Source organism: Maylandia zebra, linkage group LG12, assembly GCF_041146795.1.
Source record: "Maylandia zebra isolate NMK-2024a linkage group LG12, Mzebra_GT3a, whole genome shotgun sequence".
NCBI classification, from domain to species: Eukaryota; Metazoa; Chordata; class Actinopteri; order Cichliformes; family Cichlidae; genus Maylandia; species Maylandia zebra.
The window spans coordinates 34,043,546-34,115,634 of NC_135178.1; the positions used below are offsets into that span (position 1 = coordinate 34,043,546).

At 41.5% G+C, this 72,089-nt stretch overlaps 2 protein-coding genes across 3 annotated transcripts; one reads left to right on the plus strand and one right to left on the minus strand.

The window, feature by feature from the left end:
* Positions 1 to 2,802: 2,802 nt before the first annotated feature.
* On the minus strand, positions 2,803 to 7,581 carry rnf214 (ring finger protein 214). The gene is made up of 7 exons (XM_014408119.4): positions 7,453 to 7,581; positions 7,227 to 7,357; positions 6,528 to 6,757; positions 5,857 to 5,990; positions 4,623 to 4,851; positions 4,321 to 4,530; positions 2,803 to 3,988 (listed from the first exon to the last, which is right to left on the minus strand). The coding sequence occupies exons 2-7, from the start codon at positions 7,354 to 7,356 to the stop codon at positions 3,164 to 3,166; spliced, it is 1,758 nt and encodes a 585-aa protein (XP_014263605.1). The 5' UTR covers position 7,357; positions 7,453 to 7,581; the 3' UTR covers positions 2,803 to 3,163.
* Positions 7,582 to 8,469: 888 nt separating this feature from the next.
* snx2 (sorting nexin 2) lies at positions 8,470 to 35,977 on the plus strand. Of its 2 annotated transcripts, XM_004555761.4 has the most exons (15): positions 8,470 to 8,688; positions 13,161 to 13,260; positions 13,550 to 13,710; positions 15,510 to 15,576; positions 16,253 to 16,296; positions 16,645 to 16,786; positions 17,849 to 17,927; positions 20,853 to 20,928; positions 23,942 to 24,055; positions 24,750 to 24,843; positions 25,081 to 25,286; positions 25,712 to 25,855; positions 32,499 to 32,579; positions 32,673 to 32,744; positions 33,335 to 35,977. In XM_004555761.4, the coding sequence occupies exons 1-15, from the start codon at positions 8,590 to 8,592 to the stop codon at positions 33,383 to 33,385; spliced, it is 1,530 nt and encodes a 509-aa protein (XP_004555818.1). In that variant the 5' UTR covers positions 8,470 to 8,589; the 3' UTR covers positions 33,386 to 35,977. The 2 variants fall into 2 exon arrangements, with proteins under 2 accessions (XP_004555818.1, XP_076747276.1); XM_076891161.1 differs by lacking the exons at positions 32,499 to 32,579; positions 32,673 to 32,744; positions 33,335 to 35,977 and adding an exon at positions 30,676 to 31,738.
* Positions 35,978 to 72,089: the final 36,112 nt, after the last annotated feature.

Genomic DNA, 72,089 nt, shown 5'->3' on the forward strand with positions numbered 1-72,089 from the left:
AGAGATGATTGATTTCCCCCCCCCACCTCCCAATTTCTAAAATGTTGTGGAAGCGGGAAGCTTTCAGCTGAGAGGTTCTTTAATAAACAGCTGCTTTTCCCTCCGCACACAGACGTGAAATAGCCACAGAGGGAACATCTCGTTAACATTTATCTGTTTTAACACGAGAGAGCATCCGAGTATTTCTGTTCTCTGAAGACAGAATCTCAAATGTCACATCAGCATCGCGTGCGCGCGCACAGACACACACGAGAACTGTGTGATAAAAATCTCAGAGCTTTAAAATTGTATGTGCACTACTAAAATACACTTTCCCCTGATGTTTCTAGAATAAAACGCGATGGAAACTCCAAATATGAACCTCCATACTAATTTTTCATTATTAAGATTAGGATAATGAATTTACATGATCCAAGCATTTACAACAGTCAGTTGAGTCTCTAAGTATTTGGACATGACCCTGTTTTTTTTTTGTTTTTGTTTTTTAAAATGATTTATTTATTTATTTATTACTAGCTTTACTGCAGGACCTTCAGCAGCTGGTTGATTTGATGTGTGCTTTCAGTTTTGTCTTCAGTCACTGAAACTTAAGCTCTACTGTGAAATCTCTTGCCATTTATTTGCCTTGGGAATATCTTGGCTTGCTTTTATAGTATGATTTGCCTCATTAGCTAATGGCACTGTGAACCTCCATTCATTCGATTTTTCCAGCATTTGACTGACTGCATGAATCCTAGTAGAGCGTATAATTAACATAAACAGAAGAGTTATGGCTGTCCTGTTGTTTCATTTCACATAACTGCTGTTTCCTATCATGATGACGTCTGCAGTGCATGGGGCGAAGGCATGCTGACTGGACTGTGCAGGAGCCAGGCTGGGACTGGCATTTCAGGACTACAGCATATAAATGATTGGCTTCAATGAGACAAGAAGGGTCCAATCTATGGAGGTTTATTTGTAGCTCTTTATCCAACCAGCCACACCACTGATTGTTTTAAACTTTGCTTTGATCTGGGTCTAGAAAGAGTAAGGCGAGCTGCCATTTGTTTTCTGTTACTCCTAGGAGGTAAGCGCTTGTATGATGCTTTATTAATGTTGGGTCAGCTGGCTGGAATTGATAGTTCCTTTGTTTTCTAGAGATCTTGACAGAAAAGAGTCAACTGTTCTTCTTTAGGTTCTTGATGACGTTTCACCTCTCAGACAGTCATTGCTCTCATCTGAGATGCTTCTTTGGTTCTAAAAACAGAATGTGGAGAGTTACAGATGTTTAACCCCTAGTGGGGGTTTGTCTCCTTGGACATTCATGGGTGTCATTGACCCACAACTGATCCAGTCATAATAGTAGTAGCAGGGTGTGTGTGTGTACATGTTTAGACGTCTTTGCAAGGAAAGAAAATTGGGATGCTACTATACTTGTGGGGACCAACAGCCACTTAAAAAATGCCTGTCCCCACGAGTTTGAAGGCATTTTTGAGGTTCAAAATGTGGTTTTAGTGTCAGGGTTACAATTAGGTTATGGTCAGGTTTAGGCTGAGGGTTAGGATTAGGCATTCATGTTCGATGGTTAGGGTAAGCGGCTAGGGAAAGCATTGTCAGTGAGGTGTCCTCACTAAGATATGAAAACGAATGTCTGTGTCATTTATCTATTTTACTTTATGTGGCATGTTGTGAGAGTAAAACATGAACTTGAAGAGCCTGCTGTTCATTCATGTGATTCGAATCATGTGACTAAACCTTTCATCATCCCAACGCTGCAACAAAAATCATGATGTCGTTCTATCGAGACTTAAATCAGTTGTTTCAAAAAGTAACATAAAATAATGTTGGTTAGCTACACTGGAGTCAACAACAATTTCCTCAAAACAAGTTCACCTCTTTTAAGAAAATAACACTAAGGGCTCAATTATAGAAAAGCTTGACTTGATACAAATGATTTTTTTTGTTTTTGCTGTAAAATGGATCCAAAAAAAACCCAACCCTCCAGCAGCTGGTTTTTAGTAGTGTGTTTTATGGCTCAGTTTTCCTTTAAATACTTGCCGTGGATCACAGCGTGGACTCTCACACTGTAAAAACTTCAGTCCGAGAGGATTCAGTCTGTCATGTACTCAGACCCAAACCTCTGATCGCTCATTCTCACTCACTCCGTTATCTCTTCCTGAATGAAATAATAGTCAAATAAAACTCTCTCATTTTGCTGAGGGGTCCTCCGGGAGCCTCTTAGGGACCCTCGAGAGTCCCCAGACCACAGTTTGGGAGCAGTCGGTCGGGTCCGAGTTTACAGGCTGCGGTAATGATGCTTGTTTGTCCAGTGGTCTGTAAATCACACCAAAATTAGAGTTGTCACAGGATTCACTGGAGACACAGCAGACCATCACTAATACCTCTGCACCGTGGAGACACTCTATAACACCGAAACAAAAACACGCACACTCTAAAACCAGCCTGCAGAGGAGATAAAAGTAGTTTTAAACTGATACAGACCATCTTTAATAGGAGCCTCTGGAGTTATGACTGTGAACTGCAGACCCACAAAAGGACCATTTAAAATAGTGATACTAGTGATAATAGTAATTTCTTAATTTATTACTGTTTATTTATGTTTGTGATCAGTGTTGGACAAGTTACTTTGAAAAAGTAATTAGTTATAGTTACTTCTTCAAAAAAGTAATTAACGGAGTTAAAATATTGCAAAATTATACGTGGGGCAAATTATTGACAGCTGCCCAATTCACAAAGATTGTTGTTACATTAACTTTATGCTGACCCAATGTTGATGATGGTGTGATGAAAAGCAAAAAGATCTCAAATTAATTCTTCCTTATTTATTTATTTAGACCTACAGATCAGTGTGATTCAGAGTTGTAGGCAGTTGTATTTTTCATCCTGTGGCAGAATAACATTACAGACACTGAGAAGACTAACTTGATTTTTAAGGCTTTGTAGTCAAACTCGTTTCTGTAACCCAAACTTCAGTGTTTAAAAATTCACCCAGTTAAATCCAGTGTATTAGCAGTCAAAACACTACAGATTACTCAGCTACATGCTAAACATTGCCAAAAAAATCCAGACAACTAATTAAACACTGAATATATCATAACACTATAATAACATAACTAATATTTGGAACGACACTGATGAGAGTCACAGCTGACTGTCATCTCTGTCACTTTGCTGGACAGAAGGGGCAGGAGTTGTTCTTGCTGGACTGCAGCCACACCTGGATACAGTCTTTGTGGATGGTGTGAGAGCAGCTCAGTGGGTGGCGGCTTTCTGGGTCCACATGGTTCTGGCACATCAGGCAGAGTTTACGGGGCCCGGCAGCGTGTCCACTTGGTGCTGCTCTCTGAATGGGATTCATTGGCCTCTGGATGGGGCCTGGGGGAGTGGGCCGGCTAATGGGCCCCAGGGCTGACCTCTCGTTTTGGGCCAGCCTGAAGCCAACCTGCTCGATGACTTCCTCCATGGACATGCCGGCCAAGGTACCACGAGAGCTTTTTACCTGCTGGAGCAGAGACGTCAGCTGAGCCCTGTTGCATTGTGGGAACCTCGCACCGAGCTTCTCCAGGACTTTGTCCAGTTTGCCTGCCGGTGCAGAGGAAGCTGCAGTAGTAGCTACAGCGTGGGGTGGTGGGGAAGGAGCTACAGGGTGGGTGGCCTGAAAGGGGGGAGAGGGGGACAGACTAGGAGGAGGAGTCACCCTCACTGGGCCTCTGATGTGAGGCAGAAGCTGAGGGGGAGGCTGGAACTGAGGTGGAGGTTGATCCTGCAATGATGGGGAGGGTTGGAAGTATTGCGGGGGTGGGGGGTGGTGGTAAGGGGCACGGTACTGGGGATGGTGCGGGTGAGGGTGATGGTGCTGCTGCTGCTGTTGGTAATACTGTGGGTGCCTCTGCTGTTGGAGGGGTCGATGAGCTGGGTTTGAAAGAGGCGGGGCCATGATGTGTGGCTGAACCAGTGACTGCATCACCTGATCGAATCGCAGCTCAGCCTGTTCGAGAAAACGCGTAGTTACTAACAGAGCTGATGACAAGCAGTCGTCTATGAAGGAGCATATGTAGCATTTATCAGTATCTTTCACAAAGGAATAGAGAAATCTGATAACATAGATGGGAGAGTGGGATGGACATGAAAACACAAGGTGAAAATAAGTCTAAACCCTTTCTATCATGATGAAACAGAAATAAAGATTTAAAAAGGTGAACAAATATGGGAACTAATACAAAGTAAAGTAAATAAAGAGGGAAATTAGAGCCTCAAGTTGATACAATGTGGTACATTTAGTAGTATATTTATTTCACTGAATTCGCTTGAGTCTCTCACCATGGGAACCTGCGGTAAAGAAGGCACATTGATCCTAGGGAGGGACTCTAACTCTCGCCCCTGGTGAAGCTGCTGCAGAACCTCCTGGAAGCGGCTTTGGAGCTCAGCCTGGTTCCTCTTGACCAACGCTTCTTTCTTCTCCCACTTCTGTCTCTCATGAGAATACTGCTGTGGGAACTCCACCCTGAGTGCGTTCAGGTATTGCCCCACCTAGGACATAATCAGTCTCATGATTATCATTACTTATATAAATAAGGTGCCTGACAGATTATGATCTGTTTATCTAGAACTGGGGTCTAAACCTCTTTCAGCCAGGCCTCAATGCGAGCCATGGCTACGTCTCTCTGCTTCTCCACAGCTGCAATCTCGTCCTGCAAGGCCCGAAGCTGAGCTTCCTGTGCTTCCTTCCTCACTCGCTCCATCTCCTGCCTCAGCTCCTCCAGCTCTTCCTGCCACCTCCGTTGTTCCTCGCTTTGCTCCTCTGTAAGCGCTGTCAGCTTTTTTTCACCCTCCTCCAGCTCTGTGGCCAGCCTGATTGCCAGAGGAAGATGAACAGAGAAGAGCAGAGTTAGCAAGCAGAAAATTATTTTGTAACAAATTCCTCTTTTTAAAATTTAAATATATTCTAGTTTCTTTAATTTTCTGTCAAAAGGAATTAAGGCATTATCTTAGGTTTTATAAAAGTGTGACTTTAGCTGCAATTTTAGAACCTCATTTTAGCCTACCGATATTGCCATATCACAGATATATCACTGTAATCATATGTTGTCCTCTCAACCTTGAGGTCGAGGTCACTCCAACTCGTCCAACATTTTAAGTAGATGCACCTATGGTATCAATTTTAAGCTTGTATGTTACCTTGTTCTCGAGGCAAACTTAGGTGTTCAGGTCTAACATCATCTTAACTACAGTGGGGCAAAAAAGTATTTAGTCAGCCACCGATTGTGCAAGTTCCCCCACTTAAAATGATGACAGAGGTCAGTAATTTGCACCAGAGGTACACTTCAACTGTGAGAGACAGAATGTGAAAAAAAAAAATCCATGAATCCACATGGTAGGATTTGTAAAGAATTTATTCGTAAATCAGGGTGGAAAATAAGTATTTGGTCAATAACAAAAATACAACTCAATACTTTGTAACATAACCTTTGTTGGCAATAACAGAGCTCAAACGTTTACTATAGGTCTTTACCAGGTTTGCACACAAAGTATTGAGTTGTATTTTTGTTATTGACCAAATACTTATTTTCCACCCTGATTTACGAATAAATTCTTTACAAATCCTACCATGTGGATTCATGGATTTTTTTTTTTCACATTCTGTCTCTCACAGTTGAAGTGTACCTCTGGTGCAAATTACTGACCTCTGTCATCATTTTAAGTGGGGGAACTTGCACAATCGGTGGCTGACTAAATACTTTTTTGCCCCACTGTATAGGCATCTTTAATGTACAGTCTATGATCACAATGCAGCGATACAAAGTGAACAGAATTTGTTTTGTTGGGAATATGGTGGGAATATGGTTTAAGTCTTACCTGTTCTTCTCCTCCTCTGCTCTGTTTTTCTCAGTGGTCATCTCTGCTTTCTTGGCTAAGAAGTTCTTCCTGGTGGCTTTGGAGTTGTTCAGCTGCAGTTTCACTCGCAGAGACTCCAGTTTGTCCAGTAGACCCTTAACGCGCGCACACACACACACACACACACACACACACACACACACACACACACACACAGTGGTCAATCCCACAAGAGATTCAGAACCATAAACACATGCATGCATTGCATAGCTGTGTGTGGGTTGATATCTGATATCCTCGTGTTGGTGTTGTTCCCAGATCATCATACTAAATGTTGTTCCAGGATCAACATTGCAAGTGACCAATCACAATGTTGTGACGTCATACTTTTGCGACTTCGGGAAAAACCGGCATAAAACAAAAAACTGTACTAAAGCTGCGTGAAACCGCCTCTGTCCGCCGATCAACGGACCCTGACCCTAACCCTTTAATAAACAGTAAGCAGAATTGATATTGTCCTTGCAACATTGGAATTTCATAAATGCACGAATGGCTTGGCGCGCAAAAGAATAACGTCACAACAATGTGATTGGTCACTTGCAATGTTGAACCTGGAACAACATTTTCATGATGGTCTGGGAACAACACCAACACGAGGATATCAGATCATCCGTGTGTGTGTGGTGTCTCACCTGGTGTTGCCGAGTGGCCTCCTCCTTTCTTTTCTGCAGCTGTTGTTTGTACTTCTCGTGTTCCACCTCTTCCTGATCCTGTTTTTTCAATAGTTTGTCGTACTGCTCCATCAGGGTGGAGGTGTACTGAAACACGGCCGCCACGTGACTCTCCCAGTCGGGCTCTGTGCTGACACTGGACTCTGCTGTCATGCTGTCTGTCTGCACAGCCTGAGCTCTGTGTTTCAGATCTACAAAAGACAACAAGGAAACAACTTATTAGGTACAGAAGTAGTTATGGTAACAGTGAGACTTTAAGGAGTTTAAAAAGCAGTTTATGGTTTCTAAAATCTATTGCATTTTTGTAAATTGCCAAACTGCCACGCCACACTTAACAGACCTGGTATAGCAACTAAACAGCCTGTGAAATACAGTTTCTGTTTAATAAAATGTTTTGTCTACAAGTAAAAACACAGTGAATTTACAGCTTAAAACTAGATTTCACATTCATAAATCACCATTTCCAGCTACAAAACTCTTTAACGGCGAGTTCACTGCACTTTCTCTTATCTGGACCACATTATTTGAGTCTATCAAAGACCACTATGTGCAGACTTCTCAAATTCCCCTTTCATCTAGAAAACACGACACCAGATGTTGTTAAGCTCCACCGGGTATTCTTCACTGTTCAGCTGTCATTGTAAAATTCCGGCGCTTTACCTGTCACTCCCATTTTGGCGAAATCCAGTTCAAGGCCAAGGTCCAAGTCCGGGTCTCCATCCTGTATTACATGATGGTCTTCCGCTTTATCGTCTGAACCCTCAATAGCCGTTTCCGCGCTAGCATCCATGCTAAAAGAAGTACAAAAACGAAACTTAGTCTTTTGGATTCGCTTTTCTAACTTGACACAAACGTTACGTGTTCTGTAAACACCGAGCGAACTTACAACAACGTAGTGAGCTCCACAAAGGCTCTTTAAAATAAAACTTCGGCGATATCAGCTGCCGTTAAGATCCTGTTTACACCTGGCGCCAGCTACGAATGTGTGCACCCCTAAATGTAATCCGGCTGAAACACTTCAACTGTCCAGGGGTTCCAAAACAAAGATCTTCTATGTAGGTAGATAATTAGGTAGAAATATTTATTTATTTATTTATTTATTTATTTGCACAGGGACATATAGAAAAACTACAACTACATAGATACGACAGGAGTAGCAGAATTGAAATGTAAAGCTGGTGACTTTGTAAGGAATAAATTCATAATAATTAGAACTGTTATTTGCTACATTGTTATTTTTAAAATATAAGAAAATACAATATTGTTTAAGTAACAAAAATACATTTAAAAAAGGAATAAATCACTAGATGGATGTTTATTGGATATTGGATGTTTTTTTTAAAGAATAAAGTCGCAAATTATTTCTTTATTTTTCCCCTGACTAGTTGATGTAATTAAGTATTTATCTGTACACTCTAAAATTTTGATTTTCATATATCTAGCAGTACCTCTGCAAACATACAATGGTTATAATAGTGCATAATTATTTTATATAAAACCATTTATAAAAGCAGTTCATTTCTTTTTAATTGCATTTTTCTAAATGACCTTTAAAGAAAAAATACCATAAATGACTAAATCACATCTGTAGTTTTCTACTGTTAGCTTATATATTTCAGTTTAATTCGGTTTTTCTTTCTTCTTTAAATGAACTAAAATCCGTCCATTTTAAATATTTACTTTTTCTACTTATTATAATTTTCAATATAGTATTTACAATAAAAAAATTAAATAATGATACAAATAAACTTCAAAGAAAAGGTATTTTTCTTTCAATTTATGTTTCGTATTTTCGCAGAGAGGTTCCACAAACTCGTGGCGGAGTGAGTCCTCTTCTCTTTCCGCGCTGGCTCCCATAGGGATTCCTTTTATTGGTCACATGACAAACTGGGAAAACCTCCTGACTCCCCGCTCCTCCTCCTCCTCTCGCCCTGTCAGTCGACTGTTTTAGGGCTGTGTGTGTGTCTGTTAGCTAGCTGCTAGCCATCATCACCACAATAAACTGCAGAAACAGAAGACGGATATGGCAGATACAGCCAGGGACGCTCCACCGGAGCAGACCGACTTCCATGAGCTGGAGGACGGGGAGGAACTGTTCCCGGAGCCGGCCACAACACAGGAGGTGAGGAGGAGGTGATGAGGGGAGGCCGAAGGGGAGCTGTGGCAGGCAGGGCGTGATGCCTCCAGCTGACAACAGATGGAAACTTAGAGGAGGGGCAGCAGGCAGGCTGGACACCTTAAAATCGCTTAATTTTTGAATGAAGTTTGGCGTGTGTGGAGGCTTCTATTGCATATATCTTTGCACTGTCATCATTCACGAAAACGGCTAAAAATGCGAGGTGTTGATACACCAAACGGTGGCCTTCTAAGCCACTGTTACAGGAGCCGATAAGGTCTATTTGGGCTGAGAAAAAGCGCAATGGAGGTGTGTTTTCTTGCAGTCAGGTGACAGTCACACAGGTGTAAATGATACATTCAAGGCGGATTGGAAAAAACGGAAAAACAATAGTTTAGCAGATTAAAGTTTCTTTGTTTCTTTATGTTTGTGTATCTGAGCTGATTAAAGACAGTGGTTAAAGTTTGAAATTATTATTTGTCAAAATTATGTAAATATACTGGTGAAAGCAGCCCAAATATCAAGGTCAAAATGTTGAGTAATAATATGTAAAACGGCAGTTTTACTAATGCTGAACTAGTTTGTTGTATAGGGCTTGGCTTTGATAAGATTTAGATGGCATTAGTGGTCATTATTCCAGCCTTTTGTTTGATCAGTGGAATATCCAGAGAGTAATTACTGTCAAATATTTGTTGTCTGCAGCTTCTTAGACTTAAAGGTTGGATACAGTACTTTGTGACACATGACAGCAAGCTGAACATTTCTGTGTTTTGGTGTTGACTAGATTTGTTTGAAAACGGAATCTTTTTTTTTTTTCGTATTAGTGTTAAAATGTTTGTTTTTAAAGGGAGCTCAACAAAGCTGCAGCACAAACATTTGTAATGGCATTAAAAGCATAGACTGTAAATGAAAGATGGCATCATGTGAGCCCTCGCCATTTTGAAGCCTCACTTTTTGCATTTTGGCCACAACCATGTCAGGTTTTTGGAGGCACAAGTGGACGTATTTGGATGAGAGGGTGACATGCAAGATGTATGAAGAGTGAACAGTATGAAGCTTGGTTAGCTTAAAGTATTTTTAAAAACAAACTGAAGCAAAAGCTTCCTGTGTGTGCCACACAGCAGACCATATTATGTTTCAGATAATTGCAAGAGGTCACCAGCATCAACTTGATCGGGAGGTCCAGTTCAGTTAGCTAAAGCTTCTTGTGTCAATGAAAGTGGCCGTGCCCTTATTAACTTCATGATCATGGGAGGAAAAAAAGTTGGGTATTGACAAGCGCCAAGTGGCCCTTTGAGGAATAATAGATTTTTGCACCTCCTGTTCCCAGAGGTTGCTGCATGCATGAGAGAGCTTTTTTGTTCAGCTTTTACATTTGTTGATGTGTTCTTTATACCATCTTTGTCCTTTCTGACCATTTTTGACCAACCCGAATCACTGTGGTGCGTGTTTCAGCCTAAATAGAAACAGGCAGGTGCAGAAAAACGAATGAAGGAGCAATTTATATTCTCTTGTTCTATGATTAAGAGGTAAATAAAACAAATTACAAACCATGTTAAAGAATTTGCATATAGAAAAACAGGAGCTTTTCATAGTGTTGGAACCTCAAATCAGAAACAAAGTTACCAGCCTGCAGCAGGAAAGTGCAAACACACACACACACAGGTTCTCTTAAACGGGCCTCTTTTTGTCATGTCAACACTCTGGTTTTTCTTCCCGGTGATGATTGCCTTTCTTGAGTGTCACAACAGCACTCGTGTGTGTGTGTGTGTGTGTGTGTGTGTGTGTGTGTGTGTGTGTGTGTGTGTGTGTGTGTGTGTGTGTGTGTGTGTGTGTGTGTGTGTGTGTGTGTGTGTGTGTGTGTGTGTGTGTGTGAGTGAGTGATGCACTTCTGCACTTCCCCATCTTAGCAGCCTGGGTACAGTTTCATGGCCCACATGTTTCTTCAGAAGGACTAGTAAACTGACAGAGTGACCACTAACGTTTTAACTCCTCCTCTTTCCCGCTTTTGTTTTTGGTTTGCAGGAAGGTGAAGCATATTCTCTCTTGTGTGTTTCTGATCATAATCCACTATGTATTTCCTCCTATTATCATTTCCCCCTTCCTTAAACGACTGCGATCCAGTCTGACAGTTCTTCAGAAAACCCACCCCTGGTCACACTTGGTTTTAGTTTTAGAAAGATGTTGATTGAAACAATAATTTTCATGTTTTTGTGCTGCAGGTTTTGCTGTTCTATTTTCTTGTAGTTTCTAGTAAATTGAGGCCCTTTAACGATTACATTTGAGTCATATTTTTTGTAAGTTTCGCATTTGATTTTGATTCAGGGTCCAGATCAGCGGTTAGTTTTGTTTTCATGAATTATCCATCAGTTTCCTGTGATTTTCCACAAAGTTTGTTTAAAGCCTCACAGTTTTGTTGGAACTGTGCAAGTTTGAAACACTAGTTGTTGAATGGAAGCAGCTGCTCTGCTGTGTTTGTGTGCGTGCGGTGTTTCCTCTGACCCCTCTTTGCTTGCTGAGTAAGGAGGGAGGAAGCTCCTCGTTATCATCACTCATTTCCTCCTCCTGCCTCCACACTCAATTCTTTCTGTCCTCTCAGCTAAAAACTCTCCTTCGTTCGTTCTTCCCACTTCTCTCTTTCTGGGAGTCCAGCTGAGTTCTGTTTGTACAGGTGTGGTTCATTCAGTATTTTACCACCACACTGACCAGAGAAAGCTCCATCTGCCACCCTAATAACCGGCCAATCAGAACAGCCCTCACAGAGACAGCTCGATGTTGTTGCCCACATTGGCATTTGATTAAACTACCAATCCAACTTTGTGGGGGGCCTGGAGCCTATCCCAGCTACCACGGGCCGAGAGGCGAGGTAGACCCTCGAGGGGGAGTCGAACTCTGGATCTTCTTGTTGTGAGGCAACAGTGAATCAGTTAAACCTAATTAATCGGAACCTTTTCTCTAGTCATGTCATCAGCGTGTTAGAGATCAGGCGTTAAACTTGGAAACCTGCACATAAAATAATCTCCACTCCTAAAGCAATAAAGTTGCGACACACTCTACACAAGTGATTCATAAACTGTCAACTGCTCTGTGCAGTTGACAGTTTATGCTGGGAAGGAGTGTGTTTAGGTCACTGAGAATCACTTTCTTCTTCCCTGAAAAAGCAACGGAAGTGTCAGAAGACTGCATATGAATATGTAGAGTCTGTAGTCAGGATTGTTGGTGTCTTCTTCTTGTCTGAACAATCACGTTTGAGCACGCTCTGGTTGCGTGCAGGTAAATGGTTCTTGAGTAGAACAATGATGACCACATAAAGAAATGACCGCCAGTCAGTTCATCACTGTGAAGAATAGAGCTTATTAATTTGACACTGCTATCAAATCAGTACTCAGTATTTGCAGAATCCAAGATATCAGATTCAGTGATGGTGTAGCCCATTTCTCTGAAGTCCTTGTGATGTCTGTAGTGAGGCATGAGTCATTTCTAATCTTTGAAGTCTCTTGTTTCTCTGGAGGAGGCAGCCTGTTCAGCCTTTGTTGGTGCTGCTGATCGATCAGTTTTACCTTCAGTGTTTGTGGAGCAGCTGGCCCAGGCAGGAAGTCCTGTGGTTCAGCAGGATGGATGACACACACTGCTGGAACCTTTCTTTTTTCTCTTTTTTTTCTTTGCCTTGCTTCTTCTGTAGAATATGTTGAGTCTGCACAGCTTCTGTGCAGATGTGGCAGCTGCTCTCCTTCCACTTTTCTTCCGCGCTGGCAGGAAAGAACTTAAATTTGAGTCAGTCTGCTGTGACGTGAAAATGACACTCAGGCTCTGTGGAGTTCAGAAGTTTGCTGGAAGTGAAACAACGTGGAGTAAAGTGCAAACTCCAGCTTCAGTTTTAAGAGGAATTCAGTGGTTTCTGCTACACAGATGTAGGCTGTTGAAATTTCTGCTGTGCCTGCATTAGTCACCTTTTAACAGATACATATTAACCCATTAGAGCCCAGACCCATTTTTATTGTCAGGAAAAAACTTCGGGACAGTCAAAGTTGGAACTTTAACAGGAACTTTCCTCCATGTGTGAAGAGGCGATGACACACGTGTGACCCTGGGTTCTTATGAGTTAATATGAAGTCTGATTGTAGAAGCGGAGATTTAGAAGAAAACAGACAAAACAGTTTTGTTATGCTACTTCGAGACATTTTAAACTACTTTTTTTTTTTTTTATTAAAGTCTTTGCAATACAGAAAGCTCTCCAGACTTGGATATTAATAAAGTATTTATTTAACTGAAATATCAATGATAGATTCTCAGTCTACCAAAATCAATAGGTGATGAAAGGAAGCAAGGCATGAAATGGTAAATAATTCAAATCTCTGCACAATAAGATGTCATTGTGCACAGAATTAGTACATGATATAATTTATCATCAGGTCAAAGCTCCTTTGTTCCTTGTTGCACAAGATCTCACACTTTTTTGCATCTGTGTTAATGTGCAGTCCCAACCAGCCAGTTTAGCTGCTGAGGACATCAGCACCAACTCAAATGGACCCAAGCAAGACTCGCTCTTTGATGACGATCCAGAGGATCTGTTTGCAGGTAGGAATCCACAAACTCACTTTCACATTAAAATTAAACTCCAGTGACTACAAAGAGAAGGACAGAAATCTATGCAAAAAGGACCTCACTGTTCACCGTCTGTGACCTCAATAAAGTTGTTCCCGATGAGCTTTTGATGAGCTGGATTCCCGTATTGCTGAATACAGAATGATATTCATTTAGTAAATTATGGTTCCATTAGAGTCAAAACAGATGAGTCATTGGAAGTATGAAGCCTGAATCACACAGAGTCTCAGTGACTTCCTGTTGTGTCTCTGTGGTGTTATAGAAGCGACAGAGGAGGTTTCGTTGGACAGTCCAGAGAGAGACGTTCTGCTGTCCGATGGCCCATCGCCCGCCATCACCCCCATCACCCCTCCCACGTCCGTCATCACCCCTCGCATTGGCCACACCCACGATGACATGTTCACACACTCCTCATTTGATGAGGTAACGGCACTCAAAACTGGCTTTTAATACTCTGATAGCAGTTCCTCTAAAGTCTTTCTTAAACAAAGTGCTTGTGTATTTGTGTATTTTCAAATTGGAGCAAAAATTTAGTTCCTACATTTTATTTTAATTTAGATTAATTTCAGTCTCATGAGTTTGAGACTTAAAAGAACAAAAACATCTGTGACATAATTTTATTCTATTCTTCTTCTTCTATTATTGTGACATATTTATATTCTATTTTCTTCTTCTTATAAATTTGTTTATTTGTTCTAGAGCAAATGCATTTTCTGAAAGGCTCATTTTAATGCATTTTTTATCATCAAATTATAAAGGCCCGCAGGTCGTTTAACTTCTTGAATGTTTCTTTGTTATCTCAACAAAGGATTTCCAAATTGTGTGTAATAACTACCAGATTTAATAACTGTTTTATGGCAAGAGGCAGGTATACTCTCAGTGGGTTGGTAGACTGTCAGAGGTTTAGCACAGATTTAAATTATTTTACTTTGACAAATTTAAATTGCATCTTTTTGGCATATCGAGATGACTATAAGTGCTGGAGAAATCCATATAAATATTGTGATATGTGGTGTAGCGCCTGACTAGTTTCGCAGGTTAATGTGACACTGAATATGGTGTTCCTCAAGGAAGTATTCTCGGCCCTTTTCTCTTTTCATTGTATGTGTTCAGCAACATTATTACGTATAATATTGTCAGATATTTCTGCTGCTTGTATACGTAAAAATGTTTTAGAACGTCATGAACATAAAGAGAGGTCTTACATGTGGAATTAAAATACCAGAAAGACAGAGACTGAAGCAGCTGCTCTGTCTGAAGGCACAAGGTCCAGATCTGGTAACAATTTTAGACTCTGACCTGAATTTTATTAGACATTTTAATACGGTGACAAAAATGACTTCGAAACATGAGACAATTTTTAACTCCAGTGTTGCTGAAATGCTGACGCATACTTTTACAAGTGACTTAGGTTACTGCAGCTCACTTTGTACTTGACACCTTAAGAATGCTGACAGTTGGCGTTAATTCAAAATCCTGCTATACTTCGAACTCCAATTACTCGCTTATAAAGCCTTCAATGAAGTAGTAGCTTCCTTTGTCAGCAGTTGCCTTTCAGTTTATGTACCAACAATGCCTCTTTGATTATACTGCCTTACTCTTGAATTTAATGGCACTGAAGTGTGGAATGGCCTCCTTGTTGTATTTTAATTGCATTTTGAGCAGTATTAGAAGTTTGAATGGTGAGGATTTTAATGTTTTATTGTATTGTTATTTTCTTTATCTGTAAACCACTTGGGTTACTTTGCATGAAAGGTGCTAAAAATTAAAATTGGAATCATTGTTTCAAAACTTACATTTATTGGTCAGCTTGCATTCCTTCTGTTTTGGAAGGTGTAGTACTTTTTTTCATCCTTTCTTAAAGAAAACCTGCATTTATTTAGAAAAAGTATTTGGCAGAAAGTAAAGAAATCCCTGCTGAATGGGGAATTGTTCACACATATACTTCTGAGTGTTGAGTGGAGTCTAAAAAATAAATAAATCAGAAATGTTGTTTTGAAAAAGTCTCAGATTACACTTTATAACTTTCAATTTGATTCACATTTCTATTGTAATATTATCGGTTAGTAGCTAAAGGACATCAGTTGCTAAATATACAAAGTGCATTTTTTTTCCTGTTGTCTTCATTAAATATTCATCTTGCTGTTGTGCTGATGTCAGACACTAACACAATTTCCCTGGAGGAATAAAATTGGGAAACGTTTTGCTCCTATTTTCTGTAGATTGAAGAAGAGGAGGGCGGAGATTCTTTTGACATTCACATATCGGTGTCTGACCCAGAGAAAGTTGGTGAGTACATGGCTTCACATCATAACATATCCACGCAAAGATCTCCGAGATGCTTCCCAGAGCCAGAAATGCAACTGATTTTAGTGGCAGCATTACGAGACGGTTCTCTCACTCACTAAGCCTACATTTCCCATCAGCCCCCTGTTACTCTGCATTTCCTCTCGTCCGTTTCACATCAGCTTCTTCTGTTTTCATCAGCTTCCACCACAAATTGAGAGATGAAGAAAAATGCAGAGGAGACACCAACAGTCTGCTTAATCACAATCTTGGTCATCATGCAGGAAATTATTACACTAAGCATTAGCACTGGAGCTTTGCAGCCCTGCTAGATCCCTGAACAAACTCTGTCATTAGTTATTCAACAGGCACAGTCCCTTTAAATAAATATAAAGGTCAAACAAGGAACATTAAACAGTAAATTGCTGATGCTTGTCTATCACCGCAAGGAAACACATGAAACCAGTTTAACTAGTCTGGCACCTGATCAGTGTATTCCTGTTACATCAGTCAGATATTTGTCTTGGTGTATAATTACTTCTTTAACAGTGACTGTGTGTGTGTGTGTGTGTGTGTGTGTGTGTGTGTGTGTTTCACTGGTTTGTGTAAATACTAGTGATGCAATTGAGTAATTAGAGTAATTATTTTAGTGTGAATCAGCTTTCTGTGTGTGTTCCAGGTGATGGGATGAATGCATATATGGCCTACAAAGTGACGACCAAGGTGAGATTTTTATACAACATATTCATATAATGTTGATTTTTGTTTAACATTTATTTTTGTCATTTTATATTTCTAACATAAAGGTGGTATAGCAAGGGGGACTTATCATTCTCTTTTTAAACATTGCTTTAATGTTCAGTTATCTTTAGCTAGGAGAAAAACATTTTACTAATCAAAAAATCAAATTTTTTAGTTATATTTTTACAAAAAGTATTCATTAAATTAACTCTTCCTAAAAGCAGCGATGGCTGAAAGCTTTAGAGGCCTGCCAAACTTATATTTCAGATGTTGTTTTCTTCTACTCATAATTTATCGTTCTCTGTCTTTCCTTTTATGTCGCTCCTTCAGACCTCCATATCCTTGTTTAAGCGAAATGAGTTTGCTGTAAAAAGGCGTTTCAGTGACTTTCTGGGTCTGCACAGTAAACTGGCCTCCAAGTACCTGCACATAGGCTACATCGTCCCCCCTGCACCGGAGAAAAGCATCGTAGGTGAGTAAATGCAGCGCGACATGCTGCACCTGCTCGACTCCTGGGCAGATTTCAGTATCTGCAAAAAAAATAAAAAAATCTCTTCATTAATTTCATTTTAACTGCAGTCTAAGACCTGCACAGATGAAGCAAATCAGTCATTAGTCACAACACTGGGACGTGATACTCATCCCTCAGCCTCACTAAGAACAGAGCATTTGGGTCCTCCTCACCAACCATTTACAGTGAAGTCCACAAATGTTTGAAAAGTGTAACAATTTTAACTTATTATGTGAAAAGAAACCAATCTATGATTTATTGAATTTACCTTGAACCCCTGAAAATACAGAACTGTCTATGTATACGAATGTCTGAAATTCCAACCCCGTGACTTCAAGTTGAAGGTCTGCTCTTTAACCGCGTCTGGATTGGTTCATTTCAAATCTATTTTGGCAATTTACAATTATGACGCTGTCCAAAGTGTCTATACTTAACAATGCTTTTCTGTCACACCTGTCAGAGGGTTTGTATCAAGATAATGTGGGCTGCCCAGAGTTAAACTGCACTGAGATAAAGCCCCAAATTAACTGTCAGGGAATGCCCTGTGAACTGAACCCTGAACCACTAGACACACAAATGTGTCTGTGCTCCCTGGAGCATGATTATCTGTATTAAAAATATCCTTAAATACATCTAGCTAGCCAACCATTTAATTTAGCAAAGGACAGTAGATCTGTATGATGAGCACATGAAAGAGCATGTGGTCCATAACACTGCTATTAATATATAAAGATATTACTTTAAATAAATAGTAATTTATTGTCATAATGTTATTAATATATAAAGTTTAATATGTATAATGTTTACAGGAAATTTCATGTATTAATGCAAAATATTCACTTACGTGGTTTTAATTTTTAATTAATACACTGAAAAACAATATTAATGTCGGAGAGGAAAAGACTACAAGCATGAGGAGGCTGTGAGAAAACTGACAACATATGCATGCATGTGTTCATGTAAATGTCCCGTCCTTAACCTGTTTGTTATTCAGTTATGTTAATGAGCTTCTCCTCTTTGCAGGGATGACAAAGGTGAAGGTGGGGAAGGAGGACCAGTCATCCAACGAGTTTGTAGAGAAGAGAAGGTCGGCACTCGAGAGGTATGAAAGATTGTCCTCAGACATTTAACGTGAAAAATGAGTGTTTGTGTGTGATGAGTGACCTGCTAGCGAGCATTTTCTGGTTTATTATCTATAGAAATCAGATTACTGGGAAATATGAATCATCACAGCCCACATTTGCATTGTATCATTATCATGCGGTGATGATGTAACGTTGGGAGCAGTTTTAGATCAATTATCTCTGATGCTCTCAAACACTAATGGAGGTCTAAAAATGCACATCAGCTGCTAAACACTGTTTGTTTTCCTTTTTTTGTGTTTTTTAATGTGTTAGAAAGTCAAGAATATTTGAGGATAAATATAGATTAAATTATTAGACAACCTGACCTGACTTTTTTTCAGAACGTCATGCAGTGTGACTACCTGACAATGAATCCACATTTTTGCATAGATTTGGCCTCTTAAAGATATGCAGGCCTAAACCTTTGATCAGCCTGTTTCAGTTTAAGGGTTATTTTCAATAAATTGCATGCTCAAAAAATGTTTTGTCACACTCCCGTTTCTTCTTGTTGCATGTTGGAGCTCTACTTGGAATCTTGTTACAACCCAACCATGCAAAATATGACTTTTTTCCATTATTCAAGTGGTCTTAAACATTTGATCAGGACTGTATCAGAAATATCCAGTTAATTCAATACATTTGCAACTTTTTTGTGGATGCTTTTAGTCTCTTTCTGGATATTTTGTATTTGTGGTAGATGTGCTAAATTTTTATTTATATCAGAGTTATTGTTATGTACAGCTGCACAGTTTGTTTTCTGTCATTGTTCACCCAGAATGATGATGAAATAGGTATTTAATTATAATCTGTGTGGTGTTTCAAAAGTCTAAAAATGTGAGAGAAACAGAGCTACCTTAAACAGGGGATTACAAATATAAAGAAATGACTTGGAAATGTAAAAAAAAAAGAACTGAAGAGCTGTTGTATCAAACGTGGAATTCAGGCCTTTTTCACAGGAGACTTTTAATTTGCCTGAACCTTAAGCTGCTAAACTGAATGTAGCTGTTAGTGTTTTCAGACTGTAAATAAATGATGGTTAAACCACAAATATTAGGTGCATCACTATCAAAACCTCCATCTTTGTGTTTGTGTCTGTTTGTGTGTGTTATGTTGAATGCTGAGCAGTAAGGTGGAGGGAGGACGGGTGGGGCGGGGCTGACATTCTGCTGCCATTTACTGATGCTGTTTGATTGACAGGAAGGTCAGCCAGTGACAGCTGATGGAGCTCAGAGCTGCTGCTCAGAACTCCACCCTGATGGACGGACACACACACACACACACACACACACACACACACACACACACACACACACACACACACACACACACACACACACACACAGTTAATAAGATCACATTAATAGAATTTTGTAAAGTTAAAAACAAGTATACGTTGTTTGAAAAACACTTTTTTCCCCTCCAAAAGCAAATGCTGTGCAAACACCAAACCAACAATGGGAGAAGGTGGAGGGGTGTCTCCAGAATATAGAAATGTAAACTTTTGGAGGATTAAACAGTCCGATGGCAGAATAGAAGCCATCGTCGATGTGCTGAAAATGTTAAATACCTCTCTTTGTGGAATAAATTTAGCTCATTAAATCATGCACTCGTGTTGCTTTCAGAGCCCAAAGATTAGCACCCTGTGAGGGCTGCTGCCCGTCTAGAGCTCACTGCGTTCTCAGGCAGTTACCTTTGCTAGTCTCACATGGGCTCAGTTGGACATGACATGGACTTTGTACTGTGGTGCCGAAAAAGTAAAGCCTGTTTAGCATTATTGGATCAGACATTTCTCAAGGTCAGGTGTGGCATCAGTTAATAAGAGAGTCGAGAAGTGTAACAAATAGATGAAAAGATGGTCTACATGAGAAACCAGAATGGGTGGCAGGCCCGTCTCAAGCTACCAGTAATGACAAGGACACTAGCAAAAAGCAAAAGTAGAGAAAATCCTGTCAGGAGGGATAAGAGTCTATGCCCACCACCTGCTGAACCGTTCCCCTTATGGGGGGTTTTCTTGTTGCCTCTCTGGCACACCTGTTGTCACTATCATTTGCAACAAATGAGGGGCAGATTGATATCTCTTAAGTTTAACTGACTTTAAGTTTGCAGCCACACTTTAAAGATGACTAAAGAAGAGCCATAATTACTAAAATCATTTATTTTTCTCTGGCGGCTGCAGCTTCTCTCACACAACAGGGAAGATTCACTTCCCAGAACAAACCCACTCAGTGAGTTGGTGTACTGTGACATTGTTGAATAAAGCTCCGGAGACTGCTGAGGTGTTCATTCTTAATTTAAAAATTTCTTGCCTTTTCTTGCTGCTGTTGCTCTTCCTCTCTCGCCTGCTTTCTCCCTATACATGCACCACTGTTCCCTGACATGAGTTTGTCACTGGTCTGATTGACTCCCAGCAGTTTGATGCTTTTCTTTTTAACTTGTTACCTTTTTAGGAATGGTGATTTGTAGTAAAAGTCTGATACTGTGACAACCCCGACTTATAATATAAATTTTAAGACAATATTCCAAAATCCAGACTGAAATGCAAACGTTGCAAGCTTGATGATCCTGCCAGTTCTTGACCTATAAGCTGCCCATGATTTAGAGTTGTAATATCAGGAGCATCATCAAATATAAGTATTTCACAGCAGTGGTCAGATCAGAAAATGTGTAAAACTCCAGTGGTCTGTTTTGGATTCATTGCATAAGGCAGTGCTTTTCTTTAATTAGAGCTCCTTGAATGGCACGTATAAAAACAGAGCTGAGAATTGCAAAATAATGAGTTTAAACACCAGCCAGTCGTGTCAAAGAAGAAGCTGATTACTCAATGTCATCTGGGATGGCACCGGAAACTAAACTTCATAAAAAGAAAAGTTTATCTTCTGATTCATATTTCTTCTTGTTTTCAGATATTTGATGAGAACGGTGAAGCATCCCATCCTGCTGAAGGATCCTGACGTTCTGCAATTCCTGGAGAGCTCGGAGGTAAATAAGAAAAATTACACCTTTTGCTTGGAGATGTTGGACTCATCAGCGTCAGTCAGTGCAGGCAGGACTTCCGACAAACCTCAGCAAACTTGTTCATTATCATCACATCCCTGCGCTTCCACTTTTCCCTACTGAACTGATGTAGTTTTAACAGCAGCACTTCCTGCAGCCCAGTGTCTTTTGAATGTAGCGGTGGGCACCAGTCTGCATCATTATTTAGAAACTGCTTCAACGCTCCACTGCAGAAAATCAACACAACCTGCAAACCTGGAGTCAGACCTCTCTGTTCTATTTCTGGAGTTTAATTTTTACTTTAACGCTAAAAACTGAGTTAAAACTCTGAGCAGCACGTTCAGTTATAACATGCCGTTTGTTTGCGGTGAAACTTTTGAATCAGGTGAGCTGAAAAATCAATTTATTTCCCCACACAAGTGTTTGTCCATTTATTTTCCAGACAAACAAGAGATGGTATTTCATGCATTAAAAACGGCGAGCACTTCCACACTAAACCTTAATTGAGAGAAAACCTTTAGTGCAGCAAACTCTATGAGTAGCTGGAGCTGAGTATCGATATCCAGTGCTTAAGGATTTCTATGATGCATCACGCTAAAGCTGGAGACTGCAGAATAGTAAACATAGACTGTATAGAAAAGATGGTTTTAGCCACCGTGATGTCACTAACTCGTTAATGAAGTCTCGTTTTGAAGTCTTGATTTTAATTCAAGTTTATCTCACACTAAGGTTACCTGCACAGTGCATTACACAGACACAGATGTCTGCTAATTAGTGCCAAGTACATAATAGAATACTTTCACTCAACAAAATCCACCAACAGCACAAACACTGTACAGAGGTCCAGTTCACTCTCATTGGCTGAAGTCTAGTGGATTGCTAGCTACGCAGTTGATACAGATTTGATATTCAAACAGGCCTTAATAAAATTTAAAGGCATAAGTAAAAGCGAGAAAAACCATATACCTTTTAAAGCTGTCGCAAATGAAGTAAAAGGGAGCAGCCACAGCTTTATAAAGACTAAAACCAAAAGATGTGCCAGACTGTGAAGCTTCTCAGTTGCTTTTGAATCCAGTCTCAAGTGACGATTAGAGGAATGAGCTGAATGATTTCACTGTTAGAATCTGGGCATCGCCCCCTGCTGGACATTAAAAACAGTGCAAGTTATACAGGCAATGACAGCTGCCTATTTGTTCTTTTTTTTTCACTGACACTGGATTATCCACTAAAATCTCTTAACACAACTGCTGTGTGCTCATACACCTCATAGAACAGAGTTAAGTGTATAAGAAGTGGTTGATAAAGATGAACCAACAGGAACAATGAAATAAATAAACTAGAAATAGATTCAGCTAAATGTGTCAAATTAGCTGACATGTTATATCTGTCTGGACTGCTGTTGCATCTACAGTTGTACCAGCAACAACTGCTAATGAGCCTCACATCCATAAGAGACTATCTACTATTACACTGCAGGAAAACTAAGATGTCCTAACCCAACAACTGCTGTACCAATCTGATTTGAAAAACTCTTTCAGCATCAATAATCAAACAAATTAAACCGTGCATAATTTGGATGCATATGGTATTATTTATATAGTTTCATTTGCTATAATTGATATATTTTTTGCATATTTAACTGGGCCATCTGCACTGTTTCGACCGATCATGGTGGGCCGCCTTGTTATTGAGCCACCACAATTTGCCTAACAAGTTCCCCATAAAGGTTGTTTATCTGAATGTCCATAGGCCTGCTAGAAACAGAGCTACAGGATGACCATAGTTGAAAGATCAGGGTACTATTTTGATTCAGCCTGTGAGAACTAATGGCATCTATGTAAATGTCATCTTTCTTTAATCATACCTGAAGGTAGATTGCCCTAACAGAGCAAAAAACAAATAAAACCCTTTAAAAAAAAGGCAAAAAACAGGTCCTCACTTTTCCAATCTCTTCACTTCTTTTTCCCAACCAGTGGCAAAATGTCCCAACCAGGTCAAAGCCCAGAGCCGCTGCTGTGAACAGAGCTTTCCAAAAACTGCCTCGGGGCTTAACAGCCTGCGGCGTTTTCTGTTTCCTTGTTTTATTGTCCACTCCGACAAATCCTCGGCAACATCGGATTCAAACTATCCTACCCCCGCCCCGCTCCCTCCTCTCCTCCCCTGCTACCCACCTGACTGTTGGTGGGATTGTGTTGTGATACAGCTGCAGTCGTTGGGTCCAGAATAAATGGCTTTGTGTCACAGATTTAACAGGTGAATTGCTCGGACGCCTGACCGAGCGTGTCGGTCCGTCTGGCCCGCTTAATGAAACACAACCAGAGGAGGGAGAGGTGGAGGGAGGGGGTGAATGGCACCGAGCTGCAATTGAAAGCTATTTTCACCTCCCACCTCAACTCATTTACCCTCGTCCCCCCCTTAACTGAGGGCCCCGGGGACGCCGCCGTCCTCCGGCTGCTGCCGCTCCTGCTAAATGAGATTGGAGTGGGGGGGGAGTAAGCCGTCACAGGAAAACCCTGTATGTCTGGAAAAAGTAAACTTTTCCAGAATGAAGAAAAATGAGGCTGTTTTCAAATGGGTGTCCCAGCTTTTTCATTCTGATGCAAAGGATTCTGTGATGGTTTTTGTAGCCGTAAAAGACGATCAGCACATAAAGAAGCTGCATTAAACCTGTTTGTAGCTAAAATGTGGTAGACAAGACAATCAGAGAGGAAAGGAGAAAAGACCAGAGATGTTTGGAGACGGAACCGGAACGAGAAACAATAGGAATTGAAAAGTAGCAGGGGAAAAAACTCAAGGAACAAAGTGATCAGGAAGGTGGAAACAATCTAAATCAAAGAGACGGCTATTAAACGCAACACATGCAGTAAGGATGAGACTAACGAAAAGCAGGAATAAGCTGAAATGTATGAAGAAATGAGCCAAATAAATATAAAGGTAATGAGAACCTGAGCTTGTTTGTTTGTTTGTTTGTTTGTTTGTTTGTATGCTTGTTGTGTAGTTGCCGCGGGCTGTAAGCACTCAGGCTCTGAGCAGCGCCGGACTTCTGCGAATGGTCAACAAGGCGGCAGATGCAGTCAACAAGATGACCATCAAGATGAACGAGTCCGATGCTGTGAGTGACGAATAGAGAGGAAGGGGCGAAGGAGGAAAGGAGGAGGGATGAATAGAGAGACTGAAGGATGTACAGAAAGATGGGAGAATATAAGGAAGACAGAAAAGAGAGGAAAAAGATAAGGAAGGAAGGAAAGAAGAAACTCGACTGGGGGAATAAGGACTAATAAAGAGTGTGGAGTGGTACTACTGAAAATGAGGAATGAAAAAAGATTAAGAAGGGTGAAATGAGAAGGAGGGAAGATGGGATGGAAACAAGAAAATAAGGAAGACTAAAATGGGAAGTGAAATGCATTTTAAAATATAAGGTGTGGGTAGAAAGGAATAGGGAAAAGATGGAGGAGGGAGAAAGAAGGAAGTATAAACAGATGGTAGTGAGCCAGTAACTTAAGGAGGGACAGGAAGGACAAAAAGACAGAAGATTGGGAAAAATAAAGTAAGGAAACTCAAAAGAAATCTGGAAGTGGGGCGGAGCTGGGGGAAGGAAAGAATGAATGTAAAGCAAAGCAGGAAAATTAAATAAGGAGGGAAAGAAACAGCTGGATGAGCAAAGAATTGGAAATGGAGGCAGAGGTGAAAGTGACAAGAAAAGGGAAATAAAGTAGGAAAGATAACAGTAAGGAATGAAAATCAGATGGGAACACTGGATAAATGAAGACTGTTTTAATGGCTGGGTGTGTCTGTGTTTGTGTCAGTGGTTTGAGGAGAAGCAGCAGCATTTTGAGAATCTGGACGTTCAGTTGAGGAAACTTCACACCAGCGTGGAGTCTCTGGTCTGTCACAGGAAAGGTACGCTTAGTGTTTACCAAAACAAATGTGTTCTCTTTGACACTGTCTTCTTTGTTTTCCGTATGTAGACAGAGGCTGAAAACTCTATTAAGCCCAACAAAAGAAAACACCTGAAAGTTTTTAACATAGAAGTTAAAAATAAAAGTTCTGATAAAATGTCCGAACTCTTCCTCTGCTTGTGAGTAGAGACCCTGTAAAGTGGCTGACTCTTAAAGTCCTCCTCTCGCTCCCCTCCAGAGCTATCCGTGAACACGGCGCAGTTTGCCAAGTCGGCGGCCATGTTGGGGAACAGCGAGGACCACACAGCTCTGTCTCGGGCTCTGTCCCAGCTGGCTGAGGTGGAGGAGAAGATCGATCAGCTGCACCAGGACCAGGCCAACGCTGACTTCTACCTTTTCTCCGAGCTGCTGGGTGACTACGTCCGCCTGCTCACCGCCGTGAAGGTACCACTCACGACTGCTGAAGGTTCCCACTACAAACGAATGAGAGGTTAATCCGGACGTGCTGGAGCTAAGAAGCGTAGAACTACATCTGAGCTACATCTGAGCGACCAGATGTAGCTCAAGACTGTATGTCTGATAAATGGAGGATAAAACGATAGAAAGTGACATTTTTGTTTGTTTGTTTTTTAGCTTATTTTCTTCAATAAGATTTTCATTTTTTCATCGTTACAAATAAGAATGTGTTCTTAATGGCTGCATAAAGGTTACATCACTGCGCCATCTTGTGGTACAAGTAGGTTTTAGACTAATTCACATTACAGACTTGTTGGTCACAGCAGTTGTTTCTTCATGTTCTTTTGAGAGCTTTTGTTCATTTTTGATGGTTTTAAGAACAGAAATTACAATAAGTGTGTGTGTTTGCTCAGGGTGTGTTTGATCACCGTATGAAGACGTGGCAGAAGTGGCAGGACAGTCAGATGTTGCTGCAGAAGAAACGGGAAGCTGAAGCCAAACTGCAGTTCACCAACAAACCAGACAAACTGCAGCAGGCCAAAGACGAGATCAAAGAGGTAAGACGGTCGTTTTGTGAAACATCATCACCAAAAATAACATTTACTATGATAGAAATGACAAAATATCCCATTAGAACACATGGGATCATCCCATTTTTGATATTTTTGCTCATCTGGTCATCAAAACTGTTGCTTTTTTTTTTTTTTTTGATGCAATGATTTTCAGACTTTTTGCCCATCACAAATGGGAATTCAGTTTGAAAGCACACCCACACCCACACCGTGTCATCTGACATCTTTGTTTTGCCACACAAAGGCACTTTTTACAGCCCAACAGTTTGTGCATTAGTGTCACAACTCTACTTTACATATTAGAACTTTCAGCAAATAATCTGAATTTGGTTACAATATTAGAAAAGTAAGACATTTCATTGTGTTTGGGGGGTTAAAGAAGCACCATCCACCTGTTGCAGACTGTGTTTTGGGGAATCTTACAATTTATGCAATTTTATGTGGCTTTTTTATTTCTTTTAAATCAACCCGTTTTGTTCACTTTTTTTTTCTGTCACCTTTCCAAACGCTTAATCGGCGTCCAGCTGTTGGTCTTGCTGCTTTTGGATCAGACGCAGCAATCACTTGAAGCCAAATTTCAGAGGAAATCCTTGATTATCATTAGCCAGCTTCTCCCAAAAGATAATACACCTGGTCCTGAAGCTATAAGACTGACAGCTTTTATGATGCTGTTAGCTCTATTTTCTGTAGTTGGTGGGCTGCCTGCACAGGAGCGTCGTTTTAACATCCTCGCTGTCAGTCAAGGCCTCTGATGCGTCACCCTCTGATAATTCCGTCTAGTTTCCAAAATGAAAACACGACACACATAATTTTTTAAAATTTTATTTATATTGCTCGCTTTTTTTTTTTTTTTTTTTTTCCTCTGATCTCAAATTGCCATCTTTATTCCACCTGGACCAAATTCCCGTCTAATTACTTTCTAAGGTTGGGTTTTTACTCTGAAACCCTTCCGAGTATGATTAAAAACATATGGTGTCGTTCAGGAGCGACTCTCCTCTCTCTGTGGTTTTGTTTCTGATGGGATGCCCGGTCAGGTCGAATAAATGCACCTTCACGGTTCATTCATGTGAAAATATTTTGTTCTTTTCGTCCGCAGACTTCACTTGAACTCGGTACGACAAACAAGAGCAGAAGAGAACAGAAAAGTACTTTATTAGAGCGTCTGTTGAAGCTGTCACCACACAAATTCATCCTCCGTGCTGTCTGTCAGGATTCAGCTCACACACACACACAAACAGAGACGGTCGGGGGGGGGGTCTGCGCATTAGAGCCGAGCAGCTGTCAGATGTGGGGTTTTGGGTGGAGAAAGCGGGGGTTTTTTGGGTGAGGTGGGGGAGGCTGTCAGAAGCTGCAGACGAGGACAGATCACAGTAGAGTTACAACCAACATTTATTTGGAGCCGACGAGAGTTTTGCCGCCTGTCAGGAGTCGGGTTTTGGTTCACGCTTTGACAACAGCCAACAGAAAACACACACGAGCTTTTTCTAAAGTCCAGAAAAAGAGTTTTACAGCACGCTGCTGCTGCTGCTGAACCGCTGCTGCTCAACCACCGCTGCACACATCATGTTAAATGTTGACTACGCTCTGCTGGATTTTAGGTAAATCTGTTTTATCCAATCCCAGCGCTTCATTTAAAGAGAACTTAAAATCAGGGATGTCCTTCTTTTTTCTTTTTTTTTTCTTTTTTTTTTTTTTTTAAATGGTAAATGTTGTTTTTGGGTTTTTTTTTAAGTTTCTATTAGTTTTTGGTAATTTGTGTGTTTTTCTGTGCCCGTGCTTGCAGCATTAGTGATGTGGAAGAAACATTTCTGAAAGATTACATAAGGAAGGAAGTTGACTGTGGAGCTTAATGGGTCTCTGCTTTACTGCCATCCGTTAAAAACAACAGCTGTCGTGAACAGTCAACACAAAGTGAATCATATTGGGGTTTTTTTTTAATATAATGTCAGAGTGAAAGGAAGTTGTTTTTTTAAAGCTATGACGGAGCTGAACCTCCATATTCCAGATCAAGATGAATAATCACACAAAAAGAAATGCAGTATATCAGAGGTTATGGTTTAATAGCTCATGACTGGGTCTTTATATCCATACCTGAATGCTGTTTGACCTAAACAGAGTCTGACAAAAGTTGCCCCCATGTGTGTGATTTTGACCTAGATTTCTTACTGCACTTCTACTTCCTCTCATTCCTTCAGCGGTTTTTTTTTTTATATTCCACTTGGCTTCTTTATTCTAACACACAGAATTAACTTCAAACCTGAATGTCATCATAAGTTTAAGTTTGCCTTTAAACAGCTTTGCCTGGAAAAAGGATGCACAGTGGATGTAGCAATAAAAGCTTTCTTGTACATTTATGGCCACATTAACAGTGTGCTATGATACAAGAGTCTATTTAATGTCAGTATGACTCAGTAGATGAAAATCAACTATGAAAATTATGTATAATTGGTGTTATTTTGGGCTGTAGTTTCCTCTGTCACAGAGATGTGGACTAGTCTTTGGTGAACAGTCAGATTTTTAACCCACACTGCCCCCTGTGGGCAACACACTGAAATAACTATCAGAGTCTGTGAATCGGAGTCTGAGTTTTTTTTCTAAAATAATCTAAATAATCTTTTTTTTGCGCCAACACATTTTTTTTTCCCCACACTCAATTATTATTTTATAACACAAATGATCATTTCTGAGTCATTTTATTCCCATTTTTTAAAAAAGCTTTTATTCTTTCTAATTAATTTGTCTTTTTTTTTTAAAGAGTTGCATGAATGGTTTGATCATTTTTATGCTTAACAACATTTCATCCTTATTATTGAAAGGTAAAGAAAAAAAGAGCATGAAGGGAATTTTTTGGGACACACAATTACTATTAATTAACCCCAAATAATTAATTAGTTCATTTCCAAATTAACAGGATATTTTAACAGACTTTTAAATTTTTCGATTAAGGGCTTTCTTCAGTTTAGGAAACTTGACGTTGTTTTATAAGAAACAAGTCTTCCTCCTGTGTGATGTTTAACACATTACAGCTAAAACAAAAATATAATATATATAGATTCTTTTTTTTTTTTTTTTTGGTGGTGATTTCCTTTCTTCACTAGATGAGATCAGAAGGTTCGTATTTAGAAACCATTCTCGGTGAAAGACGCTCACTCTTCATCTTTTCCAGCCGCGGTACGACAGCCTTTTAAGGAACTCACTTGTTCTGCTTGTGTTTGCACTACAGGGTCCAGAGGGACTTGGGTCTAAATTAAGTTCTGTAGGATGGTTTTACTCTTTTAAAAATGCCCCTTCTGAGGTTGTGGTGCTGACTGATTGTTTTGTTTTTCCCCAGTTTTATATCAGATTATTTTTGGTTTGTTTTTTGAGTAACTACAGTTAAGGAATAAAGTAACCAGATTACATAAATAGTGGAGACAAAATACTTCCTCTCTGTACTCTCATGTCTATACCTGTCTGCAGACATCTTCACCAAGTCCATCTACACAAACCCATGTACATTAAAGATGATATGCATTTAATTGAACACTTATTTTTCTTGTAAAACAGAGAAAAATAGCAAGGAAACCATTCCTCCCAACAACCTAAAATCCCAGACTTCATCTTTATTTCTACGAACGTGTTATTTATATAGAGAGATATCTTTTATACTAATTTAGTTTGCATACAAAATAATTAGGATGGGCCTTTCAAGAGCACAAACTTTCTAGATGGAGAGGCTACATGTTTTTCTTATTTTCTGAGACATATATGCTGTTACAGTGGTGCATACTCAAGTTTCAAATGAGGTCAGTATATGTGCAAAATCCCTGTGAGCCAAAAGCTCAGGCTTCAGACCGCTCGAATCTGTCTTGGCTCTTAATGGTGTCAGTGAGCGCAGATATCCCATATACGGTCATCTCGGGCACAAAGAGCCCTCACCAACCTGCTGTTCAGACCTTTGGTTTGTTTGGGGCATTCGTTCAAAAGTTGGTTTAAAGGAAGGGTGTCCTTAAAGGGGAGGGCCCAAAACTTGTTTCAGATAGTTAGCGGGTACACTGGAACACAAATGCACCCCCCAAGATGAAGATTATTTTAAACTATGAGTCATGAAAAGCTAATCTGGAAGAAGCCAAAAATGTCTTCAGGAAATTTTAAACCTTTTTGTCATCATGTTTACTACTGATCTTTTATGATGATGTCATTTTGGCCATTTGCCTGCTGGAGCAGTACAACAAAAACTGGCAAAAAAGACATCACAGGTATTCAAAGCATTTAAAAGAAAAACATTTAGGCTGTTAGTGAATGTCTGGTGGATGGACAATCAAGCTGTTTTGTATTAGATTAGAAATATTTTATACACTGATTACATTTTTAAAATTACATGTTAATTAGTGAACTTTTTGCTCCTCCTTCCAGTCTTTATGCTAAGTTAGGCTAACATCACTCCATAGTGAACACACAGATTTATGTTTTAGAGCCATCTGAATATTTCAGTCCATAAAATACTTCAGATTTTCCAGTGAATGTGTCACATTAGATAAAATCACGAGCGAGACGTATGAAAATACAGTAACATGATCAAAGTGTTGAATTAAATCTGCAACTATCTAACTAGACATAAGCTGATAAATTATGTAAAGACATGCTCAGCATTTTTATTTTGTGTTGGAGGGAGGATTTCCTTTCCTTTCAGTGCCTGCATTTCTCCTCTGTGTTTTTGCTCATGTCTCTGGATCTTCCTCTATGATTTTGGAAGCTCTGAGCATTTTTTTTCCCTGCCTCTTAACTTTTGTTGCATTTTTCCTGCCATGCCTTCCTGCAACCAGGAGATTGAGGAGGTAGGACCTGCCCTGTCTGTCTGTCCATCCATCTCTGTGTTCACCTGCCCGACCGCCTGCTTCACACCTTTGAGTTGCTTCTCTTTGCTGTTTAGTTCTCATATTTATCAGTATTCATTTGTGGCATATTGTCATGTTACCCTTTTTTTCTGTTTTGCTGTTATGGCCCGTCACATGAATCAGACCGTCAATCTGAAGAGTTTTCTTACAGCCATCAGGTTTTGAACCAGTTTAAAGTTTCTCTCTTTGGGACCAAATGTTGACTCAAAACTTTCAGTGAATGGACAAACTCTTTCATGTGACATCGAGTAGTCTAGTGATACCCAACCAGACACGCTTGTACCACAGATCAGGTTCGCTTTGGTGATTTGAGCCATCTGCAGCTATTGAGACTGAGAATGCCCAACTTAAGTGTGGATTAAATGTTAAGCATACAGGAAAAAATGGTAGCTAAATCAAATAAAAAGCCAAACGTACCTTATTAATTGCTCAAATAAACAATGCTAGCTGGACCAAAGTGCCTTATTTATATGAAAGCAAGCTATGAATTACAGACTGACTGTTCAGTTGTCTGAAAAATATCATCGAAATCTAGCTTTTATATAATTAGTGGTGTTAGTATTCGGTTCAAATTGAATTAAATGAGAATATTTGCGACCTTATCAAAGGGGTACATCCGGCAGGAAGGTTGGGAATCGCTGATCTAATCAAAGTCTTTATAAGCATCCTCATAGCTTACATCATAGTTTTTCTTGTTTAGTTTAGTTTAGTTTAGTTTTTTTTTATCCATGACCACATAACACATAATAATTTAGTTAAGTTTCATTGTTGTTTTATCCTTTTTAAAGACTTACTGAACTACAACTGTCTGTTAATTAAATATTAGTAACCTTAATAAAAAAAACATGTAAAGTATAAAAGTCAGCTCTGCTGAGTCAGTTCTTAACAGGGAAATGTGATTTAGGTCTAAGCTCTTTACGAAAACAAATAAAATGCTAAAGTCGTCTTTATGAGCACCGGATCAAAGATCAGGATGAAAAATAAAAGTATGACATTAATTTGTTTCCTGTATTAGCTTAAAAATATATTAAAAATATATATTTTCACAGTCAGTCGTTCATTTAAACATTATTTTGTGTTCTTAATTCCTTTTTTTTAACACAAAGGAAACTAGTTTGTATAGAACACTTTAGGTTATGTACGACTAAATAGTTCTTCCTGTTATATTTAGGGCGCAGAAATGTTGGCATGAAAAATATCGTGTAGATGAACCTGTTACTGACATAATCAGTGTTCAGGTATTTGCAATGTGTCAAATATGCTCACAACATTTCCTGTGATAGATCCCATTCTAAATCATAGATCCCATTCTAAATCAAGTCCCAGTTGGATTTACTTCAGAACATTGTTTCTGTTCCAGCTTTTCCAGCAGGAGTTTTAATAGACAAAGTGGGCATTTTCAAATTTCATGCTTAAGATACATACAAGTTACAGGTGCACATAAGTCAAATCTGATTTTTTTTGGTTAAAATATGTCTTTGTAAACTTCAAACTATCAGTAACAACATCAGTAATTACTGATTGGTATTGTCATATTGTTTTTTTTCTTATTTAAACTGGCATGTGAAATCAGTCATCTAGAACAATCCTAATTATGATGCAGTTTTTAAAGCTGCACTTTTGCAGAAAGGCATTAAACACTTAATAATAACCAGCAATGTTTCTAAAATATGACAATGAAATTTAGAATTACAGAAATATTCTAAATGTAGTTTTCTCTTTTCCCTTTTTTGTATGTATGTGTGTTTCAGCTGGAAGGGAAGGTCCAGCAGGGCGAGAGAGATTTTGAGCAGATTTCCAAAACCATCCGCAAAGAAGTCAGCAGGTTTGAGGTGCGTGGGTGAATGTGAATATGAATCGGTGAACTGTTAAATGATGAAATGAGGTGGGCAAATAAATATACTTTTTATGTCATTTTCTAACAGAAAGAGAGAGTGAAGGACTTTAAAACAATCATTATCAAATACCTGGAGTCTCTGGTTCAGACACAACAGCAGGTAAACAAAACTGTTAGTGACATTTTTCATCACAACTAAAATACTCTCGAAACGCTCTTTTAAATATAAACTTTAAATTAAAAAAACCTTTTGTGTTAAACTTTGTAAATATCATTTATTGATATGAAAATTAAAAAATGTTTAATTTTCATTTGAGCAAGATACATATTTTTTTGTGTAAAAACTGTCTGAAAATTGCACTTTTTCAGAAAAGGTAATTACATATTTAGAATATAAGATAAAATAAATTGCATATCTGAGTACTGAGGACTGATGTCAAGCTATAAATTTTGGTGTCTTTTATTTGACAAAGAAAGATTAAAAACACGGATTCTAATTTAGAATATAAATAGTTATATGCTTTATACAAATATTTAGCACTTGTCTCCATTTTAATTGTTATTTTGGGAACAGTTATGCAGTTAAAAGTAAGGAAATTACAACCCAAAACCAAAACAACAAAACTGGCACCTACAGGCTTCCATATAGTGTGGATGGAACGAACAAAACAAGTTTTCCATAAAAATGAAAGAAAATGCCTTGTGTTTGTCTCCTAACTGAATATTTCTTCACTTTTTTTCCTCTTTCAGCTGATAAAATACTGGGAGGCTTTCTTACCTGAAGCCAAGGCAATCTCATAGAATCCGATCTACTCACAGACAGTCCTGACTGGCTCTTGTCAAACTACACTACCCATAATGCACATGTCCTCCTGGGTCCTTCCTGCTCCTCCTTATTAAGCTCAGAGTAAAGAAGAGAAGTGAGGCAGCAAATCAGCTGAAATCTGATAAAGTTCACAATGTTTAACTCCTGCCCCCCCCAACCCCCCCGCCCCCCGCTGTGCTGCGTTCATGTCACGACTGAGGCTTTGGAACATTTAGAATAATACCTTAGGAATGCTGATACACCAAAACTGATTTCTGAGTTCCCTTATTCATTTTTATGAAGTCTAAAATCTGCAGGGAGCAATTCTTTGGGTTGAAAAGTCGTATTTTCGTAATAATGTGAACGCAGCACGGGTTATGGCCCTGGTGAATTTTCTTTTCTTTTTTTTTTCTGTTTTTAAAAATTCTGGTTGATTTTGTTTCTTTCCTTGTTGTGCATGAGGAAAAAGGTGATTGCAGAAAGCTATTTAAGGGCTTTTTACACAATAATGATCAATATTCAAACTTTTGACTAAAGAAAATTTTTGTTTTTGTTTTTCTCCATAAGCTTAGCATTTGAAGGCATGTTTCCACCTTAAAAATGTGGAACGTAATTCACATATATTTGAGATTTGAACTGATAAAACAAGATATTCCCTTAATTAAATAAATAAATGAAAAATAAATTGGTAATTTTGAAAAAAGGAATTCATAAGAACAGTTTCTTTGAAGAAAGCGTTTTGATCCTCTCAACCGAAATATTGTGTCTTTAGTTAAATGAAGATATTTACTTTTCATTTCTTTTCTGATTTTCTACTACCCACGAGTGCTGGCAGTTAAGGATGTTAGGATTTCTGCACCTCCAACTTTAATCTGCCATTCCCAGTGACCTGTGGGGAAAAACAAACAGGACCCCTATGCCCAGCTTACCTTATCGCCAGTTAAATTTCATCCAGTTTAAGTCACCAGTTTATTTTACTGAAGGAAGTTTTTGCCTATTTTTTTTTTTTTTTTAAACAGTTCAAACTGCTGAGTCAGAATATGCGCTTTTATTTTGAAGTTTGGATCATGAGCTGTGAAACCGATCCAGAGTATGTGATCAAGGACGACCGACTGCATCGTGTTTGTGTATTGTGTCTTGTTACCTCCTGCCACCTGTTCTTTCACTTCCTCTCATTCCTTTCAGAACAAGAGCCTGTGTTTTTGTTGCTGTATGATCGTAAGTGAAGGCAACATTTTCTGTTTCTGTCCTCTCTGAGCCAACAAGAGCAGAGAAGGAAGACTCTCACATGCTGGTTTGGTTCATTGCTGTTCTCGAGAAATTATGGATGGAAGTTTCTGAACAAAAACTTTTAGACAGTTTTTTGGGCAGTTAGTTTGAAACCCTTTTGAATATGAATAGAACTTAATACGCTTCAGTGGACACTGTGACATAAAAAAAACATTTTCTTCTTTTAATATTTTCCACCTTTAAATGACAAATTTACCAAATTTCTTGGCCAAAATATAAGTCTAAATAAGTCAAAATTTCAGATTATCTGAAAATTTCAACTTACTAAGTCAAACTTCTGAGAAAATTTGTTTTCTTTTGCTTCTCCCAATTCTAATGTGAATCTACAAGAGCTGCAATATCGAATGAAACATTAGTAGCCATAAAAAAATGTGAATGTTGATTTTCTTACGACTTGAAATCATTATACGAATAAACGATAATGCGAGAATGCCCCTCTGTGGCAGATTTTCTCTATCTCTGTGAAATCATGCTTAATATACACTTAATTACTACCTTATGAAGCTTCAGTGTGAACTGGGCCTTGGTGGTTTTCTTCCTGCTGCTCATGTTCAGCGCAGAGAGGAGACTTTAAGGTTTTGAGTTTTAAATTAACAAGAACTGATTAAATCAATCAGAAACTGCTTGTTAGTATTTCTGAGTTTTGGAAGCTTGTGGTGTTCCAAGCTCTTCATTACAGATGAAGGATTTCCTTCAGGGAATGATAATAAATCTGGAGTTCGGAGCGTCTGAGTAGTTTCAGGCTTGGTGGAGGTGAGACTTTGTCAGCTGACTGAGTAGGTGTCCATCCAGAGATCAGCCTCAGACTGTGAGATTAATTTTTTACTCTTTGTTAATTAAGGTGACGACTTAAAAATCCTGCAGAATATGACCTTGATTTTATTTTTTGTTGAATTCAAAGAACACTTTGCTATCCAACGTCTGTCATAAAATCTACAAATCAGATATTTTAGCTTATTTGATACAAGCAGAACGTAAAACTGGAATTACTTTTGATTTTGACTTTTCTTTTGGTGCTCAGCCCACATTACTCGTCAGTCTTAAATTCTACAAAACTATGTTGATTGTTGTGTTTTTGTTCATGTTTTGTTCCTCATTTCCTGCCACCAAATGATGTGCAATGGTTGAGAACTTTTTATTTGATTTTAGTTTTTGTTTAGTTTTTTTTTTTTTTCACTGATGATGAAATGCTTTATCTGCTGAGATTTTTTTTTTAAAGCCATTTTGGTTTTGATGTGACATTCCTGAAGTGTGACAGAGCAGACGTTTGAGTACAATAAAGGAATGTATCTCATCCATGGTTGGACTGGGTTTCAATTATTTAATCTTCTGACTGGTTAAGCATCAGTTTATCTTCATTTTTAAAGTAAACCTAAGCTTTAACCTATTGTAAGGCTTGTAAAAGCTTACTGCTGTGAATGTATAACAAAAAGTATAGGTCAGATAATAAACTGAGGTTAATTGATTCAGTAAGATTATTATATATTATTAAATTACAGTAAGATTATCATTATTATGAGCTTTTGTTTTTCATGTGTTTTTTCCTAAAGACTTTAGATAAGTATATTTACATCAAACTCAAAGAGGTCATTCAAACCAAGTTTGAAGTTGCTCAGTTTTCACAGCATATTCTATACATACATACACACATTCATATTCTATACATCCAAATACTGTAAATACTGTACTGTAAATCAAAACTGCAGTTAGTGTGCATTAAATATATGAAAATGTAAGTCTCATATTTTGTAACTTTAAATCAAGGTTAGTTGAATACCCTGTTATATACCTCGACCACTGCTTCTCACTCCAAATTCTCTTTCACATACATGGTTCTCAGTGTGTTTTGTCAGAGAACAACATCTGGAAACACAACAAGTTTCCAGATAAATATTTTGCCAAATATTCATCAAATGTTTGCTAAATGTAATTAAATATAGTTTTTATTGCATATAACATAGTTTATTGAATGAAAGAACGTGTTTTTTATTCTAGTGTTTAAATCCTATAATACTGTGACAAAAATATCCGTACCTCTTGTAAGTGGGCATAGTTACTTAACAGGTGAGCTATACTAACTAGATTGTTGTGAGTGTAAGGTATTTAGGTACGATATCACATGAAGAAAAATGTAGTAGACTAAAGTAAAAGAGTACTAACAAAGAGTAAATGTTGTAATGCATAAAGTAAGAAATGTCACAATGTAAAAACTAGATTTATTTATTTTTTAGAAAGTTAAACTTCACACATTCACAAATACTAATAAATTGGAAGGTTATCGGATGATGATATAAGACTTTTTTTCTGTCTTTTTTTTTTCTTTACTTGTTATATTGAAAATCAAGTTACCATAAATAGTTTCCTGTCTAATAAAGGGCTAATTTAACAAAAACCCAATGTCAGTGCTAATCAGGAGTCATTAATTATTACTGGAGGTTCGTCTACTGCGGCCTTTTTCTAGATTAACATTTACACCGTTCTCAGACACAAATGACTAAAGTACTAAAAAAGTGCTAAATTAAATTGTTGCCATTATCTTTATGAAGCTCATTAACACTGTGGTAGCAAAAGGTGATTCCAGTGATTTTGGATCGTGTCCTTGCCTACATTCAGTCAGTCCTCAGCTGTCCTCTGTTACATGTGTTTCTCTCCTCCGGCTCTGTTTTTTCATCCAAACCGTTGTTTTTCCTCAGAAGCTCGAAGTGATAATCAGGATGCCAAGACTGAAAACGATTCACACAGCCTGTCAGGAGGCTTCACGCCAGCTCTGCTTATACAGAACAGACTGAGCACAGAGGGAGAGTGATATCAGAAAGTGGGCTGTGCGGTACTTTGCATCGTGACTGTGACAGGATTGACTAGCTGTCATATTCAGCTTTCAGGTTTTGGCAGAGGGCAAACAAATTCACACTTGACTATATTAAGAGACACCATAGCAAATATTTACACCCACTCTAAGTGAGTGTAAGTGGTGTTTTCATTCATTTCAGCTTTTGTTTGACATAAGTTTATCTTTTAAAAAGAATTACCAGCTATGATAACATGGTTGGCTGTGTTATCACCTTTTGATTGTGTGTGTGTGTGAGTGAGTGATAGCAAAAGACGCCTACTGCAGTATGAACTGCCTCATTCTTGAAGCCAGAAGTGATTACATCTGAACAGGACGGTGAAGTAACACCCGTGCATCTTGCTTGGTTACATTTAATTGCACTATATAGACAAAAGGACTGGGCCATCTATGCATTACTCCTACAGAACCTGCTCAGCCATGGAAACCCATGCCATGAAGCTCCTGATGCACAGTCTTTGTACTGATGTTAATGCAAAAGTAGTTTGGAAATCTGCAGTTACTGAGCCAGCTGAGCATCGGTGACACTACGAACCCCAGCGCTAACTTTGCGTGGTCTGCCCTTTGCTGTGGCTGCCAAACACTTCCAATGCTCACTGATAACTAGGGGTGGGGGAAAAAATCGATACTGTGTAGTATCGTGATATTTTGTTTGCTAATAATGTATCGATACAGGGACAGCAGAAATCGATATTTTGTTGCAAAAAAGTTTTTGTGGACTGGAACGTGCTCTGACTTCAGAGCATGGTGATCAGCTCCTTTTTCTGAGCAAGAATCCTGACACTGTCCGAATGTGTTTAACTTTTTTTATGGCAGCAATAAACATGACAGTTTACTTATTTTAATTTAAGACATGTTTTATTTTAATTACGTTTAAAACTTTTTTATTTAATGTAAAATTATATTTTGTTTTAATTTACTTTCAAATTCTTCAGTTGCTGAAGAAGGTTTCATAAATTGCATAGTTCATAATAGCTATAATTGTGCCAGATGGTTGCATTCAGTTAAGTTGGACTAGACTGTAATATAAACCGTTCAGTTTGTCAACAATAAAACTGACTGAAATGAGAGAAAGACTGAGTGTGAGACTTTGTTATTAGATAAAATGAATATTAATAAAGTTTAACTTTATGTACAGAATCTGAATATCGCAAAATATTTTTAAAAATTGCAATAATATCGTATTGTGCGTTAAGTATTGTGATAATATCGTATCGTGGGATGTATGGTGATTCCCACCTCTACTGATAACACATTTGATCATGGATATCTACAAGGAAGAAATTTCATGAACTGACTTGTTCCAACTGTGGCATCCCATGGTCAAATTTAGTGAACTCTTTAAAATGACCCATTGTTTTACAAATGTTTATAAAAGCAGACTGTATGGCTATGTGCCCAACCTTATACACTCATGAAAGAAAGGAAACCGAAAACATGTGAAGTGAAAGATTAAGAGACAGATGAGATACTTCAGATTAAATTATAAATCAAGAGACACAGTGCTTTTGTTGATACAGTGTATCTACTAATCAGAGCAAAATAAAAGATGTTTAAAATGTCACCATCAAAAATTAATCTCAGACTTCTTACGTGGATTGTCTATAGCTGACCCCAGAGCAAGATGTCTGTTTCCATACACATGACATGTAATTTGGGACTTTTAATGATTTCTTTTAACTGTTTTTTCCCCCAGGGTGGAATGATTACACGACATATATCTTTAATAAACCAGGTGTATGTCTGAATTTATTTTAGATTTTCTCTAATCCGCACATTCATCCATTCCAAACCCGTTTTGATTTGTGTTGGGCTCATTGTTCTTCTGGACATTTTAAATAAAGTATCAGTATCACTAGCAGAAGAACATGAAGCTACCACCACCATACTCAAAAGCTGGTACACTGTTCTTAGGTTTTAACATTCTGAATATTGGTGAATCCAGTGAGTGTAGTCAAACAAATCCTTTTTATGCTGGCAAAGAGAAACTACCTTGTAGTCTATAATGATCACTGATGAGATGTAAATAGCTCTTGGCTTTGTCAAGTTGAAAGACTTTGTAGAAGCTTAAACAAAAATCCAAAGATTTAAATGGATGGATGTGTATATTTGAGCCTGTATGTATTAAGAAAAATTCTAAACCAATTCAAATTTAGGTACCCAACTAGTATTTTTGTTGTTGTTTTTTTAAAGTTGGTAAAGATGCTGTATAGTAATTTGACCACAACTGTATTTGCATTAAAATGCCCCCAAAGGTAAAAACAAACACAGTAAAACATTCCTGATGATTCCTTAATGAGCTTAATTAGTGGAGATGCGACCTACCTATAGTTACTTGTTTCAGCATTCAGTGGTTTCTTCATGTAGCTACACCCTTAATAATGCAAAACTCTAAACCTTGATGACAATTTTACTGGATATGCTAGTGTGATGAAAACGTGGGCACTTTTACATGGGAGTCTACTGGGATTGATGTGATTTTGGAGGCAGTATGTAGTGGTGATTTGTGGTTGTCACTCAGCGGTGTCACGTCAAGTTTGGCTGCAGTAAAACCAGTGGAACCACTGCTGTGTGATTTCCCTCTGAGCTCTTCTCTCAGGTTGAGAATAATGCAGGTAAACCTGCATGCTTAACCTTCCCACTATCAATTTGTCTGAAGAGTAATGGTTCATCCAGTTTTCCAGCTTCACCTCCACCTCTAGAAATTTCACCCCGACTCCAGAATAATGCGTCTGCATCTGTTTTCCTTGCTCACGCTAACCTCTCGCTCTCACATGACTCTAGAATAATGTAGATGTATTTCTTTTCACACTCCCCGCCGCGACCCTCATCGCTATCAATCTGGCCTTAGAATAATGTAGGCACATCTGTTGTGCTCACCCTCCTAACCCCTCAATTTCCCCACCACTTCAGGATAATGTAGGTGCATCTATTATCTCCGCTCACACCAGCGCTGCTGTCTACGACCCGTTTTCAGAATAATGTAACTGCATTTACAAAGAATGGGCCTCCCCTCCTAACTTCGCATGTTATCTAACAGGGTTAGGAAATAAATAAAAGGCCGTGTATGTAAACCTACAAGTGCAACTTTAAAACTGTGCAGGGGAATTTATTTTTTCAGCTAATCAGCTGCACTAAATCGTCACAGCATCGCAGGTTTCCATATTCTCTCCTGTGCCAACTCCAGCTGCCCCCCCAGGGACAACAACACAGACGAGGTGCAAGGAGGGAAGAGAATGGAACAAAAAGCACTCAGAAGCAGATAAGAGTGTTGTTGCGGCCTCACCCCCCGCCTTTTATTTATCATATCTCCAAATAGCGGTGTAGCTGTTGTGCTGTGGTCAGGATACAGTGACCTTAGTTGATCAACTACCCCCCTCAGCAGCCTGATAAGAGGGCTAATATAACAGCGAGCTTGTGGGGAAGGCTGTACTGTAATTATTTCTGCGCTGTCAGAGAGGGAACGGACCGAGGCCCTCGTGCCGATTCAAATCTGAGGGGAAACTAAAAAAGAAGCGGAGGAGGTGGTGGAAGGAAGGAAGGGCCACAACAACAACACCAGCGAGACAAATATCAGCCAGGCGCCGCGACACGCTCGAAATTGGACCAGTTTGTCATGCACAGAACTGCCACACACACACACACACACACACACACACACACACACACACACACACACACACACACACACACACACACACACACACACATCTGTGAGACCATATAGGACTTAATTCAAACTTTACTGGTAACACAGAAACCACTCACAGTTAGATGGGGGAGAAATGTAGAATTTCAGTCCTCACTTGGATGTTGAAAGCACAGATATAGCCTACTTTATACAAACTCTTTGATTCACATGGGTCCAGACCCACATGGGGCTAAGAAACTATGTTTCAGTAAAAAAAAAAAAATTATTAAAAGAAAATGGCAATTGAGCGGTTGTTGGATTTGTATATATGGATATTTCCAACTTGGAAAGTTTATATTTGTCAACTAAATATTATTTACTCTTTTACTTTTCACATATTCTTTAACTCTTTAAGACCTACCATAGAACTAAGTCCACCAGAGCTTATATTATATTTTTACATGTTGTAAAGCCATTTTTGGGAGCATTTCAAGTTGCTATACATCAATACAACCATTATAGCCCAAATTCTAATAATATGTCTGCATTAAGTGCACAGTAATTACATAAATTGCAAAAAAGTGCAATAAACTACAAAAAAAATTGAAAATCATTTTTTGTTTTTTTAACATATATTTCTAGTTAGAGAAATTTAAGAGGCTTATCTCTCAAAACTGTAAATACAAAAAAAGTTGCACAAAATAGTTTCCCACCACAGGAAATTTATTTTGAGTGTCTTCATAGTTTTATTTCTGAAATACACCAATTTTTATACACTGCAGGAAAAACGAAAATAAATGTTATAATGCAAATTTGCAAAAAAGCAGCATATGCATCAAAATAAACTATTTCCAGCAGTGCAATATGAGTCCTAAGCATCCCAGAAACGACACAGAAAGTCATAAAGTCAAAGATAACTTTTAAAAACACCAGTCTAGGCTCATGAGGCCCTGATGTTTTTTGTTTTTTTTATGAGTCCCTGATGGTAAAAAACTACATATCCGCGAAAATGACGTCACTTCCGGTTTCGGGCAAGTAATGGCAGACGTGCGAAAGTTCGCGCTGACGTCTGTTCCAATGTAGGAAGTGTTATGAACAGCTGACCGGATCGGCAAAGCGTGTTTCTGGAATTTTATGTTTTTGTTGCTGCAAGTGGTTTTTATGCAGTTTTTGCAAAGCTATATGTGGAAGGAAAGCGTGACCTAGGACAAGCTGATGGCATAAGATGTAAGTACAACTCCTCCGGTTTCATATGCAAAAAAAATTATTGCGCTAGCTCACGTGGTTGCAGTGCTACCAGGATTTAAAAATAGTTATGCAAAACAGAGCCCCACTCTGACCGGTTTTAAAGGGTTAAGGATATGTTCAATCGATTACAATCTATTATGTTGAAACAAAATAAAGTAGTTGTGCTTTCTCTCGAAGTGCCACCCTCTGTGAGGCTCAACGCTTAAGTTGTACCTCAGAATAGTCTACCGAGGTTACTTTGGAGTCATCCAGCTGGTCTTGAAACTAAGAGGCAGCATATTTTAAAGAAGAAAGAGCTAAAGACACTGAATGGATTTCTGTATTCCCATGAGACAATTTACTAATCTCACTAACTGTTGCAGTCGCACTTTATCTTCCTAAGGTCTCTTAAAATCACAAAAATTCAAGTTAAATTTCTGATATAAATCTTTTGTAAGGACTTGTGGCCTTGCAACTGAGGTCCAGCAGTGTGTTGTTGAGTAAAAAAAAAGCAAAAAAAAAGCAAGGTTCCAGTTTATCAAGAGGCAGAAATGAAGGAGCAGGAGTGCAGGAGGACAAAGAGATGATAAAAATATACATGTACAAATGTTAAATGCTACCAGGATACCCAAAGAGGTGTTTGGGATTTTGAAAGTAAAAGTAACTTATAGGTGTACTACAGTAGTATGTGGCTGGTCTCTGGTCACATACATAAACACTGTCTTGGCCCCTGTATTCAAGATGGCAAGAGAGACATGGCGGCTTGTACAAACTGGAACCTGCTTTGATGTATTTTTAAAGGACTGATTCCAAGTTTATGTGAATGCATCACTGACCTGGAAGATCGATGAGTACAGCTGTTTTTTTTCCCCAAAGTTTTATCCAAATTACTCAATCAAGTAGGCATACTGTATGTCCCAATGAGTTTTGGGTTTAAAATCAGCTTTATTATATGGCAGAAAAAGATATTTTAGAAATCACCAACTGTCAAACTCTGAACTGGCCTGTGTAAATTCTCCTTAAAACTTTAATTATTGTGAGCTTGATGTCTCATAATATGTGGTGTTACGTGTCACCGCAAATCAGCTTCAGTGAACTGGACCTCTCAACTGTGTTTGTGGTATTGTCGACTGTTTTCAAAGAATAACAATAATTAAAAGAATTAAGTTTGTGCTCTAGTTTTGGCTGATGGAGCCTCTTACTTAACACTCATTACGAGCCATGTGTCTGTGCTTTGCACCTGTGTAGTCTATGGGTGTAGCGGCCTAATCAAGCCTACTAACATTAGCCTCTCATCAAAATATGGTAACTTCTGGTGGGAGAAAACAGGATGGTATTGACCTCAAGGTTAAGGTGTGCTTGTAAAACCTACACATCAGAGGGGGGTGGTACCCTAGCTCCTTCCATCTTTTAAATATAGTCTATGGAAATTCTCAATTATTCAAGTACAGGTGGAGATGGAAAAAATAGGAAAATGCTGGAATCTCTTTGCATTCTTGCTCTTTTCTTTGTTTTCTCCCTCATGTTTTTTTATTCTCTTGACAACAGTCTTGCATGTATATCTGTCTCTCTCTGAGCACTCTCTGTATTCACACACTCGTCGTGCGTATGTCGATCAGCTGATGGTAAGTGCTTCAAGACTTTGACAACATTTCTCTGCTCTTTGTCCTACTCCATCCGTCATATATAATTTAACTTGACACTTAAAACCTGATCAGAACTAATAATAATCAGACATTTCAATAAAAAGGATGTAATTAGTGTTTTTCTAGCTCCAGGGTGAATTATGAACAAATTTCTCAAACTGAAACTCAGCCAAGTTTATTTGACCTTGAAAACAACAAGCCCAAAGCCACTTTGTAGAGACTGCAGCATATAATTGTTAACAAACCAAAAAAAGAGTGTCAATTGTGGCTTTTATTGTGAAGCTGGGAGGATGTATGGGCTAGCGTCGCTCTGTGATAGATGACACGATACCCAGCTTTCCTGATTTCGCAAATTTCTATGAAATGTGTCCTGAGTTCATGAAGGCGAGCAGATAAGAGACTGGAAGAGGTTCGCCGGCCAATAGAATTCATCCATTTCTGCCTCTTATCTGCTGATAGTGGAGGACCCTCTCTCCCCTCCTTTGCACTCCTTCCCTCCTCTCCTTTCCTTTGCTTCTTCATCACTTTCCTTTTCCGTTAGTCTCCTTTTTACTTCTTTCTTTGCTCTTCTTTCATCTTCTTCTTTTTGTCTTTTCTCTTCATTTCCTCTGTCTTGTCACAGATCGGTTCTTGTTCTCATCCTCCTTTCTCTTTTCTTGTTCTTCTTTGTCTTACTTCACACTTATATTCCACCTTAAATAAAGGTGACAGCACCTGCACAAACTTTAATTGCACATATTCACACAACTGCTAGATGTTGCTTACCTTTAAAAGTCACCAGACACATAATCAGATGGTTGCAGAAGCAACTTATTAGAAACAGAATCATCTTTATTTGGCACACAAACAAGGGATTTGACTTTGCTTCACTTTGGTCTCTGCATTAAAAAAAAAAAATCTTAATTTTTTTTCTAATTAATAAAAAAATTAGCAGCATAAACTGAAACATCACTAAAGTTTTAAAGGCTTTTAACTTGTTGTTCAAATCAGTTGAGTGCTCATAGTAAAGTCTGTCTGTGGAAACAGCTCCACTGATAGTGGGCAGAGTTTGGACACAGTTTTAAACTTTTATCCTAAATTTTTCATTATAGAAAGAAATGTGTTGGACAGCAACTGTGTGTTTTCTAACTTCACACATAACCAGAAAAACTCCACTACAAAACAGAAATGTAGAGTACAGCCACAGCAGTGGTAGCTAACTGCTGCATTTCTTCAGTGTATTTGGCAGACCTCACCCCTGATTCACTCTTTGTGTTTTACTGAAAAACAGGTTCCAACTGTTTGTCTCCAAAAACCTCAGAGACTCAGAGCTTCCGGTAAAACTGCCAGCGCTGCCGTTCGGCAGTCTGAGACACTAGATCTTCTTTAAGACACTTCAACTCTTTTTTTCTCTCTTTCTGTTTTTTTTGGGTCCCTTAAAACAACATTGATTGTTTCCCGCAATGACTTTCTGTCGCTGTGGTAATGATTATGCAGATGTGGCACAACCTTTCCGTTTGACGGGTGGTTCCCACGGGGAGAGGTGGTGACACCACAGTTGTTGCCACGCCGACAGGCATCCGACATGATCCCTCCCCTCCTCCTTGTCTGCTCCACCCGACCCCCCTCCTTGTGCTTAGTCTGGCCTTCCGGATGCTGAAGAAGGTGATGGAGGAGTGGGATGCTCTGCTTGCTCTGCTGGAGCTGCTCACATAAAACTTAAACATGTTTCCTGAAATGCTCTGTAACAACATAATGTCACAATCAAAATTACAAAAAAACAAAAAACAAACCTACTCAGTGCATTTTTAATTCTAATATTGTATCTAGTCTGTCATAATTGTCTTATTTTGTAGTTTGCAATTTAAATCATAAACCTTAAAAAAATGTCAGAGCAGGAGGGAATAAAACACGTGCCCGTGAGCATGGCATAGATCACTGTTCTAGCAAATGCTTAATGCACTCCAAGGTGTGTGTGATGATATGCTAGAAGATAAAATGTCATAATATAAGTTAAACGTAAAATCCCCTTTGGGTTTAAATCACTTAAATCAATTAAACATACAGTGTCCTTTTAACAAAATGAATAAATCAATTGCCCAGTATTACAGAATATTTTTAATGCTCTTAATTCATTGCATTGTTATGTGTTGGCATCGGGTAGTTTTTTGAAAATCACTGTGTGAAAATATTTTCCGGCAACTAGTAATTCATTACATTTTTAAATTCTACAAACTATAAAATTATCCACAAGATTTTCTATAAAGGAATTTAAAGAATATTTGGATGTATTCAGTGTGTTTATTCTTTTACACATTTTGTAAATTATGTCCACATTCAGTTCAGTTCAATTCAATTTTATTTATACAGCGCCAAATCAAAACAACAGTCACTTCATGGTGGTTTATATTGTAAGGTAGACCCTACAATAATAGATACAGAGAAAAACCCAACAATCATATGACCCCCTATGAGCAAGAACTTTGGGGACAGTGGGAAGGAAAAACTCCCTCAGGAAGAAACCTCCGGCAGAACCAGGCTCAGGGAGGGGTGGGGCCATCTGCTGCGACTGGTTGGGGTGAGAGAAGGAAGACAGGATAAAAGACATGTTGTGGAAGAGAGACAGAGAATAATAACAAGTATGATTCAATGCAGAGAGGTCTGTTAACACATAGTGAGTGAGAGAAGAAAAACTCAATGCATCATTGGAATCCCCCAGCAACCTAGGCCTATTGCAGAATAACTAAGGGAGGATTCAAGGTCACCTGATCCAGCCCTAACTATATGCTTTAGCAAAAAGGAAAGTTTTAATCCTAATCTTAAAAGTAGAGATAGTGTCTGTCTCCCGAATCTAAACTGGAAGCTGGTTCCACAGAAGAGGGGCCTGAAAACTGAAGGCTCTGCCTCCCATTCTACTTGTAAATACTCTAGGAACAACAAGTAGGCCTGCAGAGCGAGAGCGAAGTGCTCTAATAGGGTGATATGGTACTACAAGGTCATTAAGATAAGATGGGGTCTGATTATTTAAGACCTTGTATGTGAGGAGCAGGATTTTGAATTCAATTCTGGATTTAACAGGAAGCCAATGAAGGGAAGCCAAAACAGGAGAAATATGCTCTCTCTTTCTAGTCCCTGTCAGGACTCTTGCTGCAGCATTTTGGATTAACTGAAGGATTTTCAGGGAGTTTTTAGGACATCCTAATAATAATGAATTACAGTTGTCCAGCCTGGAAGTAATAAATGCATGAACTAGACAGGATATTTCTCATTTTAAATGGCCTGCATTTTAGAGATGTTGCGCAAATGGAAGAAAGCAGTCTTACATATTTGTTTAATATGTGCGTTGAAGGACATATCCTGGTCAAAAATGTAATGGTATCAATCCTCAAAGTTTAAAATTTCAATTTCTCTGTATTTCTCATGATTGGATATTTTCAGTATATTTTAGGCTTTCATGTTCAAATGTTTGTAAATTCTTTATTATACGGACAGTAAGGATAGATATTCTCTAAAAGTCAGTGTTAAATATATATGATTTTTTATTCTGTTTTCCAAAAAGAAAAACATCCTAGCAATAGCAGATTCTAAAGATTAAGTAGGAAAAATTTGAATTTTTAAATTTAACTTTACATGTCGTGAACGCAGTATGTCAAACTAAGCAATATTTATCAGGCAGATTTGTTAACCATGGTGACATTTTAAGTGTGTTGTATTCTTAAATAGAAACGATTAATCTCTTTTTAGCTTTTTTTCCATGAGGTGTTGCTTTCAAACATGTGTGACATGTCATAAAAACAGATCTGCTAAATGAAACATTTTGACATAGTAGATGTAATTGGACTGTGACAGAGTAAAACCTCCTCTTATGTCTCCTGGCTGCTCTTCTCTCCTCCAATGACAACCCTGCACTGATTTATTCTCTCTGATGATTGGCCGTCTGCCGTCACCTTGACAGCAAGCCTTCTTCATTATAACTCCACTTTTCCTCTCCTCTTCTTCAAATCATTTTTCCTTTCATATTAAGTTTTTTTTCCCTCCCTGTGCTCTGCCAGTGGATTTTATTTGACAGGAAATATTCCAGGCGATGCGGTGCGGTTGTAGATCTCGGGCCGTGGCAGAACGTATCGATCGGGCTGATTTGCATACATAAATCTATTGGCTATCTGACACTTGCCAATATTCTGGGCAGCGGGGAGCAGTGGTGCTGAGTCGGCCAGGTCACATTATCATTGGTGATGGAGCTTTGATGAAGTGTGACAGCGCTGCACAGCTGCTGACTGACTGGCTGAGAGACTGCACTGTAAAAAAATTCATGTTAGCTTTAACAGCAGCTTAGTGCTTTTTAACAGTCAGTCTGTCAGACTATATTGGCATATTTTTATTCAACACCTTGAACAAAAAGTAGGGTATATTTCCCTGAACACCCCCAGGTTATTTTAATTTGTTAAGTTAAAAAGTTAATATGCGTGTGATAAAATAATTTTGTTAACTGAAATAATACGAAAACTAGAAAATGAGAAACTTGAAATGAGCAAACCCACTTTGGATACATAACTGTAACTACACTAAACAAACAAACAAATTAAAACTCAAAATAAAATGAAAATAAAAACTAATTAGAACATTGTAGTAACTGTGACTTTGTAAATTGTAAACGGTTATGTAGGAGTTTAGGAGTTAGAAAATTAGTGGCATCATCATTTTTGGATTTAGACTGAAATTTTGAAACATTTGGAAGCTTTTTACATAAGACTTGAAATTAGCATCAGACACCATAAAATCAAGGGTGAAGTAAGGCCCAGGTAATTAATTAAGATTATTATCTTAATTAAGAGATCTTTCAGCAGCTGTACAGTAAATGTGACTCCCTGTAGAGATACACTTAGTTTAGTTAAATTCATTTCAAATCAATTTATATGGTTCCACCTAATAACAATAGTCACCTCAAGGTACTTTATGTTCTAAGGTAAAGACCCAAGAAAGAAACCCCAATGATCACATGACTCCCTATAATCAAGCAAAAGTGGGAAGGAAAAACTCCCTTTTAAGAAAATAAAACTCAGAACTAAGTTTAGGGAGGTGACTGGTTTGACTGGTTGGGGGTGAAGGGAAACAGAAGAGACTTGACATGTAGTGGATGAAGCTGGAGGCTGGATTGAAATGGGGTCTTTGTCTTCTATACAGTCTGACTTCTTACTGTCCCCTGCTGGCCATTAGAAGGAATGCAGCTTCAAGGTTTTTCTCCATTGGCTGAACATTTTAGACCCAGAAGCCACTGCCATCTTTTCTTTACAGTCTATAGGCAATGTTCACTCTTACAGCTTTACACAGTGGGCTTTTGAGTGGGATCAGCAGTAGGAATGACACTTTGTTAGTATTTTAAAATACAAAACACTAGTTTTAAGTTTGTTTCCCACCTATCATGGTCTAATATACCTGCCGTTTGTTAGATCAGGTTTGGTTAAAACATATATTACTCAATTGTCATTTTTATTTAGTTGCACTGTCCAGTAAATAAGGAATCCATTGCACTCCGTTGCAGTTGGTGATACTGACTAGGTAATTGTCAACTTTTGACTTGGACCTTTAAACAAATAAACATAATTAATGCATTTAATTGATAAATGTCCAACTGTCCTTTTGAATAACTTCCTGTCTGGACTTTGTTTCATCACTTTTTGTTCTGGCTCTCAAGTGTCCTCTTTTAAAATCAGTGATCAATAAAATTTGGAAAACATTTTATATTTTTAACTGGCAGAAGCTGTTGTGTTACTGTTTTGGGCAGGGAGCCCAGAAGCACCATCCTGTCTCAGACAAATTGGACTGTCCACGCAAGAAAAAACACACGTCTTCAGCTTACACAGTGCTGCAAACAGTATTAAGTGTAAGCACATCTGTCTGCTCATATATCAAAAGCAGAAATAGATGACAAAGCTGGGACTTTGTTGTCATCCATGAATGTCTTGGGTTGCTGATTATTATCAGGCAATAATCTGCATTTTCAAGTTCAAAAAGATGATGTTCAACAAAGAACTGAAAACACTGGCATACGTGACCAAATGAATGTGGTCAGCACTGCAAGCCTAATCTGAAGCCTTCAGGAAGTGCTACACCACCCATGCAAGAGACTCTCTGGGGTTGAAATCATCTTCTTAAAACTTGTTGAAACCTGGTTTATTTAGTTAATTTAGTGGAGATCTGGGCTTTGAGATTAATCACCAAACACAGCAGTCATTTCAAAACTTTAAACATCTGTAAACTCATAAAAAAAATATGAATAGTATGTCAGAATTTCAAAATTTTGATTTTGTGTGCAATATGTGAGGAGGTTTATACGTTTAGGCATCATTTTCTTTATATTAGTGTCTGTGTCTGTGTCTTTCTTTGCATATGTGCACACACACACACAGTGTGTGTGTGTGTGAGCGACAACTGGAGTAGCATCTAGTTTCTTTGTTTCTGTCGAAGGAAAAGGTCAAAGCGGCAGAGAGAATTAATTGAAGAGTGAGAGAGCACAGCTGGCTCTGTCAGTCCAGCCATTCCTCTGTGTGTGTGTGTGTGTGTGCGCGCGTGCGTGTGCGCATGTGTGTGTCTCTGTATACGGGGTTTTCATATGCTGTTCTGTTTTGTGCATTTTTGTTCTCTTTTTTTTTCTTATTGGTTCATGAGAGCAAAATCCGATTATCAAATTTAAGAATTAATTAACTGTTTGTTTGTTTTTTCATTTACTTCAGCTACCTATACTGCACCTGCCTATAAATGCAGGTACTCACTTCACACTGAAGCACTCTTTCATCTGAAGGGATACCCTCTCACCATATTTGTTATAGTTTTGTACCAATCTTGGCTCTGGAAGCACAGACGTTATCCTGTGTAACCCTATGTCATATCTTTTATTTTCACTTATAAAAATGCTATATAATATAAATAGTATGAATACTGTATACATACATATGTGTACTGAAAAGTGCCATTACTAACAAAGCATATATATAATCCTGCACAAAACCCACTGTGCGAGTTAACAGATTTATCAGCATCATGGGTCCATCGGACTATCATTGTGGTTTTTCTATTCCATTAAATGTGTTTCCCACATCCTTTTTCATGGTGTGTATTCTTTCAGCTGCAACCCAGGTGGTGTTAAACAGCCTGAGAAGAAGTAAAGAACAAAAAGCTTATTTCCAAAAGTGATATTGGCTAAATCAAAATTGACTTAGGTGCTCTGTTTTGGGATTATTTGAAGGCTTAAAGAACAATAACATTACTTATAATTGCTCGAAGCCAACGGGAATAATTTTGCTTCAAAGAATCTGTACTTCTTATTCATGTTAATCAAGGAAAGACAAAAACCTCTGACAATGTTTAAAGCTTTAGACCTTGTTAATGCCTCTCTTTCTCTGCTCTTTGTCCTCCAGCTCATCGTGGAGCCAGTTCTAGAAAAACTGGTGTAACATTTCCCCTCAGGGTCTCTTATCGTTTGGCTTTGCCTGGTAGACTACCAACAGCAGGTGCTTAAACCACCTCAAACACTCAGTACACACAATACCTACATTTTTATTAATTGCCTTTATTTCAAATAACACAAAAAGTGTAACGCTTACTCAGACTCTGCTGCTGTCATCTGCATTTTTCAGTGTTTCAGTGTTTTAGCTCTTCCCTTCCAACTTTCAGACATATGTGTGTGTACTTTTTTCTTTTGCAGTATTTTCTGTCTACTAGCATGCTTGCGCTTATATGTGTGTGCGCTCTTGACTGTATGTATACATCTGAGTGTGTTTGTGTGTGTGCTCCCTCATTACCTGGCACTGCTCCTGGTGTTCTCGTTGTGGGAACGCACTGTGACAACCTGCTACTTTCGTATGCAGGAGACCAGCACTGATGACGGGGTCGAGTTAATAGCTCTTCTGTGGCAAAGCTCTGATCCTTCAACGCCCCCGCACGCATCCCCGCCACAACTCCCCCTCCGCACCGTGATACAAACACCGAGTGGCACAATTTAATGAAGTTCTGTTCTTTAAAGCAAGTGGTGGTTTGCAGGGATGGAGGGATGGAAGGGAGGTATGAGAAGCCCTCTGGTCCTTCAGCTCATCTGTTTCTTTGAATAGTTTCCACGAATCAATCGATGCGCCGGTTTTCTCCTGGCCTTTCAGTGCTGTCACCCGTCATTGAGGGATGCAAATTCATGTCAGAAACTGGCCTGACACTTTTCCTGTCGGGCCCCGCCACTTGAAAACGCCGCAGCTCAGCAATAAACGGGGTGAAGGCCTCATTTCTCAGAAGGCCGACAGAGAGAGAGATGGAGAGGGAGACCTTTTCCATCAAAGTTTTCTCCCTCCATCCTGACAAGATGAGGATGTGAAAGGACACTTGGTAAAGTTCATCTCTTTCTACACAGAGAAGCACCAAAGTCAGAAAAAAGGTTTAAGTTCTGACTGTTAAGATGGTGAAAGGAGAAATAAACCCACTCCACGAACAATATAAAACACCGCTAACAAAAGTCACACAGAAAACTACATATGCAAGTCCCACAAAAGCGTGTGCTCTTACATTTTCCTCAGGTTCATATTTACCTCATAAGAAAAATATGTGTTAAGCCAAGAAAATGACACTGATCACCCGAACCTAAAGACGCAGGTAATGTTTGACAAGGCAAATAAATATTAATTGAATTTATTTAGGCAAGTTACTCTAGAGCCACAACATTTTACAATCAATTCAAAAAGCAAAGGACCCGTCAGATCGGCTGCCTGTAAGCCTCACTTTCACTATGCTGCCATAAAAACAGGGACAGGAAACCATTTTTTTTTCACCAGGTAGGTGAAGTGGAGCCGAAGAACTTGAGTAACTAAGTAAATTTACCAATCACAAAAATGGCCAGCAGGGGGCAACACCTCTGACTGCAAAAGAAGTCTGATTAGTTAGAAGTCTGCAGTGTTGGGAAGGTTACTTTTAAAATGTATTCCATTACAGATTACAGAATACATGCCCCAAAATGTATTCTGTAACGTATTCCGTTACGTTACTCAATGAGAGTAACGTATTCTGAATACTTTGGATTACTTAACATATTATCATGCTGTTTACAACTACATGAATGTACTATTGCTGTTATTTATTACTGTTACTGAAGGTCAACAACAACAACAACAACAAAATGGCGCTCTCTCACCCAGGAAACACGCAGAGAGAGAGCGTCACCCTGTAACCATGGCAACCGTAACGCTGCCGCCTGGAACAACAGAACATAGCTGTCAAACAAAACCCAAACAGTCCTGACCCGCCACAATATGAACCAGGGAAATACCGCCGTGTAATCCATTTTTTTCAACAAAGTAACTGTATTCTAAATACCACCTTTTTAAACGGTATCTGTAATGGAATACAGTTACTCATATCTTGTATTTGAAATACGTAATGGTGGTACATGTATTCCCCCCCCCCCCCCCCCCCAAAAAAAAAAAAAAAAAAAAGACAAACAAGACAAACCGTGGCTACGTCTATCTTTTGTATACAGTCTACAACGTGGGTACATTGTGGCTGTTGTTTTGTTAGAGCGAGCAGCAGGCAGGACACGTAACAATAGTATAATTACCTTTGCTGTCCTCAAATAAACCCGTCTGCTCTTGCTCAGGTTGTACTACAAAGGTTAAAGGCTGTCAAAAATCAGACCCAAGAGAATCAGAACTAAGCATTATCACAGATGATCTTTGTTTGCCAGTAACTAGTTTTAATTTGGGGCTTCTGCACGTACCATTGTCTGTCAGATATTTCTGAAGATAAAGGAATCTGAAAAAAAAGCAAGAGAAAGACCTTTTCTACAAAGTTTGTTCGGTGTATCCTGACGGAATGTGAATGGGGAAAGAACCCTCGGTAAAGTTCACCCCCGTCTGCTAGAGCATAAAACTGAGAAACAGCAAATTAGGAAAAAAGCAAAAAGAGCAAAGAGAGAGAAAATAGTAACAAAGACCTCATAATCCAGGTGCTGAAGCCTGTCCCAGCTTCCATAGGGTCAGAGGTGGGATACACCTTGGACAGGTCACCGGCCTGATGCTGGGCTAACATCATTTTGTCACGGCTGGCGGAGGGAGCCGTGTGGTGTGGAGGAAAAGGAGGACCCAAGATGCAGCGAACTGATGACAGAGTGATGTTTATTTACAAGGTGGTGGTGGTGGCAAAAACAGGCAACTCAACATGAGCAATTACAAACCTAAACTGGGAGAAACTAAAGACAAACCTGAGACCATACAAAAGGGGTGCGGGGCAGAGAGACGCAGAGACAGGAACGAAACACCATAGAATGCAGAGCTACACGGAGGAACGCAGTGATACATGGATGAACGCAGACGAGCCGACAACGAACACAGACCGACACCCACTAAATATACACACACAAGGTAATCAGGTAATCACACACAGGAGGGAAGAACAGCTGAACCTAATACACCTGGGGACCGGAGGAGACAAGCTGAACACAATAACAACAGACACAGACCTTCAGAACAGAACAGGAAATCCAGAACACGAGCCTTCAAAATAAAACAGGAAACAGACTGATGTACAACACAACACGGGGACATGAACAGAGCACCAAGGACAGACACAGGTAGGGCTGACAATACACTAGGGCTGCCACAAACGATTATTTTGATAGTCGACTAGTCACCGATTATTTATGCGATTAGTCGACTAATCAGATCATCATCCACTGGACGTAAAACTACAGCTTATTGCACCAGCAGCATCTGCTCTTATATAACTATCATTAGCTTACAGCTTTAAGCTTTTAAGGTGCTAACTAAAAATAAAGACAAGATGATAGTTTACTAAATTTTAATGAAATTTGCAGATTGTTTCGGTGAAGTTTAATAAACTCCTTGCTATCTAAAATATAACAGGACAACGGAGTATATTCTCCAGCATCTCACACTTCTGATAATCAGCTGTCTGCTTGACGTTTATTCAGCTGTGTAAAAACTATAACTTTAATCTCAGACAAACCGATTTACTCAGGAACAAATAAAATACAAAAAAAAAAAAAAAAAAAAAAAAAACGCCAAACAACAACATTTTTAATTTATCTAAGTGACTCATATATTTAACCTGAGTAGCGAAAGACGGCGGTGGGTTTGAAAACAATTTGCCGGGAGTCCGGTGTTCTCACCGCGCTAGTGACCTAGCCCCCGGCTAGCTATCGAGCTAGTGGGTAACAGACGTCTCCGAAAACGTCGGAGCGCTTTTGAAAATATGTGGTGTCCTGATAAACTGAGCCGATATTTGAGGTTTACACAGCTACATTCTCGCCTGAAAATATGTTAAACGTTTATTTTGTGACCCAGAAAGAATAATAAGAGTAATATTAAAACTAACTAGCTGCCGCCATTGTTGGAAACTAAGCTGGGCCGCGCTATGAATTCTGGGACACAGCTGCTTCTTCTTCTTCGGGGTTTAACGGCAGCTGGCATCCTTGTACATGCAGTGCTGCCATCTTCTGTTTCAGTCCGTTATTACACTCTTAAATCCTGCTACTTATTCCTGCGTCTTTTGGGATCTTACAAAGCTTCAAACGACGCGTCGACTATTAAATCAGTCGTCGACGATTTTGATAGTCGACGTAATCGTGACTAGTCGACAAATCGTGGCAGCCCTACAATACACCAAACTTCAGGTTAACCCTAACTAATACAGATCAGAAAAAACGCAAAACGCTGGGTCAACGACCCAGGACCATGACAGTACCCCCCCTCCAAGGGCTGGCACCAGACAGCCAAAAACAAAAACAAACGACCAACCCAGGGCGGGCGGCAGGGGCCCAGGACGGAGGGACCAACACCGAGCAAAACAAGCTCCAGCGGACCGAGGGAATTGTCCAAAACAAAAACACACATGCTGGAGTACAAGGACAAAAACACAGTTCAGGAGGCCGGCCCAGGGGCTGACAGCTCAGAAGTCCAGGACAGTTCATCTTCTGAGGCCGGCCACGTCGGCGACGCAGATCCATAAGCCGACCGAGCGGAAGGCAGCAGTGGCGGAGTGGAGGCAGTTCAGGGGGCCGCCCGTGCACACGGCAGCGGCGGCAACAGGGAAACCGTTCAGGCGGCCGACCGTGCGGACAGCAACGGCGGCGATGACACAAGTCTGGAGGCCGACCGTGCGGACGGCAACGGCGGCGATGACACAAGTCTGGAGGCCGACCGTGCAGACGGCAATGGCGGCGATGACACAAGTCTGGAGGCCGACCGCGCGGAAGGCAGCGGCGGCGTCTAGGAGGTCGTCCATGTTGACGATGACGCTCCACCAGCGGCCTGGCAGATGACCGCCGATGTCGAGGCGGCAGTTTGGGACCCGAAGGTGGCGTGGCCGTCGCAGCACCAGACGAGACCGAAGCAGAGGCTGGACCAGACGAGGCAGCTGATGAGGATGCTGAAGCAGAGGCCGGACCAGGCGAAGCTGAAGCAGAAGCCGGACCAGGCGATGCTGAAGACACGAAGGCTGGAGCCGGACCAGGCGATGCTGAAGACACGAAGGCTGGAGCCGGACCAGGCGATGCTGAAGACACGAAGGCTGGACCGGGCGAGGATGAAGGCTCGGAGGCTGCAGCTGGCGAGGATGATGAGGCTGCAGCAGGCGACGGCGTGGAAGCCGGAGACTGTAGCGCTGCAGGCGTGGAAGAAGCTGCTGCTGCCCGTGGCGTGGATGAAGCTGCAGCTGGCGAGGATGATGAGGCTGCAGTTGGCAGCTGGACGGGCTCCTCGGGCCCTCCAGCTGACGAGGCAGGAGGCTGGCTAGGTTCTCCTGAACCTCCAGCTGACGAGTCTTGAGGCTGGACGGGCTCCTCGGGGCCCCCAGCTGACGAGACAGGAGGCTGGCTAGGTTCTCCTGAACCTCCAGCCGATGAGTCTTGAGGCTGGACGGGCTCCTCGGGCCATCCAGCTGGCGAGACAGGAAGCTGGGCGGGCTCCTCGGGCCCCCCAGCTGACGAGGCAGGAGGCTGGACGGGCTCCTCGGGCCCCCCAGCTGACGAGACAGGAGGCTGGCTAGGTTCTCCTGAACCTCCAGCCGATGAGTCTTGAGGCTGGACGGGCTCCTCGGGCCATCCAGCTGGCGAGACAGGAAGCTGGGCGGGCTCTTCGGGCCCCCCAGCTGACGAGGCAGGAGGCTGGACGGGCTCCTCGGGCCCCCCAGCAGGCGAAGCAGGAGGCTGGACGGGCTCCTCGGGCCCCCCAGCGAAAACAGTCTCTGGACCAGTGGGCACCGGGGCCCCTGGAACACACAGGTCAGAACCAGTAGGCGCACGGGCCTCTGGCAGGCACAGTTCAGAACCAGCAGGCGCACGGGCCTCTGGCAGGTACGGGTCAGAACCAGCAGGCACATGGGCCTCTGGCAGGTACGGGTCAGAACCAGCAGGCACACGGGCCTCTGGCAAACACAAGGCAGACTGCAGCTGCACAGAGCATTGACCCAGCTCGGGCAGCGACAGCCGGATACAGTCCTCAGCTGGCTTCTTAATCTCCAGGGGTCCAGAGTCGGCCGGGGGCTGGGACCCAGCCTCTGGGGAGGCCCTGGAGTGCGTCACAGTCTCTGGGCTGGCCGGCTGTTGCGGACTGACAACTGCGTTATGTGGTGTGTCTCTCTGCTTGACATGAACAGGTGAAATACAGTGCTTTTCCGGTTGGATGGACTCGACTTGTAATACAGGCGGAGCTGGTGAAGATGGTGGCTGAATAGGTGGCTGAGCTGATAATAAAGCTGATGAGTCTCTTGCCAACAGAGCTATTGACTGAGCTATGGATTGTAACCAAGTGTCTAATAGGTCTGGCTGTTGTTACAGGCATGGTCCTTTAAGGGTGAAGCCTGATGGGAAAGGTATGCGGGTGTGTGTAGCGGAACTGCCTGTCGGGTGTGTGAGGGTGAGCGGAGAAGGAAAAGAAAAGTAACGGTTAACTACAGAAGAGACGAAGAGAAAGTAAATAAAAGGAATATAATAACTCCCTCGGCAGCCAAAGTTGTATCGGCGATGCCCGCTGTGAGTAAACTGTTTCAGCCCACTGTACGCGGTGTTCATGCCTTGGAGGAGAAATAAAGGTTCGGTAAAGCAGTTTCCTACGCCTCCCTCGATCTTCTTGCTAGCGGAGTTGACCTGTATAGTAAGCTGTTGCCGGCTGCGAGTCAAGTAACTGCCAGAGGTTTCCTTACTACGGTTCGGGGCCGCGGATCTGGCGCGGTAACACTGGGGGCTCTTTTCCGGGATAAAACTCCGCAAAGCGCCGAGAGAGAGGGAGCGAACTTTCTTTTTCTCTTTTCCCTCGGACGACAGAGAAAATGGCGGCTCCGAGAGATGCTGAAGGGGATGGCATGGGAATGTACTTCAGTAAGAGCAGCAACCCATTTTTGCCAGAAACCCCAGAGAGTGGCACAGCTAATGTGGACCGTGCCACTTATGTAAACAATAGAATCCACAGCAGCAACCCCTTCATCACGGACATAGAGTTAACGCCAGCGGCGAGCATAGCAGCAGTCTATACGACGGAGTTTGAGGCTGCATGGCATCTCACCCCGCCACCTTCAGCTCACACCAACCCTTTCTTAACACCAATAGCGAAGCAGAATGCAGTGTGCAGTGAGTTTAAGCAGTTGCAGTGCTCAGACTGCGGAGGCCCTGGTAACACTGCATCTACACCGCTCACAGTGGGACAGCATGGCTCGCATGATCACCCACCTCGGATTGTTACATCTCGGCCATGCAGCCAGCCATTCACCGCCATGAACTGTACCTGCAGTGTCCCTAGAAAAACGCCGTTTACTGAGCCAGCGAAGCTACACATTATGCCGGGTATACCCCAACCTGCGCAGTACAGCTATGAAATGCCAGCTCAGGGCTATTTTTCCCCAACAACTCGCATGGCAATACCAGCACCAGATGGGGGGTGTGGGCTTTGCAAGCATGACCAGGGTCACAGTTCAAAACAAGCCATGCCAGGGCCACGCGGCTGTTTTCCTGGTGTAGTGCAAGACGGGGGTTTTGCAGATTGTAGTGCTGATGGACAGACGAGGGGCAAGGAGAAAATTCCCACATTACAACCAGACCATTTCGATGGGTCAGGGTCATGGAAAGACTTTCTCTATCAGTTTGAGACCTGTGCAAAGGCCAACTGCTGGACGGAGAACACCATGGCTGTCCAACTGAGATTCAGCCTGAGGGGCGCAGCTGGAGCCATAATCCACAAAAACCCCAAATCTGCTCGCTGGAGTTACCAGAGGATTGTGGAGGAGGTGGAGGCTGCCTATGGGCCGTGTTCAGAGCATGCAGCAGCCATTGGCATTGAGCTACGGCAGAGAATCCGGAAACCAGGTGAGGCCCTGCACACCCTCAGAGATGATATATACGAGAAGGTTTCCATTGTGTATGCCAACCGCTCCGAGCTGGAGCAGGACTGCATTGCTGTAGAGATCTTCACTAATGCTTTGGCAGATGCTGAAATGGTCCAGAAATTGTTGGAAGAACAACCACGCACCCTGGCAAGAGCCTATGAAATCGCCCACAGGTTCGAGACAACGAAAAGGGCCGCCAGGGCAGTCACACAGCTTATGCAGCCAGGGCCACGAGTCTCTACAGCACAGGGGACCCGAACAGCTGCATTACGGGAGAGTGTTCATATGCTAAGTTATGAACCACCGGAGAGGGCCCAAAGACCTATCCAGTGTGGGCGCCAAAGCTGGAGCACATCTAACAGGTCAAGCAGGAAGGAGGCTGTTTGCCATAACTGCTCCGGCATAGGACATCTACAGAGGAACTGCCCCTCTCCTCGCTCACCTGCCCAAAAGCCTGTAAAAGCTGCTAGAGGCCCAGCCCCTGACCCAGGCACAGTGTTCCACAACGGAGGCCAAGATGTGATGTGTGTCCAGATAGCAATACAGGGACGGGAAATACGGGCCTTGCTGGATTCTGGTGCACGGCGGAATGTGCTGCCCCTCCACTATTTTAACACCATCCCCGCAGAGTCAAGACCTCAGGTGCAGGCATCCATTGCTCAGACTCTACAAGGCATTGGTCCAGAGGGATTGGCCGTTCTGGGCGAGGTCATCCTGCCTGTACAGGTGGGGAGCGGTGTCGAAAATGTAGACTTTCTTTTGGCCGACATGGCTGAAGGCACTGAAGTTATTCTGGGGCACCCTTTCCTGCAACAATCGTGCGCTTGCTTAGACTACGGCCGCCAAGAGATAACCCTGTTTAATGAAAAGATACCATGTTCTGGCGTGGGCCCTCGACCCCAGGTGCTTGTTGTTAGGGTGGCACGCACTACGGTTTTGGAACCAGGCTGCGAGTATGTGGTCCCCGGGTTTTCCAGCTCCCACTGTGCCGCCCATAGAGACATGATGCTAAGCCCTACAAAGGGCTTTGTGGAGAAGCACCAAGTACTGGTAGCTCACGCAGTTGTGCAACCTAGTAAACCCTCTAGCATCCCAATCAGAGTCTTTAACCCTGGGGCCGCAGCTGTCACCTTAAAGCGTGGTGCCGTGGCAGGGGTTCTTCAGCCCGTGCAGGTCCTGGAGGGGTCGGGGGGTCGCCCACCAAGGGTCCTGGCAGCCCTCGAACTTAATGGTACTCCCCCTGCTTCTGTACCAAGCCATTTGCAGGCCCTTTACGCTGAGAGCAGCCCTGGTTTGACTCACGTTGCCCGCTACGATCTGGCAGGCCTGCTGAGGTCCTACAGTGATGTCTTCTCCACTGGCCCGAATGACCTTGGTCGCACTGGTGTTGTCCAGCATGACATCCTGACCACGCCAGGGCCACCAGTTAAGCACCCGCCGCGCAGGATGGCAGGGGACAAACAAATAGCGGCCGACCAGCAAGTACAGCAGAGCTTGGAGGCTGGGCTAGCTCAACCTAGCAATAGCGGCTGGGCTGCTCCAATTGTGATGGTGAAGAAGAAGGACCAGAGTCCCAGACTATGCGTGGACTATAGACCACTAAATGAGCGAACCCTTAAAGACGCTTATCCCCTGCCACGCATCCAGGACACCCTTGACACGCTTTCTACTGCCAAGTACTTCAGTACACTAGACCTGACTTCAGGGTACTGGCAGGTAGAGATGACCCCCAGAGCCCGAAAAGCAGCTGCATTTTGTACCCGTAAGGGATTGTTCGAGTGGAATGTGATGCCGTTTGGACTGTGCAACGCACCGGCCACATTCCAAAGGCTTATGGACAGAGTCCTGGCTGGGCTGCAGTGGGAGACATGCCTAGTGTACCTAGATGACATCATTGTCCTGGGCCAGGATAGCACCCAGATGCTGGAGCGGCTCGAGCAAGTGTTCATTAGATTGCGTGGAGCCAACCTAAAACTGAAGCCATCTAAATGCTGCCTGTTTCGGGAGCAGGTGGCCTATCTGGGCCATATCATCTCTGCTGGAGGTATTTCCACGGACCCCCAGAAAGTCCAGCAGGTGACGGACTGGCCTGCACCGCGGACCGTCACAGAAGTGCGTCAGTTTGTTGGCTTAGCCTCATACTACCGCCGGTTCGTGGAGGACTTTGCCACAGTGGCTAAACCCCTCCACGAACTCACTAAGAAGTATGCCCGTTTTAACTGGACTGCCGACTGCCAGGGAGCATTCCAGGAATTAAAAAGACGGCTTACGGCAGCCCCTGTCCTGGGTTACCCACTGGACCAGGGTGACTTCTTCCTCGACACTGATGCCACCAATTGTGGGATTGGAGCGATTCTCTCCCAAGTGCAAGGGGGCGAAGAGCGGGTCTTGGCCTATGGGAGCAGGCGGCTGTCGGCTACCGAACAAAACTATTGTACGACCAGGCGAGAGCTTCTGGCGGTTGTGGCGTTCACTTCCCACTTCAGACAGTACCTGCTGGGTAGGCCGTTCACTGTCCGGACTGACCATAGCAGCCTCCGCTGGCTGACCAGGCTGAGGGAGCCCGAGGGCCAGCTGGCCCGCTGGTTGGAGAAGCTGGCAGAGTATAACTTCCAGGTGCTGCACCGACCTGGGAAAAACCACCAGAATGCGGATGCACTTTCCAGGAGACCCTGCCGCGCTTCATGCCCGTGCACACTCCCAGAGCCCACCATCAACAGCGACCGGTTCGAGCATAAAGGTGTGCAGTGTAACTTAGAGGACTGTGGTACCAGCATGACCCCCCCAGGGCAGCCCCCAGTGGGGGTAGTGGGGCCTGATGGTACCGATGGGAAAAGCCGGGTAGCAGAACCAGAGTGTGCACCCGTAGCAGCAGTGGACTGTTGTTCCAGTAGTAGCCACGACACCTGCCCAAATATCCACCGGGTGGATGAGTCCCATCACACTAGCTTGTTCAGTGGCTGGACCCCAGAACAGCTCTTGGCTAGCCAGAAGAACGATGTGGATATAGGCCCAGTTTGGGAATGGAAGGAAAAAGGAGAAGGTCGGCCCGTCTGGGCCGATGTAGCGGCATGCAGCCCCGCAACCAAAGCCTACTGGGCGCAGTGGAAGAGACTGTACCTAAAAGATGGAGTGCTGGTGAGGAAATTCCACTGTACAGAAAGTAATGTGTTTTTCCCCCAAATCCTTCTGCCTCACGCCTATCGTCACTCCGTAATGCAGCAGATGCACGATGGCCCAGTGGGTGGCCACTTTGGGGCAGAAAGGACCCTGGCACGCTTGAAGAATAGGTACTACTGGTACAACATGAAAGATGATGTGACCCTGTGGTGCCGCACTTGCACCAGTTGTGCTGAAAGGGCGCGGCCCCCAAAAACCCCCCAGGCAGCGATGGGCACGGTACGTGTTGGCGCCCCCATGGAGAGGATTGCAGTCGATCTGATGGGACCGTTGAACGAAACAGAAAGGCATAACCGATTCATATTGGTGGTACAAGACTACTTCAGCAAGTGGGTGGAGGCTTATCCAGTCCCCGATGCACAAGCGCCCACGGTGGCAGGAAAGGTTGTTGCGGAGTGGGTATGTAGATATGGAGCCCCACAGTCTCTGCATAGCGACCAGGGCACCAACTTTGAGTCGGCTGTGTTCCAGGGGATGTGTGAACTGTTCGGAATCAAAAAGACACGCACCACGCCCTTTCATCCACAGTCCGATGGCCAGGTAGAGCGTTTTAATGCTACCCTGCAGAAGGCCTTAGCCACCACCGCGGAGCGCTGCCACTGGGACTGGGATATAATGATCCCCTATGCTGTCATGGCTTATCGGGCAACTAAGCACAGTTCCACAGGATTGACCCCAAACATGATGCTTCTGGGCCGAGAGATAACCGAGCCTATTGACCTGGTCGCGGGTCTGCCGGCTGACGACACCCCCAACTGCACTACACCACAGTATGTGGTGCAACTCAGGGAAGCTGGAGCTTTCCCACCAACTGGCACGGGAGGCTCTCGGGAAATCTGTTGAGCGCGCTAAGAAACAGTACGATAAGAATATCTGCCAAGTTCAGTATCCAGTCGGCGCTGCAGTGTGGCATCTGATCAAAGGGACCAAGAGAGTGCGGCACAAGGTTCGCAAGTTTCTGCCTTCCTATGAGGGCCCCTACTTCGTAGTGGGCCTGTTGGATGATTTAGTCTACTGCATTAAAAAGGGGCCCCGAGCAAAGGCTAAAGTGGTTCATCACGACAGACTTAAGCCTTATCACTCAAGAACGCCGCTGGACAACAGCTGGGTCTTCCAAGACTCCGACCAGGCAGCACCCACCGAGGTGCCTCCTCCAGCGCTCAACGAAAGCGATTCTGACATTGATTTCGGCCCCTTCGACTTGTGGGAGACCCCAGCTGGGGCAGATCAACCAGATACTGGTGCTTCCCTGAGAGCTGGCTCTCCGCCACCCGCTCAAGGAGATGGTAGTGGGTTGCCAGCCAGCCCTGTTCAGCCTTACGTGGATGGGGCTGAAGGACCAGAACAGCACCCTTCCTTCAGGTCCACACCCCGTTCCAGACCACAGCGTGTGCGGCGGGCGCCGGACATGTTTGGTGACTGGGTCAGTCACTAGGCTAGTATGTCCTAACTGAGTCGGGGTGTAGGCGGATCGCTGCCCTGCTCAGTAGTTAAAAAAAAAAAAAAAAAAAAAAAAATTGTTCATGTTACATATGTTAAGTGATATGACTGTTGTAAATTGAGTTGTTACAGGGGGCTATTCTTACGTGTACTGTTGGGCTTGTTTGTCTTGCTGTTTCCTGGCAACATGGCTGTCGACGGGCTGCAAGTTATTGTTTGAACTGTTTATACTAATGAGGTAAAGCTGGATATAGGGGTAAACGTTCAGCTGTAGTGCCTTAATGTCTTTCTTTATGAATACTGTCTATGTGAAGGGCGGGATATGGACATTGACTTGCACCCTCCTCAAAGTGAACCCTGTACATCCTATGTTTTCTTGTGCTTAAAATATGGACAGTTGTCTACTTCAAGATTGTTCCATCCTAAGGATCGCCATTTTTGGACTGGGGGCACGAATGCTGTATGTTTCCTTGTTAATGGGGGGGTTCATGTGCTGGAATGATGTTAAGGGTTTAATTATCATCCAGAGTGGGGGTAGTGTTACAGGCATGGTCCTTTAAGGGTGAAGCCTGATGGGAAAGGTATGCGGGTGTGTGTAGCGGAACTGCCTGTCGGGTGTGTGAGGGTGAGCGGAGAAGGAAAAGAAAAGTAACGGTTAACTACAGAAGAGACGAAGAGAAAGTAAATAAAAGGAATATAATAACTCCCTCGGCAGCCAAAGTTGTATCGGCGATGCCCGCTGTGAGTAAACTGTTTCAGCCCACTGTACGCGGTGTTCGTGCCTTGGAGGAGAAATAAAGGTTCGGTAAAGCAGTTTCCTACGCCTCCCTCGATCTTCTTGCTAGCGGAGTTGACCTGTATAGTAAGCTGTTGCCGGCTGCGAGTCAAGTAACTGCCAGAGGTTTCCTTACTACGGTTCGGGGCCGCGGATCTGGCGCGGTAACACTGTGACTGTAATGGAGGTGGCGATTGAGTGGCTAACAGAGCTAGTGGCTGCTGGGCGGCTAACTGAGCTACCTGCTGGGCAGCTGGCTCAACAAACACAGCCCCAGAATAAACAGTCATTCGAGCTGGCGAAACAGACGGAGTGTCTTTTCCACTCACCACAGCCGGCAGTTCCGAAGTCCTACTCTCCGGCTGTGGGGCGACGCGCCGACGGCGCGATCGTCGCTTCCGCCTGGGCGAAACCTCCGGCGGGCCGGGCAAAACCTCCGGCGGGCCGGGCAAAACCTCCGGCGGGCCGGGCAAAATCTTCACCGCCGGGCTGGGTTGGGAAGCGGTAGCGGCTGGAGGGTGAAGGTGCAGCTCATGAAGGAGGAAGTCCCGTGCCAGCGGGTGAAGCGAGTCTAGCAGCCAGGAGTGTGCAGAGAGTAGCTGCTGTAGCCTGGCTTCTACAGCGCGGTGGAACTCTTCTTCCTCCTGCTCGAGCCACAGGTTTACCAACCTTGCGACCGTGTCGGTTACCTCCTCCCGAAACTCCTGGGTAGGTGCGAATGCTGCTGGGTCCATGTTGGTCGGCTCGTACTGTCACGGCTGGCGGAGGGAGCCGTGTGGAGGAAAAGGAGGACCCAAGATGCAGCGAACTGATGACAGAGTGATGTTTATTTACAAGGTGGTGGTGGTGGCAAAAACAGGCAACTCAACATGAGCAATTACAAACCTAAACTGGGAGAAACTAAAGACAAACCTGAGACCATACAAAAGGGGTGCGGGGCAGAGAGACGCAGAGACAGGAACGAAACACCATAGAATGCAGAGCTACACGGAGGAACGCAGTGATACATGGATGAACGCAGACGAGCCGACAACGAACACAGACCGACACCCACTAAATATACACACACAAGGTAATCAGGTAATCACACACAGGAGGGAAGAACAGCTGAACCTAATACACCTGGGGACCGGAGGAGACAAGCTGAACACAATAACAACAGACACAGACCTTCAGAACAGAACAGGAAATCCAGAACACGAGCCTTCAAAATAAAACAGGAAACAGACTGATGTACAACACAACACGGGGACATGAACAGAGCACCAAGGACAGACACAGGTAGGGCTGACAATACACCAAACTTCAGGTTAACCCTAACTAATACAGATCAGAAAAAACGCAAAACGCTGGGTCAACGACCCAGGACCATGACACATTTTATCCACTTGAACATTGCATCTTCATCTCTTCTCTCTTTCATTCTGTCCCTTCTTCAACTTTTCTCATCTTCTCTTTTTATGTCCTCTCATTCCCCAGGCATCGTTATATTTTCCCCTTCCTCCTCTACTTTAGCCTTCTTCCTCTTCTAGTCTGTCATCTTACACCTTCTCTTATTTCCTCCTGTCAGCTCTAAACTTTTTCTTTAACTCAGTACCTCATTCTGTGTCTCTGGTTTCTCCTCTTCCTCTTTTCTCCTTATCTCTTTCTCTCCACTTCTTTCTCATCACCTTCTGTTCTTCCACCTCAAAACATTCTCTCCTCTTTTCTTCTTCCATATCCTCTGGTATGACCTTGTCTCCCTTCTCCTTTTCCTCTCTACCCTCTTCCTTGTCTCCTTTTCTTTTCCTTCGTTGGTGCTTCATTTGCTTCTTCATTGTTTTCCCATTTGTCGTTCCTTTTGTTCGTCACTTGCAAACTTTTTCTTTCTCCCCTAACTCATCCTTTTCTTTCCTTCATCTCCTCTCCACTTTACTTTTTCCTATCACCTTCCCTCTCATTACTTCTTCCATTTCTTTTTTTTTTCCTGTTCACCTTCCCGTCCCTCCCTTCGGCTTATTAAGATTTCAAAGATACAAATGGCGGCGGGCTGATTGCTTTCAGGGAATCTGCCTTTAATAATTACAGGTGGAGAGGCTCGGGGTAACGTTGGCGAGGCAGAGACTAATGGAAAACTAGATTTTTTCACTGAATTAGAGAGCGGGGGGATGGGGGATCCATATATTGACAAGCCATCAGCGGGGCACAGATCAAGAGAAGTGCTTCAGACTTGTCGGAGAGTCGAAGGCAAACTGGCTCTGATGCTCCGTGGCATCTCTGTATGCTTCCTGCTGCTGCTACCAGCCTGTGAGGAAGATCCAACCCGCCTTCATCTTCTGAGCTGTTCTGTGGAGGGAGGAGGAGGAGCAGAGTTAAAAGGCTGCAGAGTTAACCTTTTTTATTCTGATGACTCCCTCCTCTTCTCATCAAGGGCCCAAATCAAAATGTAAATGCTGGAGCCTCTGAGGGACGCAGGGCGCCGGGATCTGCTCGTATTGATTATAAGTGAGTCAGAGTCGCTCTGCTCAACAACCAAATGTGTTTTCCCCTGACGCTCTGTGACAGGTATTACCCAGTGTTCAGCTGGCCTTAGGCTCTGTTGCTAATGACATTTCTGATTTCAGAGCCAACACGCACACGCAGGCATCAAAGTCAAGGATTACAGTGATTTTTACTTCAAAATGAAGATGTTTTTTTTATTAAAATGAACAGAATAGACTCTATGAATCTTTTCAAACTGACCCGCTATCTTTATTTTGTGTTTTGAGCCAAATGCTGCTGTAATCACTCAGTTCCTGACAGTTTATTTCTACTCTGCGCGACATCTTAGAGCGAGCGTATTCTTAATATGGTCATAATGAGCACTGATTATAATTTCCACATATCCAAGTCCGATAAGGTTCACTGTGGGTGTAGGTGACACAAATTTTATCAGGACCTGTGCAGATGTCTATGTGCGTGCCCGTTTTTGTGATCATGCAGAGTCGTCAGAGGAGAATTTACATTATTCACCATCTAAGCATCCACCTAAGGCAGCAGATCTCAAGCAGACTTTAAAGAAGTATAATGAGAAGGACTGCTCAGCCATCCGGTCTCCAGCTACCTGTATCCATGTCCACAATGAACTACAATCAAGACTTCAGGCACAGAGCTCTAGTTGTGAGCACAGAAGTCCCAACTACCTGCTGTTCCAACCTGTTGTTTATGAGGGGCTGACAAAGAAGTTTGGATGCTGTGTACAATGTCTGATAAAGTCTCATAAAGCCACATTTTATTCAGAATAGAACGTAGAAAACATATCAAACGTTTAAAATGAGACGTACATTTCATGAAAAATATCTCATTTTGACAGCAACACTTCTTAAAAATGTTGTTATAGGGGAAATAAAGTTGGAAAAGTAAGAAACAGCTGGAGGAACATTTAGGAAGCAATTCAGCTAACTGGCAACAGGTCAGTATTATGATTGGTTATAAAAACGAATGACGTAAAGGGACACAGTATCTTAGACGTGCAGATGGGCAGAGGTTCACCAATCTCGAACTGCAAAGACTTTGGAAGTCTTAACATATACAGTACATGGAAATTAGTGCATAGTCTCAGGAAAACCTCCAGAAATGACTGTCTGTAAACACAGTTTGCTGTGTTGTCCCCAAACGCAGCTTGAAACTACTGTGCAAAAAAGAAGCCATATGTAAACATCACCCTCTCTGAGCCGAAGCTAATTTAAATTGGACTGAGGCAAAGTGGAAAACTGTTCTGTGTTCGTACAAATAAAAATTTGAAACTCAGCTTAGAAAGCATCAACGAAGAAGACTTTGGACTGTTAAACAGCTAGAATCTTATATTAGGTAAGAATGGGATGACATTCCAGCCCCAGAGGTCCACCAGCTGGTCTCCTCAGCTCCCAGAAGTTTATGGACTGTTGTTAAAAGAAGACGGGGTGCTATAAACTCATGTTCTTCTTAAAAAGGTAAATTTTGTCATTTTAAACATTTGATGTCTCCTCTATGTTATATTGTGAATAAGATTTGGATTTCTGGCATCTTTAAATCATTGAATTCTTTTTTTAATGAATATTTGGCACAGTGTCCCAACTTTTTGGAGTTGGGGTTGTAACTGACTTAAAGGGAAAATAACAAAAACAGCTTTTTTCAGATAAAGGATGGACTGTGGGAGTGCACCAAGACACTGTAAAAGATAAAAAGGAACTTTTTGAACTCTGAATCATGCAAAGGCACTCTACTAGAGTCCATGAATACCACTGTGGGACAGGAAACAATGCGTATAAGTCACCTTTAACACCCAGGCCACGTCGGGCCACTTAAATGTGTACATATTGTAGTAATTTTATGTCTGCTCGTAGAACAGAGCCATCACAAAGTTTGCACTGCTACCCTTAGCCTTCCATTTTTCTGTATGGTGGCAGGTTAAAATCAGATCTGATCTGATCTACTCATGATGTATGAAGCATATGTTAATTACAGGACAGATCGAGTGGTGCCCTGAATTTGCTTAATAAAGCATTAAGCTTTAATGATTCATTTATGCAGAGACATTGGCTTTAAACTAAATTTTAGGTGCCTGCATCATCAATGTTTTTCTTAGGACTGAGATGCTCTGTGTGTCTCCCAGAATCCACTGTAGCCTCAGTGAAAGCCTTCAGCCTCCATTAAAGTTGAGTTTGCAGAGCAGCAGGCAGCGTGACCTCCTCAGGAGTTCATATGTTTGACCAAAAACATTGATGTTAAAGCTCAACTTTGATGCTGTCTGGGGGATTTTTGGTTTTCTGTCACCTGAACGGATATTAAATTTTCACGCTTGGCGTCGTACAGTAAACACACCACATGCAGTACTCGGAGTTTGTGTATTTTAAAAAAGTCTATGTGAGGTCATTTTGTAGTCTGTGTGTTTGTGTGTGTGTGGAGGAGGAGGGGTGTTTCCTGCCAAAACTGGTGATTTCTTCTCTATTTTTTTTGTGGGGTGGCATGATGTGTTGTGCTGTGAGCACTGTGTGCTGTGGCAAGGCAATGCAGCTGACTGATCCATCCATCATCAGCTCGTAGTCTCTCTGCTGCGCGCTCCTCAAACTCGGTTTTTGTTTGGAAACCATCCATCATATTCTTGAGCGTGACACTCTGGCAAAAAGACATCCCGGTCATGACTGCGTGCGTGTGTTTTTACTGGTATGTGCTCATGTATTTCTGCTTTGGATGAAAAAAGAAAAACCTGGTTGTAATATTGTACTTGGACATTTTTACACGGCTGAATCCATCAGGAGAGTAAAGAAAGATTTTTTGGTCATTGCAATTATGATGAAGAAGCTGCTGTTAGGACTTAAGGTTTAAAGTAAATATAATCTATAAATGGAGACGGGGAGGCAAGGTGTCAGCAACTTTGTCCCGCATTGCCAAAATATGCATTAAACAAAGAATTTAGAGGTATTCGTCATCAGGCAGAATATTAACAGTGATTCTTTAACTGCCCCCCTCCCCCTCCCCCTCCCCCCAGCATACCTCTCTGAGTAATGATCTATTTAAAGAGTTTTCATGGAATCAGCCCTCTGTGATAACAAGAGCTAGTGTTACTCTGAAAACAGCTTTAAACTCAAAGTTTAAGCTGCTTAGAAAAACTGAACTTGAAGTTCTTGAAGTTTTCAAAACAATGATTTAAAAATAATAATATGGTCTTTAGCTGACCCGCGCAGAAGACATCAACATGTTAGGGAGGATTCACGTGTATCCATTTCAAGCTTAAGTGGTCTCGGCTCTCAGTTGCTGTGAGTGATGTGATGCTAAATATTGCTACAGCAAGTAGTGGATTTGTTGACTTGCTTCTGAAAAGTTGAGAAATTGTATTCAGTAAGAAAGGTCCAACATTACCTCTAGTCAATAAAATCACATTATGGGTATATCCTGAAACTGTGAAGTTAATGTACAGATGTTGTTTAGTGTTGAAAGGATGAAGAAGTTGATAATTACTAAAAGTTTGTTTTTAGCAACAGGAGGCTAGCTTGGTTCACGTTAGCTGCTAAACTCTCTGTTAGCTTACTCATCTCTTATCGATTGCTGTTGCTATGACAACTATGCCAGCAACAATAGACAACCAAATGTCAGCAGCGGTGTTGTGGTCATTACTCAAGAAGAGTAACGTATTACAAAGAGTACGTTACTTAATTACTCGCCGAAGAAAGTAATTTGTTACACTACTTGTTACATTAATTTATCGTACTCTGTAAAATTACCCGAAATACACTGTCACATAATTACCAGTAAACAATATAAACTTGTTTATATTTTCCCACAAACCAAAACAAATCAACATCCTAATGAGGACACACATGAGATCTTTCTATTGGTTTTGAAAAGCAAGCATGTCTGATGTTTTTTTCTTTCTATCTGCACAGATAACAGATAAAGTTCTTCTATTAGCTGCAAAGAATACAGAATCTAGCACAGTAATTACAGTAATTAAAGTAAAAGTATTTACTGAAAAATGTAATGTGATGTCGAGGGACCCCCTTATAATAGTGGCAGTGGAGCTTCCATGACTGGTCATGCTAAAGGGTGCTTTGCATAGTGAGATACAGAGTGAGGATTGAAAGATCCTGCCTTCAAACACTGGGTTTGAAACACTTTTCTGTCAGACTGTGAACAAGTTTCATTATTTTCTGAAACTGGTTATTTTAACAGGGAGTGTATGAGGACTGACTCATTTAAAATAAAACCAAAAGTTTGAAAGAAAGAGTTTTGATGTCTTTACATCCAACAGTTTAGCTTCCAAAGTAAAGAACCTTTGTTGTGCAGTTGGTCTATAAGAATGAATTAAACAGTTTGAATTGTGAGGTTTTTTAAGTGATGTATAATTCAGAGGGTCAGGATGCTTTGTGCTGGTGTCCAGGGTTAAACTAACACCAGAATGTGAACGTTTAACTTGGGAGCTCGAACAAGCTTGTTCCAGCTCTGTGCTCCTCAGTCTCTATTTTAAACTCTAACACTAATAATTTTACAAAAACATTATAATTAGTGTGCTTTAATCCAGATCCTTTGAGACAATACTATAAAGTTTTGTCTCAACTACACATACAACTGAAACCGAGAAGAAAGCTCAAAGAAATGGAGCAGAAATTCTGATGCTACAATTAGTTTTTTACCTCGAGACAGGTCAGACCTCTTTATCTAGGTCTCTTTCTTTCTCACTATAATGTTGGCCTGTTTCTAGTACATCTGTGGACTCAAAGCTACAAATGACGTGATTATGATATATCATGTAACAGAGAAAGTCTCTTTGTTTCTGCCGTAAAAGAAAGAAATCAATACCAGGGCAGTGCGGAGC

Excerpts from the sequence above, each read along its gene's own strand:
- snx2 (XM_076891161.1), top strand. The coding sequence starts at position 8,590 with ATGGCAGATACAGCCAGGGACGCTCCACCGGAGCAGACCGACTTCCAT. Across the intron at positions 8,689-13,160 it reads AGCCGGCCACAACACAGGAG|TCCCAACCAGCCAGTTTAGC; the intron begins GTGAGGAGGAGG and ends GTTAATGTGCAG. Across the intron at positions 24,844-25,080 it reads TCTGGTCTGTCACAGGAAAG|AGCTATCCGTGAACACGGCG; the intron begins GTACGCTTAGTG and ends GCTCCCCTCCAG.
- rnf214 (XM_014408119.4), bottom strand. The coding sequence starts at position 7,356 with ATGGATGCTAGCGCGGAAACGGCTATTGAGGGTTCAGACGATAAAGCG. Across the intron at positions 6,758-7,226 it reads CGCCAAAATGGGAGTGACAG|ATCTGAAACACAGAGCTCAG; the intron begins GTAAAGCGCCGG and ends TGTCTTTTGTAG. Across the intron at positions 3,989-4,320 it reads CTTTACCGCAGGTTCCCATG|GCTGAGCTGCGATTCGATCA; the intron begins GTGAGAGACTCA and ends TTTCTCGAACAG.